Source organism: Alosa alosa, chromosome 12, assembly GCF_017589495.1.
Source record: "Alosa alosa isolate M-15738 ecotype Scorff River chromosome 12, AALO_Geno_1.1, whole genome shotgun sequence".
Lineage (NCBI taxonomy): Eukaryota > Metazoa > Chordata > Actinopteri > Clupeiformes > Clupeidae > Alosa > Alosa alosa.
This window is the reverse complement of record NC_063200.1, coordinates 32,421,279-32,473,240: the sequence shown is the minus strand read 5'-3', so window position 1 is coordinate 32,473,240 and position 51,962 is coordinate 32,421,279. Positions and strand designations below refer to the sequence as shown.

Below are 51,962 nucleotides of genomic sequence, written 5' to 3'. Positions count from 1 at the left end.
TGTGACGTGGCTTGTGTTCTTCACCTTGCTGCTGATGTTGCTGCTGTTGTGTTGTCCAGCCAATCAGGACACGCGGTGGCAGATGCAGGCAATGAGGGAGTGTGTGTGGGTGTGGGGAGGGGGGGTGTGGGGGGGGTTGGAGGCGGAGTTTACGCAGGCTGATCGATGACCGAATGGAACAGAGAGTGCATCACATGGTCCCATCCTCGCCATCCCTTAATTTATGTCCCCTCCCATCAATCAATTAGCCCGGCTGTGGGCCTGCGTGTCTGTGCTTGTGTTTGTTTGTGTAATTACGCTGGCATGTTTATCTGCCTGCTGTCGATTGCTGCACATCTGTGCAGCGCTCTTGTCTTCTCACTTACTGCACTTGCGGTGGCAACGTGTCCCACCCCGGTCGTCCCAGTGTCATACTATAGTCACGACGTGTTCTCAGGGGCATTACCTGCTTAGAAGGAGGGCTGAAGAAACAAGAGCACAAAAATACACGGGGACGTCGTGTGCTCTTGGCTGAGCAGGGTTCTCCGGAAACCCCCAGCCCACCCTCCTCAACCCCCCACCCTCGCCTCGGAGCTGGGTGACATCCCTATCCCCTCTCCTGTGTCTCCCAGAGTATCCCTGAGGTTTGGCATGGAGAGGACCAGGGCATGGGGTGGGGGTGGGGGGGGGGGGGGTGGCGGCGGTGGGGATATAAATAGATGTCAGGAATGGCGTTGATAGGCTGGGTGAACAGAAGAAGGGATGGGGGGGGGCTGGGAGTGGAAAAAGGATTAAAAGAGATACACGGGAGGGTTTTAGGCCTTGACTTGCGCCTCAATGTAACTTTGAGTAAAGTGTTTTTTGATCGGTGGAGGGGAGTGAGGTATGGATGACTGTTGTGTGCTGTGAAGGCGCTCTTTGACACAGAGACGAGGAAGATGGTCTATGACCTCATTTCAAACTTACAGCACGAAAATAAATTCTTGAATGTAGCGTATACAAACCAGCAGATTAGGAAATGAAAAAAGGTGATCATAACAGATGTTTTTGTGGCTCTGTCAGGTGTTTATATTTTTCTCTTTCATTTGAATTTAACACACAGGAGTGACAATGAATTCTCAGAGGTGACTGCTGATATAACACATGTGTGACTGCCAGAAATGGTGTAATTATTACAGTGGAAACTATGGAAGACATTGACAGCTCTTTGTAGCTCCATGCTTGTCACCAAATAGGTATGTGTGCATATGTTGATACGTGTGCATGTGTCAGTGTGTCCTTGTGTGTACAAATCCTTGTCTCAGTTTCAAATTTTGACAAATTAATGTTCCAGAGGAGCTTCCCTGTTTCAAAACCAATGACCAATGCGAGGGCTGCTGCTCATGTTGCAAACCTAATGCCTCTGTTCAGTCCCCCGCCAAAGCCACTGGCAGGTGCACTTTAACATTTATAAAACCTCTCTGTCTCTCTCTCTCTCTGTTGCGTTCTTTCTCTAACCTTTTTCTCTTTCTCTCTTCCTTTCACTCTCTCTGTTTCTTTTTCTCTTTCATCATTCCTTTGTCCCTTCCCTCTACCCCACCTTCCCCTGAGGATGCCAGGGTTGTGTGAGCGAGGACAGAGAAGAGAGGGAGAGGAGGAGGAGAAAAAGAGGGGGAGGAGCTGTGTTCTGGCACAGGTGTGCTCATTAGTCACTCACTCCCATAGTGCACTGCACTTCCTCTTCCTGACACCTGCCAGGTGAGGAAACAGTCTGGACGACCAAGGCCTGCCTCTGCCAAATCCACTAATAATCACTCTGGCTATTATAGGACTCTGTGGAGCCTGGTCATGCATTCTCTCTCTCTTTCTCTCTCTTCCAATTATCTCTTTCTCATTCTCTCTCTCCTTCCTACTCTCTATATCGCTCACTCATTTTCGCACATACACATGCACAAACCCATACATCTTGGGGTGCAGCACAATGTGTTCCCTAAGCGAAGGACTGATAATGGTAGTGTCAGAGTGAGAGAGAAAGAAAGAGAGAGAGAGAGAATCCTGCAGCCTCACCCTCTGCCTCATTCATCTTTGCATGTCTCTAACAATGAGTGATAGAGGGGAGAAATCTAAACAAAGGGGCCAATAGTTGGAGGTCCTCCTTCACTGCCCCCTCCAGCGCTGGCTCTCTGAGCAGGTCCCAGGGCCTCGGGGTCAGAGGTCAGCACGCAAAACAATAGCTCCTCCACTCCAGGGTCAGTTGTGGTCAAGCCAACAAAAGGAGGAGAGGAGTTGTGTAGGCCACACTGAAAATGGTGGTGTTTGGGTGATGTGGGGGTGTGAAAGAGAGAGAAAAAGAAGAAAGGAAGAGAGAAACGGGGGAAGTACAACTGCTTATTTGTGGATTGGATGCCAGCAGCATCTAAGAGAAGAGACTGGGAAACACTGGTCCCGCTTAACTTTGAAGTGCCCTTTAGAGGATGTCCTCACATCAATGAGATAATGACAAATCTGGTATTAATTTCTGCACAATGAATAATGAAGGTAATATATATATTTACACATTATAATAAAAATAACCCTCTGAACATGTAATAATAACAAAGTAATTGAGGGAATTGCTTAGTGATTTATTTACATAATAACAACTAATATATGACAATAATAACAATTTAAACATCTACGTATAATGGGGAATGACAGTATAGTAATTCTCTTTTTCACACATCATATATAGCAGCCCCATCTTACCCCTGCAGCAGTTGTTCGTCTTTTAGTCTTGTTCTTTCATGCCTCTGACAGCTTGAAAAGACAGCCTTTGCATTGGCAGAGAACACTGAATGGACGAACAAGAGTTGCATATGACAAGTGATTTCACAGAACACTTTCCCCCCATCACTTGGACTTTTTCTGTATTCTCAGCCAATTCTTTCTCTCCTTGTGTGAGTTCTATGTTGTTTTCTGTAAAATATCTTTACCATACTCATTCTCCAATTAATCTACCTCTTTAAGAATGTAGGCCTATCTGCATGCTATTTAATATTTTTTTTGTCAATCTGCAAACTAATTCCTTCCCCTCCCCCCTCTTGATTCTCTTTCTGTCTTTTTCTTTCACTCTCTTTCCCTCGCTCACGCTCTCTCTCTCTCTTCATTCAAAGCCATTGATCATGCATGCAGAAATTTAGCACGCCCATATCCCAGTCAGAATAGGCGCTGTCCTACATACTGTCCCACACCAACCCACCCCCTCCAACAGCACTCACACACTCACTGTATCCTGCACAACCAGCAGACGGACAGCGGACAGCATTTCACCAGAAACACACACACACACACGTGTTAGACACACAGACTGCCAGTGCATTTAATTCTCTCTGACACCAGGGCCAAGTAACAGGAGAAGATTAGGATGTCTGGCTATAGGAAAGTTGTAATTGTTGCAGTGCTTTTTGTGTGTGCGTGGGTTTTCTGTGGCGTTCTTTTGTCTCTGTCCACTTTCTCCTTCTTGCTCGCTCTCTCCTCCAGTTTTTACACACAATGCAGCTGTCAAAATGTTTTTCTCTTTTTCAGAGATCAAGGCTCACCAGGACGATTACCACACACAGCCAGTACATATGTACAGTATGTGTGCGTGTGTGTGTGTACACCGTGATATGTAATCCTTATTCTGTCGATATAAGGATATCAAAGTATAACATTTAAAGGGAATAGTCAAGGCATTTAAAGACCCTATTTTTTTAGCTTTGATATGACTAGAATGTTAATTCCCCTCAACCCCTCGACAGTGTAAGTTAACATTAAATAAAGATAAATATTTTCACAGTATGATAGTCTTCATAACACATCATTGAGTGTATTACATATGTTTTATTCAGAAAATAAAGATGACCAAGATTAACAACAGTTTTCTTAATAATACATAGTGCACTAGTCTTTAATTAGTATGCTATGTACAATGCCCCTGTCAGTGAATGTGATGTGATGTTTAGTATGGCATCCAAAACCTCAACTGTTGATTGTGGCTCTTGTTGACATAGATTATCTTTTCAAATGGGTATGAGTGTGAATGAGTGTTAGAGGAGCACCTCTGTCTGGATATACTACGTGTGAATGACCGAGGAAAATCATTTGGGGAACCAAATCATCTAGGGAACCAAAACCATTCCGAACTGAAACCACATGTAATCCAAGACAGTAACAACTGTGTGTAACACATGAAGGAAGTTGCAAATGAAACAGCCGGTGTTGGTACCTTATAGTAATGGTTTAGTGTTCAAATACATAACCAACTTTACCGTAAATTCATATTAGGGAAATTATGTCTATCTCTCTAGATATCACTCTTTGAACAGGTCAGTTAATGGTAAATATTTCTAGGTTTTGTACATTCTGATTTTCCTGTCAGGTCATGGTTCACCTTATCAAACAGTTCCTTGAAATATGTTCCTGGAACCTATTTCCTGGAGGTTCCTGCACAATGAAAGAGTAAAAAAATAATAATTTCCTGAAATAGTTTCTGAGTTCCTGAACTACTTCCTGCTGTGGAAAACTTATTATGGGGGCACGAGTCAGCATGTTGGACACATGAGACTAACAAGCTAGTGTTTGTTTGTATGTATGCATGTGTTTGTATGTGTGTCAGAGAAAGTTGTGTGTGTGTGTGTGTGAGAGAGAGAGAGAGGATTGTGTGAGAGAGTTAGATTGCTCAGGTGACTGCCTGGACTGGGTTCAAAAGTAGTGCTTATAGAAAGCTTGTAATCTGTTGTTTAGACATTTAGGTGGTCACATGAGGACGTAGGAGGGACTAAGGGGGGTTTGCTGGGGGTGGAGGGGTGGGTGTAGAGCCAGGCCCTGGCTCATTAGAAACTGGCATTAAGCACACACTCATACCAACACACACACACACACACACACTAACTAGTAACTCTATTGAAATAGGGAGGTTTAAAGTACTTTTCTTCATCAAATTGTTGACCAATAGTATTTGCAGTGGTATTGATACAAGACATGCACTGTACTATTAGAAAATTACTGAGATTGACATTTCCAACTGTGGCCCCTTATCATTTCAAAAATCTTTTAAATAGCCTAATGAATTAGCCATAGGCCTACCATAATAATAAATAACTATATCATATGTCTATAAATAACATAATGGCAACCTTTTGAAAGCATCAGGCCTACAAGCCCTTTGTGATTTTTCAACAGAGAAAATAATTTGCATATTTTATTGAGGTAGCAGTCTTAATGATCCCCTCTTGTGTGATAATAATTATGCTATTAAAAATCGTTAAAAAAATAAAAAACGAAACAACTTACCAACTCACTATTCACACAGACACAGTACAACAAATAATGACATCCAGTCAAACTCAGCGTCACTTTGCAACATGAGCTACTACGGAAACCTCGCTATGCCTACTGACGGCAGTACAGTCAAAGACATCCTCTGACTAATCACACCGACTCTGAGTGAACAGCTGAGATTACATCCGAGGTGTCGACTACAGTTCTATCTTTATATTATAAGTGGAGCTGTGCATTAAATGGCATTCCAGTGATGCTGATCCCTATCCTCCTAACCAATGTCACAGTAAAGGTCTATGATTGACCTTGGTCAGCATCTCACAGAAGTGGTTGTCCCCAGGGATGATGACGATGCCCTTCACACATTGAGAGGAAAATCGGTGGGTTGTTTGTCGTCTCTTCCTGTCTCTTACAAACCCTTGGAGGCTGAGACAGGCTGCGTGAGGCAGCCTCTACGCAGGACTCGAGCGCGGGCGCTACTGTACGGTTACATGAAAGAGACGGGGAGGGGTCGGAGAGAGAGAGGGGAGGAGGGAGATTCGCGGGGAGTACGGCAAAAAGAGGGGCAGAGGCGGAGTCTCTGCTCTTGAGTGTGTGTGTAAACCACGCTCGTCCCTCCTCCTCTAGACAGGCCGCCCCCCCCTCCCCCCCCCCTCGGCCACCCGCCCCTGAGTCTGCAACTCCCCGCTCCCTCGCACCTCACAGTCGGGAACAGAGGTACGGAATGGACACGGAAGGGAGCCAAAGCAGCCTGTCCTCTGCGGACTCCCCGCACGACCCTTGGTAAATCTCCCTATTCGCTTTACCTGCTTCGGGGCTCGGCCTGCTGCCTCCGAAAGATCACCCCGGAGTTAGTGGGGAGACCACCGGAGCGCGGAGACAAAAGACTAACGTGCTCGTTCTGTTGTGTGCTTTCAGTGTGGTGCACTGGACCGTGTTTCACTGCCGCTCACCCATTCAGGACCTCTAGTCTTTTTGTTGTTTCTCATTTGGAAAGGCGATGGTCGCAGTTTAATTTAACTTTTCTATTTTCTGAGGATATGCAGGCCTACATGTCGGTAATATCGGCCGGACCTAAACCAATAAGCTTGTCCTAACATGGCCGAATATGTCTTTACTTTATTAATCTGGATGTTTGTGTAGTAAATGTTTTATTTTGTTTACCCTTCGTTCTTTAGATGAAGTCTTGATATGTGTTTTGACGTGCCGTACTTTTGCTCTGTTCTTTCCAGCAAAATGTTCATCGGGGGTCTCAGTTGGCAGACAACACAAGGTGAGATGTCCTGCTTGATACTTCATTAAGTCCCTTCATACAAATAGCCCGCAATGTCGAGTGCTATCATCCCTGGCTGCTCAGTAATCTGACGTCCACTTTCGCTCGGCGTTTAAAAATGCTTTGTCTTGTTCCTGTGGGAATGTGGAAAGCCCTCAAAGTTCGTAAAAAGAAAGTAAATAGTTGGTTCTGTACTGGCGAAATCAAAGCATTCATTCAACAAGGATCAGCGTGCGGATTTATGTGAGGGGCTAGAGAGCTGTGACTGGGGGCTGTGGGGATTAACAGCAAATACATTTAACATTCCTTATTTAGTTAAATGTTAAATTGTTTGCTACATTTCAAATAAGCCAGAACGCTAAACAACTAAAGTTGAAATCCATACCTATGTTTATGTAAAGCAAAACAGCTTATGGCGGTCCGTCCGTGTTGGTCCTTTATATGCTTACGACAGGGTATTGTTGTTGGCTGCTCTGAATCTTATGGTAAACCACATGCTCTAATACAGTACACTGTTCACTTTACATGTTGGGCTAAATATATGCGTAGCTTATACCTGGGAGGCCATATGTATTGCTGTGCTGAAGTAATAGGTTAAATTGCTTTAGAGCACGTTGCACTTTCATGATCGAGGCTTATGGCTCATGTAGCCTACTGGATTCAGGTTGAATGGAATCTTTTAAAACATTTGAATGAGTGGCGTTACGAGAAGCAAACACAATTGGTCTACTCTGAACTGCATCGCTCTTTAGTTCGTAGTAGGAACTGTCGTAGTAGGAACAGATTAATCAACACTCTCGACTTACATTTATGCTGTTTATCTTTCTCCGCAGAGGGACTGAAGGAATACTTTTGTAAATTCGGAGAGGTGAAGGAGTGTATGGTGATGCGGGATCCGGTTACGAAGAGATCGAGGTGAGGGAGGCGTGCGCTCATCGGTGCCCTATCACAGGAGCGCTCACAGCACACCGCTGCCATTTGTTTATTTATTTTTCTTAACTCGGTTTTACAGTCCCACAGAGAGTCCATACTCTGTTCTAATATTCTGCTGTACTTTTACTTCTTGCCTTTAGGGGATTTGGGTTTGTCACATATGTTGACCAAACCGGCGTGGATAAAGTTTTGGCGCAGAACAGACATGAACTGGACTCGAAAACAGTAAGTGGCTGTACTTTCTCTCTGACCTTTTTGAACGAAGCTTTGCCAATTTTACTTTGACAGGGGAAATAAAATAGGCTTATTTCAGTGAGAGTGGAACTCTTCATAATCTCTACACAGCCTACGGCATGCAGATGGTCGTTGTCACTCTGTCGGGTGCAGAACTTTGTAGATTTTCAAAGACCCTAGTTTCGTAATCATGAGAAGTGTCGGGCGGAAATATCACGCGTAAATATTGCTTGACAGCTTTTCCATTTGTCAAGAGCGGTTATTTCCCCGGAAAGTATGAGGAGATTTGAGGGATCAACCACTGTGCCCCATTTTCTCTCGCGCCCCTTTGCTCCCCGCCCACCGAGAAGTGGTCAGGCGCGCGCAACATGAAAGCGTTCTTTCTTGCTGTTCATCGCTATGGTAACCTGGGGACCGAGACGGGACTGCTTCTCCCTTTAGAAAACTTCGCTCAACAAAACTTTTAAAAAACAAATCTAAAATGTGACAAGCAGCAGAAGGCAAACACACAGACTGGATTTATTCCTCTGAGAAAACTGCCAGTAGGCCTATACATTATCTAGAGAAAGGGATTCACACATTGAGAAAAAATATTCACTTTCATTTGGCATTTGCAACTGTGAATGATTCTCAGGTAGCCTACTGAAAACTTTCATCTCAGTTAAACACCGCCCCTACATATACAGGAGGGTGTAGCATATTTTCGCAGATTTTCTCCCTGTAGGCCATAATTCTAAGCAAGTGCCTCTGTGTGGTGTGGCCTTCTTGAACACGGTGTAGCCTACCCTCCAGATGGCAGTACTGTCACTATAACATCTGAATAACTGACAATATGTGGCCCAGAGCAAGAGTTTTGGCACCACTGATGGCAGGACTAATGGCTCTATTTGATAGATAGATAGATAGATAGATAGATAGATACTTTATTGATCCCCAGGGGAAATTCAAGGTCACAGTAGCATACAGACAACACACACACATTTGAATAACCATGAAGACTGTCAGAGATCACATGTGGGTCTGTGTGAGCAGCCTATTCATGGTCCATTGTCAGTGATAAATGTGGGTGTGTCAGCACAGACAAAACAGACAGATCCTTGCCACAAGGAGAAGAGGGCTGTTCCCCACAATAGCCCAGAGGGGATAGGAAAAGGAGGAAGAAAGAACAGTGAGTGTTGTTTGTGTGTTTGTTTATTTTCTTTGGAAGCACAAGAGAGGGCCGCCTTTCCCCGGCGTCCACGTCATTTTAGTAGGCCTATGAAAAACTTTAATCTGCTGTAGTCTTTGAAGGGAAGTCAGATGTGTGGCCTTAGAGCGTTTCTTTAAGTCTCAGCAATGGCACCTAATGCAGCACAGTAGATGGAAGAGAGCGTCTTTCCAGATCAGGTGCTGTTGGAGAATCGGCACGGCAACCGTCAGTCACAGGGGGCACCTTTGTGATTTTGTTGCCATGTGCATCCAGTGTCTCCATAACAACTTCCTCAGTCATCCAGAATGCAAAGAGCACAGAACACCCAGCAGTCTTCAAACAGGCAAAGCTCTGTGTGTTTCTAAAAGGTGACCGAGGGCTGTGGTTATTTTACTGGTCATAACCACAGCGCGATAGGCACCCCAGGTACACACCATGGCAAACAGTGATTTTTTTCATTCGTCACGGAAGCCATCTTTGAGAAGCAGTTATAATGAGTGCTTGTACCCTAGTTAGAGTAAGTGCAGTTGCATGCCCTTTCCAGTCACTATAAAAGTAAACATGTATTGTACTGCTGGTGAGGTGTGTTGTTCGGTGTGTGGTGTAAGGAAAAGATCTTGGCAAGTGCTTGAAGCTACCTTTGTGCTCACGAGTGCCTCAGTTTTTGGTGTCGTGCAGTAACCAGTCACTGCTGCGATACACGTAATATGGACGTGCTGACTCGCCATCATAGCAGCTGCATTATGGTGCTGAGTAGGGATGTTTAGTCTGTGTGCATTTCTCTGCTATAGATATTAGTCCCCTTTCAGCATGTCTGTGCCCTTTCTAGAACCGTCCCCGTTTGATACTGTAGAAGGCCTTTGAATTAGGAAAGCGAAATGGCGTCTAAGTGTCTCAGCATGTATGTGTGTGTGTGTGTGTGTGTATGAGTGTGTATGTGGCTGAAGTGCGAAGGCTAGTCATTGTGTTAATGGTTGCTTGTTGTATTTGAATGGGCATTTGCACACGTTTGAAAATGCGCCTCTGTTGTGTTAATGGCTTATAGTGTGGGGTGTTGGGGGACACTAGTGTAGAATTTGTGTGTGTGTGTGTGGGGGTGTTATGGGTCACATCGGGTTATGTTGTGATTGGTTGGGCTAAGGATAAAAGTTGGAAGCCATTTTGATAGATAAGATTGTTTTGTCAAGGTTCCCTGCTGTGCCACTGGGTCCGTTTGGCATGCTGTAGTGAAAAACTATTCAACGTTCAAGACGAAATGCCCATCTCATACCATCCATCTGGGCGATTGCTCTTCGCCAGTGATAAATTCATATTTTTATAGTGATATTTGGCAAGCCATAAAGGGCCCCTTTCTCTCCCTGCCATTGGTGCCACACCACCCCTCCCAATATCTTGCTCTGTCTTACCCTTTCACCCCCCTCCTCTCCATCGCTTACTTCAATCAGGAATGGCCATTGTTTGACCTGCGTGAGATGGGATGAGAAGAAGAGTGAGATTCCTCTTTGGAAACAGAAAGAATGTGCCATGCTGGGTCTGTTTTTTTAACGCTCTCTCTCAACCCATGGTGGGAGTGAGAGACAGAGTGAGAAAGGGAAAAAATGAAAGAGAAGGACGGAGAGAAAGAGAAGGGGGGCATGAGAGAGAGAGAGAGAGAGAGAGAGAGAGAGGCTCTGCGTTTGGAAAAGGGGACATTTTGTGGAATCCCACATTAGAAAAAAAAAAGAAATCTAGTGACGAACAAACAAGGTAGCCGCCGGGTCCTATTTCCTTGGAGTTTGCTTATAACACAAATAAGTGGGCAGAGGCTCAGTGAGTGCGGTCTTCCTCGAGCTCTCGCAGACACAAGTGGCGAGTCTGTGCGGGCAGCTTGTTGTGAATGGAGGGCTTCTACGGGGGTTGCAGCGCTGTTTGTGTGTTTTGGAAAGGCGGAGAGGAGACTGAGAGAGGGTTATGAGTGCCCCGACTGCCCATGGATGTAATGAAATGTGAAAGGGGCCAGGGTCATGTGATGACCGACTTGGGGCCCCCTCACGCCGAAGGCCGGACATTACAGGACAGCTGTTAGAAGTGTGTGTCTTGGAGAAAGGGCGGCAGTAGAGTTTGGACCCATGTGGGGGGACAGGACACATGCTTAAGTATGGCTAGTCAATCTCTGTGCAGTACACAACTTGTCTCTTGGAAGAATTGCTTAGTGCTTGCTAAGTGCTTGCTTACTTAGTACTTGCTTACTTCCTTCTGCTGTTTTGAAATATCTGATCTGGCTTATCTGAAACAACATGTAGCCAGCCTTGTAGCACTAATAGAGCAATAGTTTTCCTTTGTAGAGACCCACCATCTTCAAAATGGGTGACTTTGTCGGCCTACTCAACCTCTGCCTCCTCAGGCTAGGACTGGTCAAGTATCACCCACACAGTCCTTTTAACATCTGCTTACAAAATCAGATAAGAAGCATGATGCTCTGAAAAAAACCTCAAGTCTTTGTACTGTGCCCTGAAAATGACATTATTGCTGCGGGTCAAGAGGAGACTTTTTGTATTAGAAAAAAATAAGTGTAGCACCTTGCACAAATTGGTGCACTTGACAGCGATGCACCTGGTGTGGGCCAGGAGGCCTTGATATGTGCTGAATATGTTGGTGGAGGAGACATATTGTGCAAGGTTACTGCTGCATTGCTTGGTTAATAGTCAGCTTTCTGATTCCATCGAGATTAGTTCCCGTGTGCTGACGACAGGAGAAGATGGGGGCAGGGAGAGATGGAGGGAGGGAGAGAGAGAGAGAGAGGGAAAGCTAGAGATCCCTCAGCCTTGTAATTAGTAGGGATCTCAAATGCAAGTAATCGGATTTTCGAAAACAAACTGGATTGTACTTCCGAGGTATAGCTGGCGCTAAAGCCTCTCACTGGATCGTGTGCTTGTGCTTGCGGGAGCACATACCTGTCCTCGTCTTGACCACAGACAGTCACACCCCTTCCACACACACACACACACAAACACCTTTGTCCTTTGCTGGTATGGGGGTGGGGTGTTGTCCCTCATTAGTGAGCATCGTTAACTAATTGCTTTGCAGTTGCTCATCCAAGCAGATTGACCTTGATGGCCATCTCCCATGTTGGTTCGCCCACCACTGAGCACCCCGCTGTACTTCGCCTCAGCCATTCTCTCTTCCGAGCAGAGGACCCCGCCCCCCACCCAGTACCAACCCCCCTATAGTATTTTACAGTAAACACTTTTGTCATTAATCCCATGGTGGATTAGCAGTATGACTACCACATGTACGGCACAGTCAATTTTTAACGAGTTGAGTCATCAGGCAGGGAATGAGAACAAACTCCGTGGGCTTGGCGTTGCCTTGTGGTCAGCTTGTGCCTGTGTGTTTGTGTGTGTGTGTGTCTGTGGTTGGTTGGTCTGCCCCTATGTTACGCCTGTGTAATACAAGACCTCTGTGTGCCTGTCTGTGTGTGTGCATCGTGTGTGTGTGTCCTTGTGTTTGCGTGTTTAAAAGCAACAGAGACAGAGAACGTGTGTGTGTGTAGTGTGTATGTGTGTGTGTGTCAGGCTGTGTGATTCGATCGGTTGATCAGTGGCTGGAGCGTGAGGAGAGGAGGGGGCAGCAGAGGGCAGGGGGGTAGAATGGGATGGGAGGGCCCCCAGCTCCTCTGCCGTCTCCTGGCCCATCTGTTTGGGGCTCCTTTGTCCCCGTAATTAATGAAAGAGGAGGGGGCTGCCTGCTGGGCACTGCCTCGCCAAACACAATCAGAGCCGGCAGAGTTTCCATGAGGAGTTTTTGTTTTACCATGAATGGGAACTCGCTTTCCCTCTGCCTACTTTGCCTTCTCTCTCTCTCTCTCTCTCTCTCTCTCTTTTTTCTCTTGCTCACTGATTTTCCCTCTCTTTTACTCAGGCTTAAACTATCTCTGGGCCGTCTCTCTATTCTTACATGCTTTTTTCTTTTTTCCCCCTGTACTCTATGGCTTTCTCGCTCCTATCTTCTTTTCAGCTGTAATCCTAAATGAGTTGGGATGGGCCATGTCTTCTACCGTACTGGAAGGGGCGAGGAGGGGAGGGGTGTGGGGGGGGGGGTGTGGATTCAAAACAACACAGCTTTTCAAAATGACATGCAAATGGGAGAGGGCTTGGAGGGACGGTCACTACTACACATGTTTTTCCTCAATAAAAAAACACTGGGTTTGTTTGGGGTGTTTTTTTTCCATCCTGCTCTGCGTTGCTGCTACAACTCCAACCACTGATGACTCTTACTTGTCTTTGTTCTGTCTGTCTTTCTTGTGTGTGTGCGTGTGTGTGTGTCTGTCTGTCTGTCTGTCTTGTCTGTTTGTCCAGGCGTGGCTAGCCGTGGAAGCGTTTGATGGCGCGAGGTGACTATCGTCAGCATAGTCTAGAGATCTAAAATCCTACCTAAAATCATAGCACTAAAACCTTATAGGCACCGCCCAAGACACACTCTAGAGCCGCGTCTGTCTAGAGTCTGTCTGGACCTTGGCTCAGAAACGTAGCATGCATTGCACAGCCTTCTGTAGCAATCCTAGTGATCAGTCGCTGTACCCCTGAGGAAGTGGTACGGGATGAACTGCCATAGCTTTCTACTGTGCCTTTACTCTGGCCGTTCACCAGTGTGTCACTACTGCATGGCATGGAGTAGCCTAGCTCTGTTCTCTAGTCATAGGGCATTCACTTGTAGGGTTTTGAGCCCTCGTAACGGTAGTACACAGTATTTCATTTTCTCACGTTTGCCATGACTACCGTAGCTGCCTGGTTTGTAAATAGGACTTGCTTTTGTTTTTTATTTGTGTTGTTTTCTTTATATTGATTCTGTTATCACATAATAAAGAGTGTTGTTGTATAGTCTTTGATGTCAGCTTTCTGGTGTTTGTGCTTGTGCATCTTTCTGACTAGGAAATATTTTCGTAGTGTTACTTATTAGTGTACAAACATTAGTGATATTATTTACTAACCTTAAAGAGAAATAGGTCTACAAAAGGATGTGATAGCATATTGTCAAAAGCAAAGTTGATTGAAAGGCTAGCCATGCATTATGGGATTTGTAAAACTACCCCCCAGTAATAATATTCTATCGCGGACCTATATTGAATGTCACAACCCAGCTTCCTGTTGCCTTTGGTTAGCATGCAGTGACAGTGGGCCTTTGGCAGCCTTAGTTAAAGCTGTTGTTGTGGTCACGACTGGACCTGTGGTGTATTGCAATATCCAGCTGGAAGTGACAGACACACACAAACAAGGACACACACCCTCCTGCTTCAGTCTCACACACAGAGCCAGCACGAAGCCAATTCCTGGCTGTGCTCATTACCAGTCCAGAGATATCAGGGTGTACTAGACCTGCTTTCTGTATTTTTTGTTGTTGTATCTAGATAATTTTGTTGGTTTTAGACATTGCTTCAATTTCTATTTCTATTTTCATTTCTATGTATCTGGGACCTTGAATAAGAATTACTCGTTTTGGAATCGTGGTTCTTTTCCAGTCATATCCAGAACCTAGGGCAAGATGTATTTTTAAGTTGTTTTTCTTGTTTTTTTGCTCCTATATTTCCCTAGACCCCTTCACCTATTTCGTTGTTAGTGTGTTTGGGGTGTAAAGGATGAGCCTCTGTTGCCTAGCGACGTGTATTTTGAGTGGCAGGCAGGATGACTTGCAGCATCAGCAGAATGCGTGATGTGGTCAGCTGGGGGAATGAGCGGCTCGGCAAGTGTTCGGGCTGCTGGTAGAAGGGTCAGTGTATGTTTTTGAGGCCATGCCATATAGCTAACCCTCTTCTTTTCCTGTCTTTTTTGTCTCTCTCTTTAACAGATTGACCCAAAGGTGGCATTCCCACGTCGAGCTCAGCCCAAGGTGAGAGTCACTGGGCCACACTGACCTTCACTCACAGGGGAGACGTCACACTTGTCACTCCTCATCAAGGGGAGGGAGCAAGCACACGATCACCCCCTTCACCAACACACACAAACACACACACACACACACACACACACACATGCGCTCACTCACTGAAGACTCTACATCAGTTTATCATATGACTTCTGAAGCTGAGCTTAAAGCCTCTGTGCTAAGTGCTTACACACCAAATTCATTGCCATTTTATATGATGCCCTTGTTCATGGTTGTTTATAGATTATACTCATAATCATATATACAGTCACATACAAAAGTTAACACTCAAACACAGCCACACAAACAAACAAACAAACATCTTGCTTAGGCAGACCCACATTTCAGAACTGCTGTCATGCATCTACTCAATTTATCCCAATTTTCACGTGTATTATTCATCATGTTATAGACAGTGCACATGTGAAATGAATGACCTCCGGCTGATTCCTTATCGGTGAAAGTTAATAGCCGTCCCTTCCTGTATTTGCGTGTTCCAGATGGTCACCAGGACAAAGAAGATATTTGTTGGCGGTCTCTCCGTTAACACCACCATCGAGGACGTGAAGCAGTATTTCGACCAGTTTGGGAAGGTAAGACGCCGCTTCCCAGCGGATCCAGCCTCTGCTGTCTCTAAGGGGCCACAGACTCCCTCTCTCTCCTCTGGACTGATGTTGCTGTGCGTCATAGGCCAGTGACTCAGGCTCCGTGGGCTGAGAGTTGTGATAAATATTTGAAATGATTTAAAATTATTGATATTTGAAGAAGAAAACGGCTCAGAGTTTCCCATGTGCTCTCAGGTGGATGAAATGGTTAAAGGCTATCGCAGTTCACAGTTTTAGTGAGCACAATAGAATAAAAAACGTTAAATGAAGGAAATGGGCATGGCTGACACATAGAAGAGAGATATTTATTGATTGTGCTCTTGAGTGGAGAGGAAGGAAGGAGAGAGAGAACCAAGGACAATAGAACACAGGCACTGAACCTGAAAGGGCTATTAACCAACAACTGAAAAGTCTGACCACGAAGGGAGAAAGGAGTGTATGATAATGAGAGAGAGGGAAGGAGGGAAAGAGTAGGAGGAGCAAGGGAGAGGTGTAGTTAGAGGAAGAGAGAGAGAGAGAGAGAGAGGGATCAGAATCTCAGCTAATCTGATGCAACAGCTGCTCCTGCCACCCCCCACCACACTCTTACCCCCTGCCACCTCTCCAGCCTGTTGCCGTGGTGACCTGCTTCGCCCCATTGTCCCTATGTAATTCAGCAGGCTATGTGTTCTTGTGGTGTGTGTGTGTGTGTGTGTGTGTGTGTGTGTGTGTGTGTGTGTGAGCAAGCGTGGGTCAAATGGTATTCATGTGACAGTGAGTGATCAGTGAGCAGAACTGCACACACACACACACACACACACACACACACACACACACACACACACACACACACACACACACACACACACTGCTGTCTCATGCACTCACTGGGAGAGGTGAGAACTGTACAGAGGACTTGTGAGTGAGAGTTGGTGTTTCTGAATAAGGAGAGATTAGGTGAAGCATGGCAGAACCTTCTGGAAACAGAGGCAGAGGCCCACCTCTCAGAGAGGGATTTGGCCAGTCTTTCCCATATAGAAGGCAGGAAAAAAGGAGGTAAATACCCATAGAGCGGAGAGAAGGGGGATGGTAGAGGAAGGGAGATGAAAGAAGAGGTGGATAATAACATGAGGAAAGAAAGAGGGATGAATGGAAGGAGAGTGTAAAGTTTTGAATGAAACTTTTCTCTGCTCAATCATATATGTTGAACACCTCTTTTATGAGAGGACAGCTCTGTGTTTCTCGCTCTGTGTCTCTCTCACACTCACACACACACACACACACACACACACACACACACACACACACACACACACACAGAGAGATTCTGCTCGAGATGGCCCAGAAAACGTGCCCATGTAGTTGGTGTGGAGGGGGTCTGGTTGGGGGGTGGCTGGCACCTGAGATCAGCCTCGTTCAGCCTACTTAGCGCCGGGTGCTGCCAAGGAGGGCTTTGTACTCTTCCTATTGTCCTCACGTCGAGAGGCCTGACCTGCCTGAACAGAGTCACTCGCAGCGCAAAGTACAGTTCAGTCCAGCAGCAGCCCCTCCCGACTGCACAGAGAGAGAGAGAGAGAGAGAGAGAGAGAGAGAGAGAGAGAGAGAGAGAGAAGAGAGGGAGTAGAGGAGAAAGAGAGGGAGAGAGAGAGCGTGAAGCGGACAGACTGGAAAAGTTGGGCTCCAGTCACCCATGAGAGTTGTCGATTATAGAGCTTCACTGGACCTTTTGTCTGCTGCCCTGTTTAGAGAGTGAGGGAGCGAGAGGGAGAGAGAGAAAGAGGGAGAGAGATGAAACGAGGGATGAGAGAAACACACATGGAAAGTATGAATGTGACGAGTGAGAGGGAAGGATGAAAAAAGAGAGAGTGAATGAACTGAGAGCTGAGACACGATGCTGGTGTTCTTAAGAGTCCTACAGCTGTTTCCAGTAGAATAGCAGCATAACTGTATTGAATGACTTTGATTGAGCTATGTTCACACACACACACACACACACACACACACACACACACACACACACACACAAACAGACAGACAGACACACACACACACACACACACACACACACACACACACAGACAGACAGACACACAGACACACACACACACACACACACACACACACACACAAACACACACACACACACACACACACACACACACACAGAGTAATTAGGGAAGCTCTCTTTTAGATGATAATGGTGTTGACAAAAAGAGTGTTACCATTGCAGTCTGTGGTTTAAAGGAAAATCCAAAATGATGAGAATTGAGCTCATTTATCATACTTATGCTCAAATCAGAGACATTAACCATATTCAGTCAGTGATAGACAAAAACAGTTGTGCCTGTGTGATTATACAGTGAAGCCAATGGCATCAGATATCATATTTTTATATTAGAATGCTAAGGCCTGGTCTGGTACAAGGTCTTGTGGTTGTCAGACGGCAACATCCATGTTAGCTGAAGACTCCTGCCATTCAGCTGTTAAGTCTGTTTGCTGTGTCATGGAGGTTGGAAGAAGGGAAGGGCAGTGGGGATGGGGGGTGGGCTAAGGGGGCAGGAGGGGGGTCAAATTGAATGAAGGACTAAAGGGGGCGGCGTTTAAATGTCAGAATGTGAGCGACCAGATCAGAGCACGATCGGACCACTGGATCCCTGACCTTTCTCGTGGTCATTTAGTCAGGTGGCAAAAACATACAAACACACACACTCACACACACACACACACACACACACACACACACACACACACACACAGGAGTGATGGGAACACTCACCCTGAGCATGGCCACACACAAAGGGCCCCCTGACGCCACCGAAAAAAAAGGCTGTCGATCCCCCTGAAAGGGTCATTTTGTGGTTAGATCACATGAAAAAAAGAAAAATAGATCAATTTCAGCGCCTGAGCCCCAGTGAGTGGAGTGGAGCGGAGTCTGAGTCAGGGGGCCGGGCGGAGTGGGTCTGTGGAGCTGCCGGCCTCGCTCATGTTACAGCCTGTGTTGAGTTTCATTAAAGAAGGCTAGAGATGGTGCTCTGGAGGGTGCTTGGGAACTGGTGTGAGGTGTGTGTGTGTGTGTGTGTGTGATTTTGGTGTGGGCTACATGTGTTCGATCTGACCAGCTGTGTGTGTGTGTGTGTGTGTGTGTGTGTGAGAACATTTTTCTATAATTACAAGTGCCTGTTCCTGCATTCAGTTCTTGGATTAGAAGTAAGTTGTGTTATGCACCTGTGTTCTAAACACCTGTGTGTAGGTAAGAGAACAAGACGCACCTGCCCCCCCTACTGTTTTTGGTGTGTTTAGCTATGAAGAGGAAAGTGCTTGTACTCCTAACATCTCTCAGAGGGCCAGAGGGAGATGGGGATATGAAGTGAAGGGAGGATGAATAGGGTAGTGGAGAGAGAGAGTGAGAGAGAGAGCAGAAAGAAAAGGGAGAAGGGGAATGAAAGGAGCACATGTTGACAAATCCCCCCACTGCTCTTTGTTCTCTGCCTCCGTCCTCCCTTCTCTCCTCTCTTTCTCTCCTTCCATCCTCACACCCCCCCTGCTCCCTCTTTCCATCTCGTCTTCAACTATCCTCCTTCTCTTCCACACCTCCTTTCCCCTCTCTCTGTCTGTCTGTCCCCACCCAGGAACATGTATCTCCCGAATCCCTCTCCCTCCCCCATTATAAAGTTTATTTTTTGAATTCCCTTCTCTCCCCCGCTCGGCATCTCTCCCTCTCTTTATTTCTTTTCTTCCCCCCTTCCCCTTCACCCCTCCTCTCTCACACACTCACAGTCTCCAGTTCTATTCAAGCCTGGAGAGAGGGGGGTAAATTCTTCTAATTGAAATTCTTTAGAGGGTCACCATGGGAATAGTAAACTTTGTTAGGAGGGGAAGAGAGGGAGAGAGAGGGAGAGAGAGGACAGAGAGGGGCAAATGGGGGAGAGAGGGGGGGGGAGAAACGGGACGCAGAGTTTGTGAAAAGATTACCCCCTCCTCCTCGTCCTCCTCCACTTCTAACAGTGAGAGAGTGGGTATCAACCCTTTCCCAAAAACTCAGAGCAGAGCGACATTCAACACTGTTTAGCTTCCCTGTGAAAAGAGAGCCTGTTCCTACCTTTCTCCCCCGCACCCCTTCCTCTCTTCTCTCGCTCTCTCTCTCTTCTTTCTCTATCTCTCTCTTTCTTCCTCTTTATATCTTTGGCTCTTCCTTTCTCCTCTTCTCCTTTGTCACCTGTCACCCCCTCCCTCGCTCGCTCTCCTCTCTCTGCCCATCTGTCTGGCCCTCCTCTGTCCTCGGCGAGAGACAATGCCGCCTCATGCTGTGTAATGGTGTGCTATGGCCGGCCTCTCATCTCATCTCTTCTCTCTTTCTCTCTGTGTCCCTCTGCAGGTCGATGATGCCATGCTCATGTTTGACAAAACCACCAACAGACACAGAGGTAAGAGCATATGAAATGTTATAAAAGTGTCCCTGACAGACACCACATGGACATGTACACTCATACATACTTCTTGCACTGGGATCAGGCGCTCAGATTTGTTTTAATATGTAATGTACACCAGCTGGGATGACCTTTAGATTCTTTATAGGGCTCTTCTCTCCTCCTCTCCCCTCCCCTTTCCTCTCCAGTTTTCTTTTCTCTCCTCCTCCTCTGCTTTTTCTTTCCCTCTCTCCCCTCTCACACCTATCTCCTTTTCTACTCTTCCTTGTTCTTCTTCTCTCTCTTCACACTGCTCCTTCAGTCCACTTCCATTCTCCTCTCCTGTCCTTTTTCTTTGCTCCCCTTATTGTTTATCCTTCTCTTACTCTCACTATTCATTCACTCTTTCACTCTCTCATTCCCTCTTTTTCTCTCCCGTCTCTTCTCCACCTCTCTCCTCTCTTCCCCTGTCTCTGGGAGAATGGCCTGAGCTAGGGTGAGGGCAGGCGGTGCTTGGCTAATTAGGTGGTTAGTTAATCAGGTCTCAGGCTAAAACCATCCATAAGCTCTCTCAGATTGGCAGTGAAAGCATGCCAAGCAGGATAAGGCTTTCCCCCTTTTTTTCCTGGAGCCAAGAGATAGGGCCAGGCATTAGGTGAGAAGGAGGAGCTAAAGGCATATGGGAGGGGCTTAAAACAGGTGAGGTTTAGGACAGGCTCAGGTGATGGGGACTGGGCAGGGGGGTAATCACTGAGCTCAGGTGAAGACAGAAAAAAATTGGACAGGGAATATGTCAGGGGTGTGGTTTGATGAGAAGTGGGAGTGGTTGGGATGGTGACATGATTAGAGAGTGGGAGTGTTCATGAAGAGGACAGTGGTTGGGTACGGGGGGTGGAGGTGGAAGGTGTGAGGGGTCACTGCGGAACAGCTGGGAAGAGGAGATCCATTGGCCGAAGAGGAAAATTAGATTAGCAGAGTTTAAAGCAAACAGGAGGGACTTAAGGATTGCACTGCTAAGGGGAGGGCCGGGGGTTCAGGATCGCTAGTGTCACAAAGACGGTATAGACTGAAGGTTTAGTCCTTCAACTGACCTCACTTAAGCTGATGATACACATGGCAAGTTTTCGAGCAATGTTGCTGGATAGTGTTCCTGAGTATTGTTATACTGGCACATACCCATTGATATTGTGCAACATTTTGTTGGTGAACTTTCAGAGTCATCAGAAGGCAAATTATCATGATCATTCAGTCAGGACAAATGGAACCAGTTATGTGGTTGCTCAGCAACATTGCTCAAAAAGGTGCCCCATGTATCATCACATCTAGGATATTCTTCCAGCCCTGCATTTTAGTTGCTCTGATATTCCCAGACCATAAGTAGAGATACCTCCACAGCCTAAAGCTGATTTTGTATCTCATTCATAGCCTTCTTTAAAATAATAAATAAATAAAATATCTGATTATGTGTTTGTGCGCTTTTCGTGTATGTACAGGCTTTGGGTTTGTCACTTTTGAAAATGAAGATGTGGTGGAGAAGGTGTGTGAGATCCACTTCCATGAGATCAACAACAAAATGGTACGTTTGCCCCCCATTGCAGTGACCACATACCATGTTCAGTGACCTGTCGTCTGTTTGAGGACAGGGGGCTGTGTGTTTTGGCATGGAACGGTCTTGCTGTCATAGTGTGAGTGCTTTGTATGAGCTCTTCTAACTCTGTGACATTGTGTTGTGGTTCAGGTCGAGTGTAAGAAGGCCCAGCCGAAGGAAGTGATGTCACCGACGGGTTCGGCTAGAGGGCGCTCCCGGGTGATGCCCTACGGCATGGATGCATTCATGCTGGGTATTGGCATGCTGGGTAAGAAGACATAAACGACAGTTCCAGTTTCACTTTGACCTTCTCTGTCAGGACACAAGATTCACCTCTTACATTTGGATATTCATGCTTTGAGGGACCAGCGAGATGGTTTAGATCTTAGATCAAAACACATATTGAGAAATTTCAATAAGGCATTCAGACTACGGAGAGAACCAGTTGTGCCATGCGGTCGTAGTAGGAGGCACAGCACCCTCTAATGGAAGCTAGAGGTAATGCCTTTGCCTCGCTGTCTTGAAGCCGTGAGGGCCATTTTCACATGCCTCCCTAGCAGGAGGTCTGTATGGTATGCAGCTCTTGTCCGGACCTATGGATCACCACTGTTTGTGTGCATGGCTTTGATTACCAGGGCTAAACTCATGTCAAAGGGTGAAAGCCTCGTGTGCCAGAGAATTTGCCTAGACCCATGTTCACATTTGCATAGGTGGACATCAAAAAGGCCCTGTGGTTGTTCTCATTGACAGGGGCATGCAGTGCTAGCAAACTCAAGCATCAAGCACAAATAGAAGTGGCACTTTAGTTATACACAAAAGTTCTGAGTAAAATTATTCAAATGTAAATACAACAAGAGGTGTAAGAATGACTAAATAGTTTGTTTGGTTTGCTTTTTCTCCACAGGCTACCCAGGCTTCCAGACAGCCACCTATGCTAGTCGTAGCTACGCTGGCCTCACACCTGGATACACCTACCAGTTCCCTGGTAAGTCCCCTTGGTGCGCAGTGCACCCACCCTGTCTGGGTCCTGGCTGTCAGAATCAGAGTCATTCTCTTTGATTTCACAAAAGAGTGATGACCGAGATTTCCAGAATTGTGTCGGTGATAAAAAACAAAAAAAACAAACATCATTAGAAGTAGTGGTCAGATGTTACATGTTAGTAGGAGAAAGACTATCCAGAAATTATGTTAACAAAGCTGATGATTTGCATCATGGCACATTGATCAGAGTAGTTTGATGCAGTTGCAGGTAGTGGACACATAGCCCTTTAGGATGTCACATATTTGAGTTTTAGTTACCTCTTACGTCTAATGTAAGGCTTGCAATGTATTCCACTCAAATCTAACTATAGATACAAACACACACATTCAGATGGAATACACCAAGAACTTGGGTCTTTGGCTGCTTGTAGATTTCAGGGAGTTGTTCCCTAGTGGACGGGCTTGGGTGGGTGGTATTGGGTCAGGTAATGAGATGTTGTGAGTCGGACACATCTCTTTAATGTGTTCCCTCCCTGTCCTCCCAAACCCTAACCCTAATCCTAATCCTAACCCTAACCCCCCTGAGTCTTCACCTTAATCCACATTCAGTTGACCTGTAACCCCCAGTGTACACCTGCTTCTCCTCTGCTGAGATTGTGCTCTACCAGTTCACTGAATCTAACCAAGCCCCTCTCCTTCTGTTTCTTCCCCTCCTTCCTCTCCTCTCTCCCCCACTCCATTTCCTTCCCTTTCTCTGTCTGGGTCTTGTTCATCCCCTACTTTTTTTTATAAAACTTTTTACTCGCATACCTCCTGGTCCCTCCTTTCCCTCTCTTTCTCCTATGTAGCACCTACTCCTTGCTGTAAGTCGCTTGCTTGTGTGTGTTTGTGGATGAATGTGCGCACGTATGTGGAGTGGACGTGTGTGTTGTTTACTCCTGCTTATAGATGGTGTGTTTGAAAAGCGCCCTTTCATGGTGTAGAAATGAGTGTGTGTGTGTGTGTGTGTGTTGTGTGTGTGTGCTTAAGTAGATGTACTTTGTGTGTATGTGAAACGTGTGTGTGTGTGAATGAGAGAGTGAGTGTATGTGTGTGTGGTTAGCCTGGCTTGTGGACGGCGTGTGTATTTACAACGCTCTTTTGACATTTCTGTTTCTAGAATTCCATTTAGAGAGGACCCCCCTCCTGACATCATCCCACCCCCCTGAACTCACAGGTCAGTTTCTCTTCTGGGGTTTACAAGCAGCTCTCTGTCTGTCAGATGCGCTCACTGTTGCCACCTGCTGGCTTGGCAGTCTGCTGGCAGCCACCCCTTCAGTGCAACTCTGTCCTGCACAGGCCATTTTAAAACTGAAGGAGGTCCTGTGAAGCTGCTAAGCTAATATCCATGTGTTCACTCAGTCTGGTTATAGTGTCTCATTTTAACAACTGCTGTGTTTGAGGGGAAAGCTATAGCCTGACATGCTAGTTCTTTCAGTCAGTCAAATAAGCAGTGTCTTGTTGAGAGCTTTTATGGTCAGGCATTAGGTTGAATTTAAATCAGGCTTGTGACAGGACTGTTCCACTCTTAAAACGAATGTGTTGAAAATAACACAGCTTGCATTGTTTTTAACACATATCTGTGTCCAGATAGGGACAACACAGTTTGTGTTGTTTCTAAGACATTCGTTTTAAGAGTGTGGTTTTCTGATATGTCAGCGTTAAAGGTGCTTTAGAAACGGTTCTAAGCATAAAATAAATTATTATTTTTTTTAAATATTTGTTTTCATTTTCTTCTACTCTCCATTCCATTTAGATAGCGTAGAAACTCAATGCAAGTATCTAAACCTGCCTGTAAGTGAGGAATGGTAAACTTGTCTCAACTGACTCAAACATTTCCAGTCATCTCCAAACATATCTCTCTCTGAAGGAGATCTGAACAGGCCAAGGAAGGCAATGGAAAAGCACTGAGGCGCTTATTGATTATTGGATTTGTAAATCTTGCACTTCCCTTCCCTGTGTCTCATGGTTTCTCTCTTTTCTCTCTGTCTCTTTCTGTTTCTCTTCCAGCCATTCCACTGACAGCATACGGACCAATGGCAGCCGCAGCAGCTGCAGCTGCAGTGGTCAGAGGTACAGTTGAGGGGGGCAAGACTCCTTTTTCTATTCTTTGTGTGTGTGTGTGTGTGTGTGTGTGTGTGTGTGTGGTGAGACAGAGAGACTGAAACTCTGTCTTTGTCTCCACAAGGGGTTTGTTCTGATAATATTTGGTATTTTGTCCTGCAGGCTCGACGCCCTCACGCGCTGGGTTCCTGGGCACCAGCAGCCCTGGACCAATGGCTGACCTGTATGCAGCGGCCAATCAGGATTCAGGAGTGAGCAGCTACATCAGTGCAGCCAGCCCTGCCCCAAACTCAGGGTTTGGGCACGGACTTGGGGTACGGTAATAAAGACTCGCTCAGACAAACTCAAGGACACACACAATTACACAAGCCCCCCAACTCTTTCTCTCTCTCAAACACACACACACACACCCACACACACACACACACACACACACACACACACACACAGTGCCTGTCTGCAATCGACACCAGTGTCATTTTTGTCTCTCTAATTCCATTTGTCCTCTCTGTCCCCTCTTTTCAGGGTCCTCTGATAGCAACGGCCTTTACTAACGGCTACCACTGAGAGCCCTCATGGCTGCACCCAACGTGGAGGGTGAAGGGGGGCGGTTCATCCTGCTGGTGAGCCAACCAAACTGCTGTGTTCCTCCTGATGGTGCAATCTGATTGGCTACTGCAGGTGTCCCCTGATTTCCACCCCACTTGACTGAAGATCTGTTTTTTTTTTTTTAAAAAATGTTCTTCCTCCCTCTCATTTCCTGTCTTCTGTACTAACATCACTTCCTTCATCTGATCCCTTGTTTTTATCCTGATCTTTACCTTTATCTAAACTGCTATGTAGGCTTTCTCAATGGCTCAGCCGCCATGCGCTGTCCTTTCAGATGAAAAACAGGAAAAAAAAAAAAAAAAAAAAAAAAAAAAAAAAAAAAAAAAACAGAGGAAGGTTTGGGGTTGTACTTGAGGAAAACATGAGGAGTCTTTTATGTTTTGTTATTTTGGATTTGTTTGTTTCTTTTTTTGAGGAGTTTTAATTTAATTGCTATATTACAATGTCTTATTTGAATGTTTTTTGTTGACTATGTACTTTTGTGTTTTATTTTTCAACACAAACATGCTGTGTAGATGGAGGAAGAGCTAAAAAAGAGAAAGATTCATGTGAGGATACAAGAGGTGTTGGTGTCATCCTCTCCTCCTTAGAACTCCTAACAAAATTTTAACACAAGAACAAACATATGACAGGCAAATTCACTTTTCTTTTTCTTTTATTTTTAACAACAAAAAAGAGACAGGAAAACATGGAAAAAACTAAAATGTATATTTTGGTAGTTTTTAAACAAACAACATTTGTAATATTATTATTAATATCAAACAGTGATAAGATTTTTTCTTTTGTAATTGGTTTGAAAACGATGTTTTATTTCCTCCTGTAAGATATTGTATATAAAGCACAGTGAAGGTTGGGGGGGGTGTGGGGTATCTTTCAAGTGGGAAGGGTTGGGGGGGAGGGGCTGCTTGATTGGATCGGAGAAGGACTTTATATGGGGGTTGATGTTGACAGCATGGGTGGGGGAATTGGGCGGAGGGGGTCTCTCTCTAAACTGGATGTTTTCTGCTGTGGGTGTCGTGTTCAGCTGAGGTGGGTGAGCGATCTCTGGCGCTGCTGCTGAACAGGACTACTGTCGGCCTTGTCTGGGGCGGGGTTTGGTGGTTGCCGGCTTTCCAGTTTTGTCTCACGTTACACTTGCTCATTTTTGTGGGTTTTTTTTTCTAAGCTGACTTTTCTTCTGTGATTGGAGTTACTGAGGTTTTTTTGAGCTGTTGCACGGTGTGTGTGAGGTCAGTGTACGTTTGTTTTTTCACTGGTGAACATTTCAGGTCCACAAACTGCAATGACATTTATCCATATTTATCAATTCACCTCTAGTTCTGATGTTATGTGTTTTAGAGGAGTGATTTCATTGGCTAACTTGGTCAGCTCAACATTTCTAACATTCAGTACCTGAGACAAAAACTGTGGGCTGCTTGCGCAGTTGGGCATATTGGCATGGAGTTCACGTTAAGTCATGGATCCGTACCGGATTCGGGCCCCCTGTGAACTACCCCAGCTTGAGAGGTGGTATCCACCATCGTAGTTTGACGTGTTCCTTTCGAACAAACTCTGCTGAGTTACGCACATGTGAAAATGTGGGATTGCATGAAATTTGGCAATGGCTGTACTTGTAATGACATGATGTACTGTCCAGATCAGCCCCTGCACGAGTCAATTGGATTGTGGGATTGGGATCAGGGCGAAGGGTCAGTGTGGACCTCCAGTGTTGTCTTGGCTTCGGTCAAAGCTGGGTTGGTTTGTGGGTCCTGGGTGGGAGGGTGGGGTGGGGTGGTTCTTATACTGCTTTTTCTGGGAAATATATATATTTTTTGCGCAATTTGTCTTCTATTGTAAATTTCTTTGTCTGGGTTCCTTTCCTTCCCCGTTGCAATAACGGTGATTTTTTTACTGTGTTTAAAAAAAAAAAAAAATGAAGGACACATTTTCAAAGCAATGGATCCTGGGAGCCGTTATATCATGGTTCTAATCTGGTCGCTACCTGTCCTTTGTTGATTGTGTGTTTGCAAGATGCGGAGAACAAGTGTGTGTGTGTGGTGTGTGTGTGTGTGCCTGCCTGTATGTCTGTATGTGTCTGCAGTGCTGTTTTTGAGTGTGTGTGTGTGTGTGTGTGTGTGTGTGTGTGTGTGTGTGTGTGTGTGCTGAACAAAGTATGCTGAAGTAAGGGTTTTACACAGGTGGTTTACATGCATTTCAACTGCCTTCTTTTGGTACTGAAACACTTGTCTCTGTCAGTGTTGTGGAGAAGTGTATTTAGATCAGTGCTCAGGGGGAGCGCTTCTGAACAGGGAATAAAACCACAAACAATCCTCACATCAGTCAAAACTTTCCCTTTTGAAATGCTGTCCGGAATAGATCTGGAAGTTTTCCCTTTCCAACGTAAAGCCTCTCATTTTAACCAGTAACATCAAACATTTGAACTCAAGGGGGATTTCTCTGCCTTGCAATTAAGTAACAGGCTAAAAGCTCTGAATTGTGTTCAGTGCTAACATTGCTTGATTAATTTTTGTTTTGCTTCTTTGCAATATGTTGTTCAGCACCTGCGTCCTCCTTACTGAAGTCACCTTCTTGAAGCACTCTCTCCCCAACTGACAGAAACGCCCCACAAAACTACTGTTTGACTCACACTGTAACTATTTAACCAGCAAAAAAAGCAATAAGTTATTTTTATCTTAATTAATAAGAATTATGCTATTAATGATAGTATAAATATCGATGACAATTACGTGGCATTAAGACTTATTTTCACAAAAGAAAAAGAAGCTCTATTTTTTCTGACCCATTTTTATCCCCTTCTCTTATAATAATGATTCAGTGATTTTTTTTGTGTGGAAAACATTCATTTCCTGTTTCCTGTTTTGTTGATGATTTGTATGGGGGGTGGTCACATGGGGTAGGGGTTATGATGTAAGGAGTTGCAACTGGAAACCTTTGTGGATGTGACCCTGTTGAGGTGTGTGTGTGTGGGGGGCAAAGAGGCTCTATATGAATCTGAATGAATCTGTTTGAAGTTCCTCAGCTCTTAAACGGACAATGGTCTCTGCCAACACTGTAACTTAAACACTCTGCTGACTGGCCCCCCCTTTGTTGATTATGTATTTTTGTTTGTTTTTATCTCCTCTGGAAATTTCAAATTTAAAATTCCTAATAAATTATTTTAAACATTCCACTGAGGTCTGTTGTTGTGAACATATTTCTATCACAAACGTATATGAAATAACACATTTCTATAAACATACACATCTTTTTATGAAGATTTAATTATGAAGAGTGTGATTGATGACACTTATTAATGTGAAATGGAAAAAGACGGAATCGCAGAGAACAAATAAGGAAAGGGCTTTGTGGTTCAGTGTCAGTACTGAAGCCATTACACGGAATGAGATGCACTGCTAATCTCTGTCCTGAATTATTGATGCCTCTCATTTTGTCTGGTTTATCAGTCAGGTTTATCAGTGCCCTCATGGCATTAAGTGTCAAACAGGGGAATCCGCACTCACAAACATCCACTTGTCCTTTTAACACCCCTTTAATCTACTTATAACTCATAACCAAAAATATACACAAAATACAAATAATTATGCAATGAAAGACAGCTTGAAAGCGTCATGCAAGGGAATCAGTAGGCACAATCACATGACTATATTACAGTTGATTTTCTGTTTGGGATACTGAAAGCATAAAAAATGAGTAGCTCCACACCATTTATTAATTTAACAATTTAACAATTAGAAATACTAAAACTAAAAACTAAATATGTTTTTCTATAGAGAATCACATGACGGATACAGACAGTGATCACACCCAGAGTTCAGTGGTGTGCAAACTCACCTTGAGGCCTCTGTGGTCTGACCGTGGCAGTCGTGTTATATCATGTCCCAGCCACTCTCACCCTACACCCGGCCCAACCCCTCAGTCCCGCATGCCTGGAATATGAATCTTCATGTGCTATGACCTGTTGGCACAGAGAATCAGCCCTTAGAATTACACTTAGCAACCAAACGGCTACATCAAAAGGAAGGCACTCCAACACACACACACACACACCATAAACCATAAACAAGGCAATGGCATACACCTATATGCCGTATATGGCACATACACAAACAAATTAAATGGCAATTAAACGGTCCTATTTTTTGTACGGAAGAGATGAGTCTAAAAACAAACTTAAAAACTGAAGTGTATTCATATAATAGCTAGTTCAAAATCGTATGTTACTATTCATCTCTGCCAAATTCACTTGAGAACACTTACAGTAAGTCTACTTGAGAGAGCCATTTTATTACGAATATGTATCAGTGACAGTAATGTTGAATGATTTGTTATAATATAACCAAGTCATGTCATTAATTTTTCATGGAGGCATCCTGTAATTAATCATAATGAGTTATTGTCTAATGATACATTAATGTAGTGTAAACACTTTCTTTTGTCATTTTTACATTCCCTGATGTATGATAATATTAGCTGATAATAACAACAGCTGCTAATGACTATTAGCAACAGTGACACTCTCATTCCCATCAGAAATAACCTGTCATGAAACATTATATGGCATATTCTATGTCATGTTTATGACTTTGTGACAGAAGGTACAGCATACAGTACAGTAATACATTTTACAGCACTTTATGAACACAAAGCGTCTTTTAAAGAGAAATTTTGAGTGCAATTATTTTCTTAAAGTGAGCACTTATCCAGCAGTGCCATAACGGCTCCCCCATTCTGGATTTGCCTGCCACAGAGAAAGGTTTTGTTTAGATTCTGTGACAAGTGAGCTATTCAAGAAAGCAGGCTAATTACTCTCCATCAACACAGTCTGGCACACCAAAAAACTTTAACCACAGTCTCACAGAATGGCTTGTTAGTAAAAACTTAGAGCTTGTATGTACATTGTTGACAGGCCTATGGAACATGAATGGTTGACATCAAGGGGAGCAAAAATGACAAATTTATGTAACCCCCCCTGCCTACCCCCCCTCATCTCCTTCGCTCTCTGTCCGTACCCTGACATACCCCCAAACGTCTCTCCCACCCGCCCTCTCTGGAAATGTGTTTGCTTCTTCCAGCACCAATTGGGTCACCCCCCCCCCCAACCCTCACCTCGCCCCAGCCCTCAGTCTCAAACCCTCAAACATCGCACAGACTCTGCGCTCCCAGACAGCTCTCTCTTTTCATCAGTCTGCCATCCACCTGTCTTTCCTTTCTCTCTACGCTCTTTTTAAATTCATCACCCTATTTTTGCTCGGGGACTCTTCTGTGTGCATGAGAGAGTGTGTGTGTGTCTTTGTGATTAAGAGTGTGTGAGTTCGCTACTGTGTGTGTGTGTGTGTGTGTGTACACGTCTGGAGTGATGGCGCTGGGAATGCCGTACTCGGACGCGAAGAGTTCCCTGAATGGGAGCGCGGACTTCGAGCACAGCTGGAATGCGGAGGCCCCTACGCCGCCCCCCATGCAGAGCTACCTCATTCTGACCATCTTCACCTGCTTCTGTCCGGCCTACCCGGTCAACATCGTCGCCCTGGTCTTCTCCCTCATGGTAAGTGCTGTGTACGTCAGGGGGGAAAATGTATGGGACCTGGTCCATTGGCATCTTATTAAGATTGGACAACTTTGGGCTTCAGAAGCCAAGCGGGTTTAAGGTTGTGTGCTTGGAGCGCTGGGAGGTTGAGGCAATGGCAGAGGAGCATGTCATTCCCACAGAGAATGTAGAGAGGATTCACCTGTCAGCATGTCAGTTGTCGTGTGTCAGGCAACACGTGAGGAACCAGAGTGGGATTACTGCTGGTGTGGGGTTACCACGACCAGGACAACTGGAAGCCTGTGTCCCTACTCTGAGAAAATGGGGACACAATCACCTCCAAAGCATTTTTTTATATATACGTGTGTACATATTGAATGTGTGTGGCCAAAAGCCACGGCTTGCCATTTGGAAGGTTCAGATGTATTTTACAGATGCACTTTGAAGGAAAGCCAAAAGATTGTTCATGTCTGAGAAGCGTACAGTACATGTCCTGTTCAGCGCCTCTCACTCCCAGCCCTTAAAATAGGTTGTTGACATGTGTCAGATGTGTGATGCTCATCAGCACTCCGAGGGGTTGCTGCTGACCCGTGTGTAATATGGGCCAGAGGCCGAGGTGTGTTAAGACTGCTGGACTAGTAGACAGAGTTAAAGGATCTCTATCTCATCTATCTGTCTCTCTGCGTGTGTGTGTGTGTGTGTGTGTGTGTGTGTGTGTGTGTGTGTGTGTGTGTGTGTGTGTGTGTGGTCCGCAGGGTTCAGAGTGTTCAGGGTAGATGAGAAATATGGGTGTGTGGGTGATGAATAAAGCAGCTGCCTACATGGCAGGGTTTCATCTCTGAACTGGCTGAATATACTGTTCTGGCCACACACACACACACACACACACACACACACACACACACACACACACACACACACACACATGTGCCCCATAAACAAGGCAATGGCACACACCAATATGTCTTATGCCTCCTCACTCACCCCCCCTCTCTGGTTCTGAGAGGATCACAGATCACAGTTAATGCAGTAATGCAGCCGGCTTGCTCTATCCTCAAACTTTCTCACAGAAAGATTAGCTGCAGACTCAGCGGCTCAGCTCTCTTGACAGGCCATGGTGAACACATTAAATGCCAGCCCGGTCTTCTCTTCCAGGCACATAATGGCTGTCTGCATCACATAATTCACAAAGGCACTTTTCGTTGTTTGTGTACCGATTGGTAATTGGTAATTTGGCACTGGAAAAGTAAATGACTAATGTGCTGGAATGGTGCAGTCGATTTCAACATTCCTTTAGGTTTTGGAAGTGTGAAGGTGGGGAAGGCCTAGGGTTTTTTGCCTTGACTAATCAAGCCCAATTGTGCCTACTCAGAATAACAGCTTCATTCCACATATTCAAGTTTGGACTGGTTTGGCATTCAGAGTGTAAGCTGCTGGCCCATGCTGCCCAAAATACTAATGGTTTAAGTAGAGCATCCAAACTGGCTCCTTAATTTGAGTGGATGTTAGGACAGAGAGAAGTGTGGAACTTGAAAAGCCCTGAGAATCATCTGGAGTGCTGATCTCAACAGACTAACCGCTTCCAAAATGGTGGATAGACATGAATAACAAACCACTTCCAGCTGAAAGAACTGCCATTTGCAAACATTCAAACAGTCTCTTCTCTCTTTGTCTCTTCTTCTAGTCGAGGAAAAGCTATGAACTGGGTGACTACGAGGGCTCAAAGCGGCTTGGCAAGCAAGCGTTACACGTAGCCATTGCCTCTTTGATCATTGGCATCATCATCATCATCATCTTCTTTGTCGTCCAATTCGCCCTGGTAAAATACAATTCCAGTATTGTTGTGGATCTGACAGAGGTATAATGACTTAAAATGTCTCATAATCAATGATGATAAATGTTTCGTTATTTTAAAACAGATTGAACTCTGAAGGAAGACAATTCTTGAGGGTGGAGGCATCGTTTCCTAACCTGTGCATCTGTGGGTGAATATACATGGATAGGAATGCTATCTTTACAGACTGAAAAGAAAAGGGGTTTGGGGAACATCACTGGAATGTAATCCCTATAGTGGTAAGAAGGTCTTCCAGCCCAACTTTGGTTTCCAGGGATGGTTTCACTGTCCTCGACCTTGCAGGAGCTCTCTTGGGCTGTGGATCTGACCATCAATGGCTGACACAGGAATATATTCAATCAATGAAGAGGTCAGGAAGAAAACAGTTCTGTCATTCAAATGACATCAAATGGGTCATTCTATGAAACGGGTGCCATTTGTTTCCACGACATTTGATAAGATGCATTAGGCACAAACTAGACCCAAAGTGTGTTTCTAAAGCCTAAAGCTAATAATTCAAGGGTTCTTGTTAACATGATGTACAATAAAATACAATTCTTAAAGAGTGTCACACTATTTTTAACCATTTTACACAAGTGCATGGCAATTTCCATGTGTCTGGGTTGACCAACATGCCATTTACATCTAAAATATCTCCACGTAAATGTTTAAACTTATATTCTGAATTAAATCTATTTTCCTGATGACATTAGACATATTTATTCAGAATAATATGGTTATTTATGAATATATATATATATATATATATATATATGGTAAATATTTTATTAGATTTCCCTTTGCATCTGCAAAGCATCCCTTTGTTTGACTTACCAACCCGTCACATTAACTTGTTGTGTCTGTAAATAGCATACTGTTACTTGAAATGAAATCACAAAGACAATTTTGAATAATGTTTGCCTGTAGAGCACCCAAGAAACTAAGCAGACAATTCTGATATTCTTTTACATTGTTTATTTGTTGTTGTTTTTTCATTACTATGAGGGGGTCTGTCAAGTCCAACCACCCCGTCATGCAAATTAGACAGGAATAACTGTTTTTCATTACAGTTTTAAAACTATCATTGCTAAGCAAATGACATTTCTAATTGAAGTCATGTATGTTAAGTCAATAACTTGACCGTTATTGGATAACTAGAGCCATTTTATCATGAAATGTACCACCCGTCACATACCACCCCGTCATATTTATTATATTTTAATCCATTCAATGTGAATAAAATGTATGTGCCTGAGGTGCATGGGCAAATATGATTTTTTTTGGAAGGTGATCATGTCTTTAATGCTGTGGATAAATTGAAAAGAAGGTTACTTTTGATGCAAATTTTGAACATTTTATAGTGGAAATAAATGCAGTGCAAACTCTGCACATATCTAGTTCTACAACTGTACATTTTCAATTTTATTTTATTTTAGTGATTTCATTTCATTATAATCTTTTGTTGTACATTAGCATGATTTACCATAATTTGTTATTTTAGCTGAAAAAATTCAGGTGATTTTGAGGGAAAATATTTTTCTTAAACATTGTTTTAAGGTTTAAAGGTTTTCACTGGTTTACATGAGCAGTCTTAAAATAAATATATACAAGGATACAAGGAAGTTTATTGTCACATGCATATAGTTACTGGAAGTAAAAAATGCAGTGAAATTATGTCTGGTGTCAGCCTATTTGTGCATTTATAGGGGGGGCAAGGGGGGCATAAGAAAGGTGGGGGAGGATTGGGATTGGGGGGGGGGCACCAAGAGCAATATATTAGTATATTAGTATATACATAGTAGTTCAACATGTTTCCATTGCTATTCAATGTACAGATATGCATTTAACTTGAAGAACATGCACAGTATGTGATCTAATAAAAAAGACACTGTTAAACTTCTGTGGTCAGTTTTGCATAGATGTGCCTGCGGAACAAAATCACACTGAAGTAGCTGAGAGTGTGACCCTTTGACCTCTGAGCAACTCATGACATTTGAACTGGAACATAACTGATGACAGGGAAACACAGGTAGAACTACCTTCAGTGGGGGCTCTCTTTAAATTACCCTGGATAACGTCATGGATAACGTCAATTTAACCAAAAAACTAATTGTGAGTGCTGCTAGGGTGTAGGACTGGGAGTTCCTCTGGTGCTCTTCAGTAAGGGATCCAACAAGTTAAAAATGTTTCCAAGAAAAAACTGAGGCACTCAGCCTATTTTAAAAGCCTTTATTCTCACATGGCTTTACGTTTTCAAAATATGATAATGCGTTACTGCCTTCATTAGAGCTTAACAAATGGTTGCCTTTGGGTTCTTTCTACAATTTAACAGGTGATCACATGGCTAATAGCAACCATTTTGTGAAGCTTTGATGAAGGCAGCAATGCTGAAACGCGTACGCATATTTTAAAAAATGAACAATTACAAAGAGAAATAAAGGCTTTTTAAAATATTTAATCCTCATGAGTGCCTCAGATTTTTCTTGGAAACATATTTAATGTCTATTTAACTTTAATTCTTGTTTAAAGGTAGATGCAGGACTAAAGTTGACATAAAGTTGACATAGGATTGGGGGTAAATAAACTATAAGAAGTTCTGCAAGGCAGGAAAAAGCACAATTATAGAAGAGGCACACGGACTCCAGAGGGTTCTGTATTTCAATCTGTAACGTTAGCACTCATCACTGGCTAAATATAGCTGCAGATTTCCAGATTTCCCTCCAGTAGGTGTAGGCTATCACTGGCTACTTCTCGTTAGCCTCCTACATCCTGTATTCTGGCCTGCTGCTGAGTCACATGGCATGTGGGAACTTTCTCAGCGCTGCCTGAGCAGAGTGCATATGACTGCAGTCTTTACTTTCAATCTGAGCTTAGTGACGAGATACAGACACATTGGTCATTAGTCATAAGTCATTAGTAAAACAGCACAAATACATAGTGAAACCTACACCATGCCAATCCACCTATGAAATCTTGCTACACCACTGAACCATAGCTTCAGTTTTCCAAACATCTTAGAACAATATTTATTAACTTTTGCCATCCTGACCTCGCAAATAAATAACAGTCTGGCACAGTGTGACGGCACTATTTTTCATCTTTTGTATATTTTTACGCCTTCTCTCTCTCTGTGGCCCCAGCCAATCAGGGAGGCTCCAGTGCCCCAGCTATGTGTGCCACGCGGGGCTCATGTAAACAGAGCTGGCACATGGCCGAGTCCTATAGCCCTGGCCAGCTGGTGCTATCTCTGCCCAGTGTTTGTTCAAGAGGAGCCATGGAGGTGGCACACCCACTGTTGCGAGCTCATGCACTCCCCACAGAGCAGGACAGCCCGACTGATCCCACTCGGGAGAGGAGGAGGAGGAGGAACGGGATAGTCGTGAGAATGCTGCTGAGCTCAGAGAAGAGAGAGAGAGAGAGAGAGAGAGAGAGAGAGAAGAAAGAGAGAGAGAGAGGCAAGGAGGAGCCTGCTGTTGGATGATCAAGCAGAGAGATAGACACACACACACACACACACTCACACACAGTCCACGTGCTCCCCCTCACCTGAACACTCACAGGAAGTGTGCATACCAGCCTGACAGCCCAGCCTACTGCCAAAGGATTTAATCTCACAACAGTTCACATTACAGCAAAGCTGGAGACAACACCAGAGGACACATAGCATTCATTACTGAGGCAGTAAACAGAGAAACAACAAAACTCAAACAATACAAATGCAGAAGCCATCACAGTTTATACCATTCTGACACCATTGCCCCTGCTGCCAGTCTAACACACAGTGACACTCACACTAACTATGGGGTTTCTGAACAGGCATGAAACATAACGGACTGCTAGGTTCAAATTTCATGGTTAGCATTATTGTCTTGCATGGAAGCAAAGAACTGCACCATACCCAGGCACATTGTGTAGAATATTCCAGACCACTGGTGGACCATTGGCATGTTTTGCATGACCATCTCTATGGGAGTCCGGGGCTCAGGGCCTGTGCTGACCAACCACAAACCCCCAAGAGCGTCAGGGGGTCAGGATGGGCAGCCGTTAAAGAGCTTTCCACTTCAACACACACCTCCACACCCCCGCGGATCACTGTTGCTTAGCACACACAGACCCTCAAGGCAGGGAAACATTATACACAAAAGGAATGTTAATGAACATCCGGGGGTTAACATGCGCACATGCGCACATGCTCACACACACACACACACACACACACACACACACACAGGAATACACAAAACATAGTGTCAGTAGCCTTTAGGTGAACAAACGGAAGTGTTCTGTTGTGCCCCTCTCCTGCCCAGTAATTCAGAACCATAAATAGGTAAACAGAGGCCACATTTCCATAACAAACCAGTAGCCAGTCCTGACCTGGGGAGAGCTCCTGTGTCCATGGCAAATGCAAAAAACTCAGGATTAGGATAGACTCTCCCCTCAGGCAGTTTGGCCACTGGTGATTTACCTCAGAAATGTGGCATGACTGTGACTATGGGTTACCTATGACTACTGTGAAACAGTCAAATGCTTTCAACGACTAATGAAATGAAAGCTTAAAGCAGCAGTACAAAATATTGTTCAAGATGAATTGGCAGATACCAAAACGAATCACTTATAAATAATTGAGAAGTCCTAAACACATCAAGAGGTAGGACACTGCTGCACAGTGTTGCTTTGAATAAAATTGCCAGTAAACAATTTGACTGAAGCTGGTTTTCTCTGATGCAATTATTTGAGAGAATTCAACTGAATTTCTTTTGTCCATAAGCACTAAGAAATCAATGCTGACTTTGGCGACCAAACGTGTCTGACAAGTACCACATCATTTTTTCCAGTCAGCTATTCAGGACAGTTGTGCTGATACAGCTAGTTCTCTGCACTAGGTGTGCAGTACAGAGAGGGGCTATCCTGACACAGCCTTGATTCCACCTGAGCCATCACACCTGGGAGCTTCCCAGCATAGCTGCTTCCCCTCTGCACATGAGTCACGTGTGTACAATCCTCCTTACGAGGCATGTATGTTTTAACGATCCACACGAGACACATGCAGGGGAAAGCCATATTAAATCACCCAATCAAAACGGCAAGCTTTCAAAAAGACCATGACAGAAATATATGGGGCGAATGTTAAATGGTGAGAAATATATGCACAATCATTAAATCATAGGATAGTGTTATTCAATAACCCTACCACGTCTCAGTATGTTGAAAATAATGTCATGGCTGATGGAAATGAACACCGATCATGGATCATGGCTTCTGTGGCTTGTGGCACTTGTGGGTGCTTAGACACTAAATTAATTCTAAGCTGTTGGTAATGATGTGTTCACTTCCATTAGAAGGCTGGCAATATGCAAAGTGCGAGAAAATGGGGACCCTTCGAACAGATGCACTTCAAACAGAAGCATCAGCTAATTTTCCCGAACCAATTGGCAGGGGCGTTGTTATCAGGGGAGGATAAGAGGAAGATATACTGTATAAAAAGGCTATGATTCATTTGAGCGCTCACCCTCGGCAACATGACTCCTCTGATTCTGGCTTTCGCTCTCTTCGCAAGCGGTAAGGCCAGATGTCTCCTTCTACCATCTCAAACTGAATGAAAAACGCCACACAGCAACTACATCCACACTTAGCCAGGAACACCGCGCAAGGCACACATATCACGTCAACCTGGTATAATGACAAACTGATAGATGCCAATTTTGAAAACAATTGGAATGCAATCAAGATAAAAGTACAGGGTCTCATAAACCATGTAGTCGCGTTTCTAGAAAACATAGAGTTTATAGTACATGACTCTCAGTCTGTCAGAGAGACGATATGGTCTATTATGTGCAGCATCAACGTCACACCAGTGAGTACCATCATAAAGAAGTGCCAGTGCCACACAAATAAGACTGTTGGATGATGTGTATGCCTTGTTGTCCTCCTACCTCCTTGCAGCTTATGGCTGTGGCCGCCCAGCCATCGAACCTGAGCTGACCCGCGTGGTCAATGGTGTGGATGCCAAACCCCACAGCTGGCCCTGGCAGGTAAGAGCCAAACTGACAGGCTTGTCTCTCCTCTCAAGACTCACCTGTAAACATCAACAATAAGACATTAGCAGGGCTACATAAGGCTACAAAGTTACATAACATTCCTAAAATCCTCCTTCAATTCTCTTTTAAATATTTGTATCCCAATGGCTGAATATTTATTAATATTCCTTAGCTAATGCAATGTCAGTGTCACACAGAGCATTTCATAAATTGTAGATCTAAGGGTTTATGCTGCATTTTTAAATAAGCATGATGAATAAGCATGAAGCAGCATGATTGAGAGGCAGATGACAGTGTCCTATAGGGCTGGCTGCTGTAATGCTATGTGGGGTAATGGATGAGTCTCTGCTGGTGTCTCTGTAGATCTCTCTGCAGTACGAGCGTAATGGCTTCAGACACACCTGTGGAGGATCCCTCGTCGCCTCTAACTGGGTCATGACCGCTGCTCACTGCATCAGGTAGGTCTGAGTAGGCAGGTGCACACACACATAATGTAAGTATAGACACACACACACACACACACACACGCACACATGCACACACACACACACACACACACACACACAGACGCACACACACACGCACACATGCATGTGCATGCACACACACACACATGCACACATACACGCGCATGCACACACGCACACACACACATACACACACACACACACACACACACACACACACACACACACTACATGTATTCATTTGGCAGGCGCTTTTATTCAAAGCAACTTACAAGTGAGGAACAGAAACTCACCCAAATCCCTTGTCTCCGTCTGTAGTGAGGATCTGACCTACAGAGTGGTGGTTGGCAAGCACAACCTGCAGCAGGCTGAGGACAGCGCTAAGGCCATTGTGCCCTCCAAGATCATTGTGCACAGGCACTACAACCCTGTGCTCATCGCCACCGGGTAAGACTGCAGCCAAAGCCTACAAGGAGGTTTATTTGTCACTTACATAGCAATACTAACGTAAAGCATGTAGTGACATTTCGTTTGGTGTTCAGCTTTTTCTGTGCAAGTGTGAAGAAAGAAAGATCAAAAACATTTTTAAAAAAATAGCAAGAGAGAATAAAAAGTGCAGTGTGTGTACAGTCCATGTGCAAGTGTGTAAGAAAAGTTTATATAGTGTGTGTTCAGGATACGGACTGCTTTGAGGATAGAAACTCCTCCTCAGTCTCTCTGTTCTGGTCTTGTAGCAGCAGAGACATTTGCCTGACCTCAGTCTTTTGAAAAGATTATTATTAGTGATTAAGATTTCTGCAGTAAGCGTCCAGACTAATGGAGTCACATAATGGCGGTAAATAATGTGATGTGTGATGATCCAGTATTCATGACACTAATGTACGTGTTCCCCCATGTAATGGACAGTAATGACATTGCCATGATCAAGCTGTCTGAGCACGTGCAGATGAGTGATGAGGTGCAGCTGGCCTGCCTTCCTGCCCCTGGCACCATCCTGCCCCACAACTACCCCTGCTACATCACCGGCTGGGGCAGACTCTCCAGTAAGATGGCCTCTTCTCCTCCCTGCTATGTCATCTGTCTGGATTGACACATTTTTACGTATCCCCTTGAACTCAAATTAGGAAAAGAACATGGCCTTTAATTCCAAAGCCATGAGTTTGAGGAGTGTCCTAATGAGCCAATTAAATGTCTAATCTAAATGTCGATCCAAATATAAACCATATTATGAAACTGCGTAAAATCATAACATGATTAAATATTTAAAATTATGTCTATAGCAGGAACATTTTCAGGTGGAAACCTCTGTCCTCATTTCTCTCTCCTTTCCTCTCCCTTCCTCTCTCTCTCTCTGATGTGTGTGTGTGTGTGTGTGTGTGTGTGTGTGTGCAGCTGGGGGCCCCACCTCTGAGTCCCTGCAGCAGGCCCCGATGCCTGTGGTGGAGTATGACGTGTGCAGGCGGAATGACTGGTGGGGGGTGTCCATCAGGAGGTCCATGATCTGTGCTGGGGGAGACGGCGTGGTGGGCGGCTGCAACGTAAGACATAGCAAGGACAAGTTTACATAGACCACACACACACACACACACACACACACACACACACACACACACACACACACACACACACACACACACACACACACACACACACACACACACACACACACACACACACACACACACACACACACACACACACACACACACACACTCACACACACACACACACACTACAATGCCATCACTGCAGCTTCAAACAGTCCTGGGAGGTAAACACTTTTATGTACATAAGAATGACTACAACCTCTCATTCTATAGCAGGATGGATATTGATAAGTGGATTTATTCTAGACTGCCCCCTGACTGAACTGAACTATTAGTAATAAGATGCTTAATTACAGTCAAATAAAACATTAAGGGTCTCACCACGTGAGATGTCATATGTTTCAGGGAGACTCTGGTGGCCCTCTGAACTGCAAGAATGCCGATGGAGTGTGGGAGGTCCATGGCATTGCCAGCTTCGTCTCTGCCAAGGGATGCAACTACATTCAGAAGCCTACCGTCTTCACCCGTGTCTCAGACTTCAATGAATGGATTGACGAGGTATGGTGAATGAAATCAGATAGAAATGGATCTGATTAAAGTGAAGATGAAATATTTCAGGCAGTGATAAACTATTTGGGCAGTTTGTATGTCTCTGAACACTGAGGTTCAATTTCTGTTTTAAATTCATACTATCCTTGGATATACATTGATTTATATTCAATATATTTTCTCTTGCAGACCATGATGAGCAACTAAGCTGTCTCAGTGGTGTTTCTAATTCAATTAAAGCTCTGGATTCTACCAAACATTACCCTCTTGCCTTCTTCACTTGCCTTCAATTACTGTTACAACAACCACAATCAGAGTGGGAATAGCAAAGCCTTCTGATGTTGTTCAACAGTGCACTCATGTGGATGTTTAAGGGAACACTGTCTGATGTGGGTGAAACACTCTAAGAGCAAAGTGAGTTGCAGAAATGAAATAAGGGTGAAGTGCTCATGAGCCTATTCTCCAGTACCGGTGTCACACAAACTACATAAGTTCAAGGCGTGCTTTAAAGATGAGAGATGAGACCAACTAGTTAATGCTGAGAAGCCTACCTCCACACCCCGACCCACAACCATCTCTCATGCCCTTGACAACTTTACATGCAAAAATGGCACATCTTACTCTTACACACATCCACACACCTCCAGAACATATGGTTAAATAATTGGCAAATGGCACATCCACACACCTCCAGAACATATGGTTAAATAATTGGGTACTTATAGATCCATAGAGGTCCATGCCCATTATTACAGGCTACATGGGAATGACTACACTTGAATGGTAACAGAAGATCTGATGATGCATTACATGTCTCCCAGCATTTTCAATCAGCCAATCATTCAATCTCTGTTCTTAAACTCCTGGGCATTAAAATGGTCTTTCCCATTCGAGAGATGGTGACCATGATAAGGAACTGCTACAGAGAGAGGCTTTTGGAGTGTTTGAGTTTTTGTTTCATGGTGGGATGAATAAGGACAGGAACTACAGTTTTTTTTACATGTATACTTTTAGATAAAAAGGACAACACTTTCATAGACTAAGTTTTCATTTATGTATTGTGTGGACCAACATGCTTTTATCTCTTCACTTTAGGTGGAGATGAGGTCACAGAGCTCACCTCATCTCACCCTGAGCCTTTCTACATTTCATGCTTCCAAGACACAAAAAGGTGCAAAAGAATAATTCCAAAACACTTTTTAAACTTGAAAAGTTCTTTTGAAGACACATAACATGACACACATAACACAATAGTGGTTGAGAGCCTTGTCTCTTTAAAGAGAAAAAACACTTCCCATAGAATTGCACGACTGCCACTAGGCGGCGCCGATGGTGAAATCATTGACGTCAGATTGTTATTGTTGTTGGCTAGCACATTAAATACTTAAATAAACCAATTACATTGAAACTAGTATTACAGCGGATGTCCATTTGTTCCAAATGTTGTGTTCGAGGTGAAACAGCATGATTTGTTATGACAACAACAACAAGCGGAAAAGAGGACACGCATGAAGTAGTAGCACGTCACATCACAAGCATAGGGAGAGGCTGGTGCCATTGTAAACATTTTTATCAATGGAGCTAATCTTATTAACTTGACTGGCAGGCCTACATGGGAGCCGTATATAGTCAGGGAATATTTATTCACGCAACGCAAACCCTAAAGATTATTTAGAGTGCCGGAGCGCATGCCAAAGCGATGTTCGCTACCAGGGTGGGTGCATGCGAGATGGACAATCCAAGAGATTAAGCGCTCGACATAGCTATTAAAAGCTTGTTAGAGGTCAGGTGATTTCCAGTGGAAAACAACAACACGGGCGCACGAGCATTTTGACATGTATTTCATATTAGTCACTTTGTACGTGCGCTTCTCCCACCCTCTTCTGTCCCAAGTGTTAATGTCCCAAGTGTTAATGGATATCTTTCCAACCTAATTGATTAGGTTATTAATAGCACCGATTCCGCTTGATTGGTTTGTTGCAGTCATAAAAATCAGCATTGATATTTCAGTTTATAATTAGGCCTATAATATTTAGCAATCCCGAAAAGCAAGTCAGGCGTTTTTCAAATTTACATTCCAATGACAAGTTAGTTATGTTTACTTCCGACACGTGGGGAGAGAGGGGCACCAGGAGGAGGGAGGGGAAGGATTAAAGCGGCACTAATAGAGTTTGCGTACAACGTTGACAACATTGAAACGGGTAGAGAGAAAGGGAGTTATCAGAAATACACGGAGGTGCACGCGATACCTAAACGGACAACCGCGTGCCTGTGTTTGTCAGTGTCAGCATCCCTCTCCACCTCGTCGGCTTCACATTTTTATTCGTCATGTCGCAGTCTGGGTCTCAGTCACCAGAGGATGGCTTGAATGGTAAGTGCCATGTCTGAGAGGATGTTTTTCAGCTGTTTTTTGGGGTGGCGTTGCGTTAAACAGGCCATTCGCTATGTTTGTCAGAAATAATTGTCATGCTATGAAAACTCACGTTGTCGACAAGGTCGAAATGCTCTCTGTTCTCAAAGAAGGACGGCACAGAAGTATTGTTATGCAATATCATCTTCCATATCCTTACACAGTAGCCGGTGTGATAATATTCTTAAGGAATATGCTTAAGGATTATTGTATATCATAATATGAATAGTAAAATAAGGTAATGTTGATATATATATGTATATATATATATATATGTGTGCCTCAGTGTCAACATCCCATCCAGAGGCATGGTTGCTATAAGGGTTATGTAACCTTTATAACTATATTTCGCACTGGCAGGCTGTAACAAAGAGTTGCATACATGCTTCCGAGTTCGTCACTGCCATTGTTTTGCTAGTGCCACCCTGTTAATGACTCACCTGTTGGCATCTTTCTAAGCCAATTAATTGAACGAGATTTACTCACACATATAGCTCAATCAATGGCTTAAAGCCTTGTTCAGGGTGCTTATAAATTTGCCAAAGCGTACTGTAGGCCTACTGTAGTCCAGGGGCCATTCAAGAACATCAAATCACAAGATTACAAGGCAGACTATGAGAGTCACTACTAACCATATTCAACACCCACAATTCACAGTGAATTTATCCACACATATCCTCCCTTTCTCTTTCGCCCACTCTCACACATAGAGACGTGTTAATATTACATTTACCCATTTGTTTTTCTGTTACCAGCATATTGACAAAAGTCATCTTAGGGATAACAACACGTCACCCCTGAGCACACTAACCCTCGTTAGGCATTAATAAGTAGATTTTTTCCACAGCACACTGCAGACATGGTCAAGGCCACAGTCAGAGTCCATGGTTATGTCACAGTCTCTCTTCAGCAGAAATCTAGGGCAATAGCACAATCCTCGCTCCCCTCCCCCTCCCCTCCCCCTAACCTTGTTTACTGTAACTGGTACGACCCTCCTCCTTTACTGTCTCACTCTCTCTCTGGGTTTTGATTCAGCTCGAATAGAGTTGTGTGGGATTTGGGGGGGGGGGGGGTAGAGTGACACAGAGAGAGAATGATAAAGAGAGAGTGATAAACAGGAGGAAGGGAGGGGAGCTGGGTAGGGAAGGGGGTGGGGATTGAGTAGTTAATCTCCCAGAGAAATAAAGGCTTACGTAAACAGACATTCCGCTGGGTGGTGTTTGTCCGGCGGTGGGTTATGCAGCCCAGGCTGCCAGCCCAGCTGTTTGTGTGCACATGCTGTCATGTGTTTATAATAAACACGCTTATCAGGCGGGCGATAGGAGGGGTTGCACCACACCTGACCGTGCCGCACATACAGCACCTGCTGGCCTCAAGTTCATTGCCCTCTCCCTGTCTGCTCTGTAAGGTCATAAACTGTGCAAAACTGGATTCCGTTCATTCAGAACAACCAGGTAATTTCAGTCAAATTGAGTGACTTCTATGTATTGTCTCAAGGTGTCTTACGTCTTAAGACAAATTTGAATTACTTGAATTTCCCCTGGGGATCAATAAAGTATCTATCTATCTATCTATCTATCTATCTATCTATCTATCAAAGACATTTAAAACCCTGAGTGCCCTAGGAACACATGCTTGGGTGTTTAACACTGTCCAGTGAAAAACCAATGAGAACAGAAATTATTTATGATGTCAGTTTTGCTAACCATATCATGCTGATCGATGGAGGTCATGACTGCTGGTCAAATGTCCTCACTCTGATTGGCTTTGTGTGGTGTCGATCAGGCTCGTGGGTGGAGCTGGAGGGCCTGGTGGCAGCAGCACAGAGGGAGAGTCTGACAGGACAAGAGGACAGTACCTCCTCGTTCCTGCAGGGGGAGCTGGAGAGGATTCTGCTGGAGGCACAGCTGGAGAGTGAGAGGAGTAGTCACACTGACAGGTGAGCAGATGGTGGGCTTGTGTCAGTGTGTGTATGTATTGCCATTACACAAGATAAAATCATTTTCCATGGACTGATTTAATTACATCAATTTAATCCAAAACTAAGATATACTGTACATTAAATTTAATCCAATTATTTAAGATATTAAAAAAATAGTCTAGTTCAATTCAGTTTGCGGAGAAATTCTCTTTTGTAAAGAGAGGGATAAAAGGAAAGTGATTTCTCCATTATGTAGTGAAGCACAGTTCTATGAAATGGCCAAAAATATTTGAAATTGACCTTTCATTCCACTTCAGCAGAGACTCTCAGGTGACCATAACAACATGAATATAGTGCAGCGCTAACGTGTCCATCTCTGTGTCTGTGTGAGCAGTCCTCCTCAGGTGGTGACCCCGCGAACCTCCGGCTCCCCCCGCCCGGCCAGCGAGGGAGGCGGCAGCAGCAGTACGGACTGCGTCACCATACAGGTACACACCACACTGCGCCCCCCTCCCTGTATCTCTGGGAGAAAGATAACGACTATAAGAAATTACTTTATTTATCCAAAAGGAAATTTGGCTGTCACAACAGTCATGACTGCTACGTCAGTGATGACGACGTCATCCCCTGTGATCTTTTGCTTCTCCTCTCACCAGCACAAACTCTTCTATGTCTGTTTTTTTCTCTCCGTTTCCCATCATGCTTCAGTCTGACGACAGCGACAGAAGGAGGAGCGCTGAGTGGGTGTGGGACTGGTCCAGTCGACCCGAGAACCTCCCACCCAAGTAAGGCTCCCACCTCTCCTCTCCCCCCTCCCCTCCCCTTCCTGTTCACCGGAGGTGGCTGTCACCACCAGACTCCCAGAAATTTGCTTTGAACAAATATCTTGTATCCAGTCACCATGTATAATTGCAGTACTGAGTGTACCTTGTAGGGATAATGTTCTAATTCAGCTTTAAAAATGGCACAGAATGTAAAGTGATATAAAGTCTTTCTGAATGCACTCCCCCACCTGGCGTGCTAAGTTGCTCATTATTGTCCCCACGTCTCCTTTTACCCATTAACTGTGTTTGTGATCAGACCAAACAGATACCTCTCTGTTCTCTGATGCTGCGGGAGCACACTGATAAAAATCTTTTGGCAATTTAATCTTTTTCCCCCTTCACAGACTAGTAGATCAAATGCCCAATGCAATTGAATTAATATCCAGCACCAGTGCTGCTTTTGCAGAGCGAACTAGCGAGATAAGAGAACACTGAAATTAATACTGTCTACTTCGCTCCGTGGCTGGCAAGCTAAAAAGGCAGCTAGAAAACGAGTACGTGACTTGGGGGTCCTTCTCCGAAGTATTACTTGCGGGAGCTTGTTGGTGCCCGCCGCGCATGACAGAACACTGCCATTCATGATTTGAACAACGCTCACCTCAAGAGCAGCCAAACACAGTGAGGAGGAGGAGGAGGAGGAGGAGGAGGAGGCCAAGGATAAGAAGCATCTGACCTTTGAGGCTCTAGCTGCCGCTCGCCTCCGTCTAAGGAGCGGGGGGGTAAGAGGATCACGGCGTGCGCAGACCGAAATAACTCCCGACGTGGGGTGACTCAGCTTCTCCTGACTCATTCACATTCATGCCTGAGCACAGAGCAGACACAGCTGCGCACAGGAGCCCAGTGTGTAGTTAGGAGAGCATCAGCAACAACATCAGCAGCAGCAGCAGCAGCAAAGGGTTATGGGAGTCCAAGCAACCCTACTTGTATCTCCTTCTGTGCCATGCCCACTGCATAAGATAGCAGTCCTTGAGATTGTCCTTAAACAGTAGCAGACTATGGCAAGCTGTTTTCAAAATAATCATCCTTCCCGGGCCAAATGGCATCACTTCTGCAAATCATTTTTGGTATTATGTATTGAGCTGCATTTTTGATATCCAAAGCATTTTTAAACATTATGGATATCCACAATAGAATTCTTACTAGGAAAACTCCCAGTCCTAGCCAAGTCAGACATCTACAATTTAGTCATTACTCATTATTAAATTAGAGATACTGAATATGAAAAATCATTCATGATATGTCATTTTGAAAGTACTACAAATACATTACAAACATAAAAATATCATTACAGATATTTCTGAATGATAAAACAGATATTACAACGCCCGCTAGATTTTGAGTTTACTAGTATAATCTAAGTTGTAGATATCTCGAAGTACACATTTTATTAGAATGTTATTGTGGGTATCTTTAATTACCATTCTGACTATGGTCATTTGACTTCGAGAAATGCTATTGTGGACATTTCAAATGTTAAAATTACAGATATGAGTTTGGTTTGAGAACATGTTATAATGGCTTGCCATAGCAGACAAGTTTTGAGAGCCTGATGTGGGCTGATATGCGTGGCACGTCTCCACTGCTTTGCTGTCTAAACCCATCAGACAGCTGGGCCTGTGTGTGACAGCAAAGCCTCGCTAGGGGTTTTTCATCAGTTTTGAAATACAAAAAGTACAAAAAAAAGAATGCTGAATAAAACACTGAGGCTGGCTGCAGCGCTCTTTTTCATGTCGGGTGTCTGTCTGCTCACCTCTCTCTGCTCCCCCTCCAGGGAGTTTGTGTTCCAGCACCCCAAGCAGTCGGGCACGCTGAGTGTGAGGAAGAGCGATGTGATGAAGAGCGGCATCTTCTCCTCTGACATGCTCCTGCTGCTCCTGCCCTCCCTGCTGGCCTCGCACGCTCTCACACTGGGACTTGGGTGAGTCAGAGGAGGGCAAGAAGTGTATGTGTGTGTGTGTGGGGGGGCACTCTGCACTTCCACTTCAGTCACTGGAGCAAATGTTCAGATTGGTTCAGCATGATAATAGGACCTGCAAGGTCATGTTGAGTTGAGTGCACTGTGTTGTAATTCTAATGTAATGGCACAGTTAAGGATTTTAGCTGCTTAAGCATACTAATTATTTCTATGTTAAGTGCCAATAACTGTATGTACTTGTAATTCAGTGCTAACAAAGACCTTGGGGCTAGAATGCTCCTGGGCCACTTTAGCTGATGAATGGAGATGTATGAAAGTATTGATGCCCTACTTGCCATTAAAGCCTCGCATGTTCACATCAAACACCGACTGAAACCTCAAATGAATATTAAATGAGCGAAAAAGTATTTTTGGAGCACCATCTCAAATGGCCTCCAGAGATCAGCATTGATCCAAACAAGGCCATGTTTCGACCAGTGCTCACTTTGAAGGCCCTTGTTGGTCAATATGTGTGGCCTTGCTTTAATTCAGAAACACCCCAGAGAGAGGTCAAAATGGTGCTTACCTTCAGGGCTATTGGTCATGTAGGGGATCGGAGATGAGCTAAATGCTGACAATGAGAAAAGTATATGAATCACATGGGAGCCATAAATGGCATCACACATCACTATCTCCAAACATTAGGAACCAGGATTGAAGATTGTGGTAGATGAGTATGATAACATTTAACTGAAAGGTCAGAAACAGGGCTTAAAGTTCTCAAGGTCTGTGCTGGAATTCAGGCGTGGGGCAGGCCATTTAAGATTTGGAAATAAGTAATTATGTGTATTGGCTATGGACATTTCTGATAACTAACCCTAACGTCTCTCTCTCAATACAATTAAATCCAGTTTCCATTTTGAATGTATTGCCAAAGCAGAGGTGGCACATGATTGATTTCTCTCTGTTTTCCAATCCATTGTGATCCACATAGTTTAAGCCACATAGCTCAATAGTTCAGTACTTAATGTCTTTCTCTCTCCATTCAGGATCTACATCGGGAAGCGCTTGGCCTCCTCTTCCACCAGCACGTTGTGAACCCTCCCCTGCGCCCAAACTCACTGCCTATAGCATCGTAGCCCAACATCCACATCCACGTCATGTTGCCCCTCTTCTAAACGTTCCAGTAATTGGGGCAACCCCAAGAGTTCAAGCCTTGCTCTCCCCGCCACTGTCTGTCTTTGCTCGTTGTCGGTGACCCGACCTCAAGCCTGTCATGTCCGTCACTCAGAGTAGGAAACCCCCTTGTGTAAATCGCACTGAATGTATAAGATGTACATGTCCATGTGTTGTGATTCAGTAATGTGTCCCTTCACCCCAATCTAGATGAGTTGATCCTGTAGGGTGACATGGGGGTGCCTCTGCATGCTTAGAGCAAATCAAAGCCAACCAACCACTACATAAGAGGAAGAGGTGTAGGAGAAAGAGATGGGGAGAGAGATTGATAGATAGACAGAGAGAAAGAGAGAGAGAGAGAGAGAGAGCAAAACAAAGACAGACAGTGATAGTGGCAATTCCTTAGACCCTTTTCCTCCCTAACCTCAATCTAAATATATATACGTGTCAGCTTGGGACAGATGTGGGCCTTTGCCTTTCCTACGGGCGTACACAAATCCAGAGCCTCCACAATCACTCTCCAAGACAGGGAGGGAAGAGTGGAGGAAGAGGAGGAGGAGGAGGAAAGTGGGTGGCTGAGTGAAGTGGCAATTGTGGTGGGATTGTGGGATTGCAGCAAGATTGACAATAACAGGCAGAGTGAGAGGAAATAACTGAAGCCTCATCATGATGGGTGGAACATGATGGGCTTGTGTCTGTGTCTGAGTGTGTATGTGTGGTTGTGTATGTTAGTGTGTGTGTGTGTGAGTTAGTGTGAGAGAGTGGCTGCAGAGGTGTTCTCACCAATGTCGATAGTGACCACATTAAATCCATCACTCCTCACACTTTCTCCTGCTGTTGTCTTTTCTTCTCTCAGTCTCACCATTTCCTTCAGTTCAGTCTTCAAGATGAACATCTGCCAAAAAATGGCAACAGAAAACCAGTAAACTCAATGTTTCAACTATTCTATTAAATATTGAAATGAATATTTATTATGTATGGGATGCCATTACATTACCCAACAGATATAGTAAATAACAGTACAACTATAGTATTAATATAAAAAAGGAAAAAAAATAGTCTCTAAATGAGCAGGACTGTAGAATGGCTTTTTAAAATATTAAATGTTGAACTCTATCCAGTATCTACGAGTAGGCATGAAAACATCACACACATTTTGGAGCACTATATCAGTATAAACACCAGGGAGCGCTAGAGTCATATAGCCAAAGATAAGTGGTGCCATCTAAGGATACAAGAGCAACCTGTACAGATTTCTGAGCCAGATCATGTCACAGGGATTTGGAATACAAATTAATCTCAGCTGAATTGACAAAAGGATTAATAGATATTTTCTGACAATTTGCCTGCAGTTATGGAGTAATAGGAATGACGTTATCTAGTGTGAGGTTATCCAAGGCAAACTTGGGGATAAAACAAGTACAATCGACCACTTAAAAACACTTAAAGTGAAATTACTATGTCTCTCAATGTATCTGATTAGAAAATTATAGTCTACAACACGGAGATCACATCAAGTCAGCCATGATTTCCCGCAATCAGAATGACTTATTATGAACACCAGGCAATTACATACAGTAACTGGAATTATTGTATGAAACACAATAGAACTATTACAACTTATTAAAACACATTTTGATTACCACATAGTCTGTGCAGCCCAGTAACCTCAAAACTGAACCTCTGAAAGCAACTGTCTTTCTGCCACATGGTTTTGCACGAGAGAGCACCTCAGCCTATCTGTTCTAATTCTAGACTTCCACAAACACATTTCAGTACACAGATTCTACGGGAGCAGTGGAACCATCAGCTTTAGCAAAGGGAGTGTGGGCATGATGAATCAATGTATTGAGTGCACCCACGGGTATAGTATGTTTGTGAATGTCCACTGGTCACTATTTTTAGCCAAGTAGACATGACTGTTTCAAATGAAAGGTAAGATCATACAACAGAAAGGTCTATGTTCATGCACTCAGGTGTTTGCTAAAGCATTGCAACTGATGACTCAGTTTGTAAATAATAATAATAAACAGGAAACCTGTCTTTCAGTGAGTGCCTAATGTAAAGCTTGTTTTAGGGACAAAGTAGGCTATACGTATATTCTTGGGATGTGCTTGTCTCGCCACTAAACTGGGTTTGCCCTTTTCTTCTCTCTCTTCAGTCCAACTGAGGCTTTCTCTGTCTGGCTTGCCAGTGTTCTCTGAAGTCTTTTGGGAAATTCTCTTCGACTGATGTGCCGTTACTTCTTGTTTTCCTCTAAAATGCACCGTGTCTCTCAGAGGCTATGCCTGCCTCCATCCCCCTATCCCCACTCCACATGAACCCAGCATCCTTCCTCCAGGCTACTCCTCCTCCTCCTCCTCCTCACATGGTGGAGTGGAAGGGAAGGGAGGTGCTCGTGCTCCTGTGGCTGTGGTCAGGGCAAGGCCGCTGTGAACACCTCCGGAGATGTTGATGCAATTCCAGGGGAGCACGTGGGCCTCGTGCTGGGGCCTCTGACTGCACTGAGTGCCTGTTAGCAGCTGGAGGTACCTGCGGGGCATTTCTTGGTCACTGTCTGTGTGCACCTGACATGGTGCTATGTTGTGCTTTATGCATGTGTTTTGCCACATTGGGTACACAACAAGACTGAGGTGGGATATTCTAATTGAGTCTTTTTTGAGGGGCGTCATGGGCCTATGTCATGCACAGGCTAATGGGGACCCATGTCGGAGACCA

The 51,962-nt window shown here is 44.4% G+C and overlaps 4 protein-coding genes across 4 annotated transcripts; all 4 read left to right on the top strand.

Moving 5' to 3' along the window:
• The first annotated feature begins 5,929 nt into the window (after positions 1-5,929).
• Positions 5,930-25,723, top strand: LOC125304227 (RNA-binding protein Musashi homolog 1). Its single transcript, XM_048258303.1, has 14 exons — positions 5,930-6,042; positions 6,492-6,532; positions 7,366-7,447; positions 7,606-7,690; positions 14,712-14,753; positions 15,290-15,382; positions 19,749-19,797; positions 21,273-21,355; positions 21,518-21,635; positions 22,272-22,352; positions 23,508-23,564; positions 24,398-24,460; positions 24,614-24,765; positions 24,977-25,723. The coding sequence occupies exons 1-14, from the start codon at positions 5,984-5,986 to the stop codon at positions 25,016-25,018; spliced, it is 1,047 nt and encodes a 348-aa protein (XP_048114260.1). The 5' UTR covers positions 5,930-5,983; the 3' UTR covers positions 25,019-25,723.
• A 4,467-nt stretch (positions 25,724-30,190) lies between these two features.
• On the top strand, positions 30,191-34,092 carry LOC125304230 (transmembrane protein 233-like). The gene is made up of 3 exons (XM_048258307.1): positions 30,191-30,602; positions 32,269-32,403; positions 32,504-34,092. Exons 1-3 carry the CDS (start codon positions 30,417-30,419, stop codon positions 32,513-32,515), a joined length of 333 nt encoding a protein of 110 aa, XP_048114264.1. The 5' UTR covers positions 30,191-30,416; the 3' UTR covers positions 32,516-34,092.
• Positions 34,093-37,936: 3,844 nt separating this feature from the next.
• On the top strand, positions 37,937-41,272 carry LOC125304228 (chymotrypsin-like elastase family member 2A). Its single transcript, XM_048258304.1, has 8 exons — positions 37,937-37,977; positions 38,362-38,450; positions 38,820-38,914; positions 39,242-39,370; positions 39,830-39,966; positions 40,316-40,461; positions 40,876-41,028; positions 41,209-41,272. The coding sequence occupies exons 1-8, from the start codon at positions 37,938-37,940 to the stop codon at positions 41,224-41,226; spliced, it is 807 nt and encodes a 268-aa protein (XP_048114261.1). The 5' UTR covers position 37,937; the 3' UTR covers positions 41,227-41,272.
• A 1,891-nt stretch (positions 41,273-43,163) lies between these two features.
• On the top strand, positions 43,164-50,068 carry zgc:73226 (uncharacterized protein LOC402792 homolog). Its single transcript, XM_048258305.1, has 6 exons — positions 43,164-43,390; positions 45,215-45,368; positions 45,745-45,838; positions 46,059-46,135; positions 47,946-48,092; positions 49,118-50,068. The coding sequence occupies exons 1-6, from the start codon at positions 43,348-43,350 to the stop codon at positions 49,164-49,166; spliced, it is 564 nt and encodes a 187-aa protein (XP_048114262.1). The 5' UTR covers positions 43,164-43,347; the 3' UTR covers positions 49,167-50,068.
• Positions 50,069-51,962: the final 1,894 nt, after the last annotated feature.

Bases quoted from the DNA above. Each gene is read 5' to 3' on its own strand.
- LOC125304227 (XM_048258303.1), top strand. From the start codon at position 5,984: ATGGACACGGAAGGGAGCCAAAGCAGCCTGTCCTCTGCGGACTCCCCG. The intron at 7,448-7,605 runs GTGAGGGAGGCG...TCTTGCCTTTAG, and splicing joins CCGGTTACGAAGAGATCGAG to GGGATTTGGGTTTGTCACAT. The intron at 24,766-24,976 runs GTACGGTAATAA...CCCTCTTTTCAG, and splicing joins GGTTTGGGCACGGACTTGGG to GGTCCTCTGATAGCAACGGC.
- zgc:73226 (XM_048258305.1), top strand. From the start codon at position 43,348: ATGTCGCAGTCTGGGTCTCAGTCACCAGAGGATGGCTTGAATG. The intron at 45,839-46,058 runs GTACACACCACA...ATCATGCTTCAG, and splicing joins CGGACTGCGTCACCATACAG to TCTGACGACAGCGACAGAAG. The intron at 48,093-49,117 runs GTGAGTCAGAGG...CTCTCCATTCAG, and splicing joins GCTCTCACACTGGGACTTGG to GATCTACATCGGGAAGCGCT.
- LOC125304228 (XM_048258304.1), top strand. From the start codon at position 37,938: ATGACTCCTCTGATTCTGGCTTTCGCTCTCTTCGCAAGCG. The intron at 38,915-39,241 runs GTAGGTCTGAGT...CTCCGTCTGTAG, and splicing joins ACCGCTGCTCACTGCATCAG to TGAGGATCTGACCTACAGAG. The intron at 40,462-40,875 runs GTAAGACATAGC...CATATGTTTCAG, and splicing joins GCGTGGTGGGCGGCTGCAAC to GGAGACTCTGGTGGCCCTCT.
- LOC125304230 (XM_048258307.1), top strand. From the start codon at position 30,417: ATGGCGCTGGGAATGCCGTACTCGGACGCGAAGAGTTCCCTGAATGGG. The intron at 30,603-32,268 runs GTAAGTGCTGTG...CTCTTCTTCTAG, and splicing joins CCCTGGTCTTCTCCCTCATG to TCGAGGAAAAGCTATGAACT.